At 46.7% G+C, this 72,089-nt stretch overlaps 2 protein-coding genes and 1 non-coding gene across 4 annotated transcripts; all 3 read left to right on the top strand.

The window, feature by feature from the left end:
* The first annotated feature begins 12,470 nt into the window (after positions 1-12,470).
* LOC146020559 (tubulin alpha-1A chain-like) lies at positions 12,471-19,535 on the top strand. Its single transcript, XM_083153772.1, has 4 exons — positions 12,471-12,909; positions 17,333-17,555; positions 17,683-17,831; positions 18,411-19,535. The coding sequence occupies exons 1-4, from the start codon at positions 12,907-12,909 to the stop codon at positions 19,389-19,391; spliced, it is 1,356 nt and encodes a 451-aa protein (XP_083009898.1). The 5' UTR covers positions 12,471-12,906; the 3' UTR covers positions 19,392-19,535.
* Positions 19,536-23,442: 3,907 nt separating this feature from the next.
* DNAJB2 (DnaJ heat shock protein family (Hsp40) member B2) lies at positions 23,443-69,364 on the top strand. 2 transcript variants are annotated; one of them, XM_083153771.1, is made up of 11 exons: positions 23,443-23,590; positions 28,300-28,458; positions 33,829-33,909; positions 42,119-42,228; positions 48,246-48,299; positions 48,789-48,905; positions 49,644-49,730; positions 52,452-52,563; positions 55,446-55,516; positions 67,233-67,457; positions 68,860-69,364. In XM_083153771.1, the coding sequence occupies exons 3-11, from the start codon at positions 33,845-33,847 to the stop codon at positions 68,868-68,870; spliced, it is 852 nt and encodes a 283-aa protein (XP_083009897.1). In that variant the 5' UTR covers positions 23,443-23,590; positions 28,300-28,458; positions 33,829-33,844; the 3' UTR covers positions 68,871-69,364. The 2 variants fall into 2 exon arrangements, with proteins under 2 accessions (XP_083009897.1, XP_083009896.1); XM_083153770.1 differs by having other exon boundaries at positions 67,233-69,364.
* LOC146024400 (5S ribosomal RNA) lies at positions 63,003-63,121 on the top strand. The gene has a single exon (XR_014453783.1). It is a non-coding gene; the product is annotated as a 5S ribosomal RNA (ribosomal RNA).
* Positions 69,365-72,089: the final 2,725 nt, after the last annotated feature.

The following is a 72,089-nucleotide window of genomic DNA, read 5'->3' as shown; positions in this document are numbered from 1 at the left end:
TCCTGAGTCCCACTGCCATACAATTCCATAGGAATGAGCTGTCTCAAAAGAGAACATTATTTTATTTTTGATGCGTAAATTTGTCCGTGGCTGAAATAATGTTAATGATAATGCAGCGATTCATTTTGATGGGATCTAGTGACAATTCTGAGGCAAGATGCATGTATGGGCATGGCTGAACAAATATTAATTACAATTCAGCTTCAAAATTCATGAGGAACTAGTGACAACACTGAGGCATTAAGCACATTGGGGTTTGTTGTTGATACTGTTACTGAGAACTGTTACATTGGATACAGCCTCACAAATATTAGATCAAGTACTAATCCTTATTGTTTGAAGTTGCAAATTGCATCTAATGACATGTTAAGATGTGCTAATCAGGCATGGCAAGGTTGTTGTGTTTTGGTTACTACGGGCACACCTCACTCCTCTGTTACATAAAGAACAGAAAAGAAAGTATTGACACCAACAACTCAAAAATAATAGAGTATAAATTATCACACAACTGAAAGATAAATCAACGTGAGACATGGGTGACCTTCTAACATCATGGGTGACCTTCTAACATCATAGGTGACGTTAGATGAGCTGCCTGGGTATGGATGGATCCATTCCTTGTGTGCTAAAATGATGCAACATACGCATTCAAACTATTGAATGTTGACCTATCAACCAGGACAATTGTTCATCAGATCAGGAGGCTTTGCACGTTGCACCTAGCAACAGCAGGTGGGTATAGGCAGCAAGACTTCCACCCAGGGCCGTTTCTAGAGAATTTAGCCCCCCCCCCCCCAAAAAAAATACATAACATGGCATAGAAGAAATTGCGCGCACCGAATTAGGGTGTGTGGTTTATTTTAAAAAGGGGTGTGGCTTAATATAAGGGCGTGGTCTAGCAGGAAAACAATTACCTTACATCTCACTTTTGCAACCTGCATGTCCAGACATTGGTTACCGCAGGAATTGTCATTGTCCTCCCGCACTTAAGTTGGCGGGCTGAAGGCGACACAGTGACATAAAAATATAAAGGCCCACACAGTGACCTAGTACGCCTCACAGATCAAGGCCAAACAATGACAGACTACTTAAATCATTATACACTATTTATCCGTGATGCCAATTACACATGACGCCGCACACCGTGATGACAATTACACATTGTCGCACACCATGATGACAATTACACATTATGTTGCACACCGTGATGACAATTACACATTACGCCGCACACTGTGATGACAATTACATATTACGCCGCACACCATGATGACAATAACACATTATGATGCCCGTTACTCCCCACACTATGATGGCAATTACACAATACTCCCCACACTGTAATGCCTATTACACATTATGCCCCACGTGCCGCTGCCGCACAACTGATGCTGTTTACTAATATGCCCCCACAGTGCCAGATATGCCCCCACAGTGCCATACATATATGCCCCCACAGTGGCAGATATGCCCCCACAGTGCCACACATATATGCCCCCACAGTGACAGCTATGCCCCCACAGTGCCACACATATATGCCCCCACAGTGCCACACATATGCCCCAACATTGCCAAATATGCCCCCACAGTACCACAGATATGCCCCCACAGTGCCACACATATATGCCCCCACAATTCCACAGATATTCCCCCACAGTGCCAAATATGCCCCCACAGTGTCACAGATATGCCCCCACAGTGCCAAATATGCCCCCACAGTGCCACACATAGGCCCCTACAGTGCCACATATATGCCCCCACAATGCCACACATATGTCCCCACAGTGCCAAATATGCTCCCACATTGCCAAATATGCCCCCACAGTGCCACACATATGCCCCAACAGTGCCACATATGCCCCCACAGTGCCACACATATGCCCCAAAAGTGCCACACATATGCCTCCAAAGTGCCAGAAGCAGCACAACAGCCCCGCCGCTGCCATTGCCGCTGCCATCACTGCTGCCAATGCTGCTTCTGCTTTCCTGGGGAGGGGAGTGGAGCACATCGCGTGTCTCTCCTTCACTGTGTGTACCTGAGCCGTCAGCCATTCATACCTCGCGGGCTGGCTCCTGATTGGCTGCCGGCCCGCAAGTTCTGATTGGCTGACAGCCCAGTGACACGGTGAGCGAGGGGAAGGAGAGACGCGCGATGCGCTCCCCTCCCCATGGAAATTAATCAGCTGTGCCTGTGGCGCCGCGGATGGGGAGAGGGGGAGGAAGGGAGGCGGCGGCGCTGGGGGGAGCTGCCGGGCACCCCTGCTGTTTAACAGAGGCAAACAAGGAGTGCGGCGCCCCAGGCTGCTGCACGGCTTGTCCGCCTCCTGAAACGGCCCTGCTTCCACCAATCCACTGTCAGCATGGAAACTAAAACTTTTAAATCCCTTCACTTGCACCTGCGTGCACATGATTATGCAAGCCCAATACGTACTGCACAGTCGAATGCTTTGCTGATTAGATTTTCGGGGGTTAACCGCAAATATTATGTATCCCCCAAATGTATTAAAGGGGGGTCGCAGCAGGAATCTCCGATCCCTGCTGCGACCCCCCCCCCTACAGCGCCGCCGGCCGTGAAGCTGCCCGATGTATCAACATCGGGCAGCCCGGCTTCGCACCCCTGGGCTATCGCCAATGTCACCGCACCGGCATCGCTCTGTAATTATAAATGCGCCCCTAAAGCTTCTAAAAATTTCAGGCATAAAAAACCCCAGGAATTACCTTGGTCTAAGAGGGTAGACCCGGGTTTTTTTTTCTGTCTGAAGGGTTCAACCCAGATAAAAAATGCTGGGGCTTCAACCAGAGGTGCCGATTTATGTGTTTGCTGGTGGGTGCTCAAGCCTGTTGAAAGACTCAACAAGCAAATACAGTGGCCCGGCATTGGGACTTTGGAGTTACGGGCATGTGGGTGCTCATTAATTCCTGTGGGTGCTCGGGCCCTTGAGCACCCACAGAATTGGCACCTATGGCTTCAACCCTGAAATTTACCAGGGTCTTTTCCGGATCTTAATTTCAAAAACCCAGGTTGCCGGCTGTGTAATGAAAGGGTGCAACCTGGATTTTTGTAATACACAGAAGAAAGGCACTGATTGGCTCTCCTGGCTACTTGGCTGTTAGGGGCAGTGCAGGAGATGTGATCACTGGAACACCAGCCTCATATACTGCCACCTCCTAGTAGATAAGAACATGGGTATTAGTGCATCCTCATATTATCCCCACCAATGACTGTACCCAGATTGTAGCTTGCATGGTGACAGGAACACCAGCACCATACAGTCTGCAGCAGATAGCTGTCACTGGTACTGTGCTCGTCACTATGTAACACGTGTATGACACTGTGGAGCAGTGGGGGAGGCAGGCATGCAGTCGAGGGGAGAGCAAGGCTCGGAGCTACCCTGGCCAGCAGCAGGCCAGCAGCAGTTTATATATAGGACAGGACGAGGACAAGCAGCGAGCAGAGGAGCACCTGGGAACACATTAATCCATTAAACCAAAGAAAATGTCCATTTCTGATGATACACAGTATACTGCAAGGCTGACCAGGATTCTGTGTGAAAGGGGTCAACCCAGGAAATTCCCAGGCTAAATGTGCTGTGTGAAAGGGGGTATGCTTTTTTTGCCATGTCCTACCCAGGTTATCGGTTCCGGGAAAAACACAGGTTTTGGGGAGAATTCCGTCTGAAAGGGGTATTAGTATCCTCTACTTCTTTTTCTTCAGAGATGAAAAATCATCAAAATCCTAACATTTTTGCAGCTCAAGGCAGATTTTTTTTTAATGATTCCTTGTATAGAGTTGATGTCTTTCTAGAAAAGCTGTTTGGGCAAACCACCAAATTTCGCAGGTATTGACAGAAGCAGGCAGACTTTTACATGTAACTTTCCTAAAGCTTCTAAAAATAAAGAGGTGATTTTGCCCATAGCATCCAATCATATTCTATCTATCATGTTGTTGGATGCAGATCTACTATCTTCTAGAGCAGGGGTGTCAAACTCAAATTCATCGGGGGCCGCATCAGCAGTTTGGTCACCCTCAAAGGGCCGCTGTATAATAATAATGCAATGACACCACAGGCTGCTCCCGCTGTATAATAATGCAATGACAGCACAGGCTGCTCCCGCTGTATAATATAACAATAGTAATGCCATGACACAAATTATTATACAAGGGGAGCAGCCTGTGGTGTCATTGCATTATTATTATACAGAGGGAGCAGCCTGTGGTGTCATGGCATTACTTTTATATTATACAGGGGGAGCAGCCTGTGGTGTCATGGCATTATGCCATGACACCACAGGCTGCTCCCCCTGTACAATAATAATGACACCACAGGCTGCTCCCCCTGAACAATAATAATGACACCACAGGCTGCTCCCCCTGTATAATATAAAAGTAATGCCATGACACCACCACCAAATATATTGTTTTTTTATGTAACTTACTGTATTTTATCCCTCAGGCTCCTTTACTGCTGCTGCTGCTGCTGCTGCGGCTCCAGTAATTTCAATTCCACTCTCTGCGCCGCGGCCTGTCCTGCTGCGGCCACCTGACTCGGCCTGCCTTCCTTCCTCTCTGCAGACGCGTGGGTGGGAGGCGTCATCGTCATGATGTCCCCACCCAGCGTCTGCCACTGCCTCGATAAGAGGGAACAGGCTGCCGGGCCCTCCTCCACGTAGCCGTGGAGGCCGGCGTCCATGTTCATGTGGCCGCAGACATCTTAAAAGACCACAGGAACATGGCCGCCGGCAGTGCAAAAAAAACTCTCAAAAAAGGTCTCAAAAAAGAGAATAAAAGTTGAAGGCTGGCGGCGGCTGCGCGGGCCACATGACGAGGTCTGTCGGGCCGGATTTGGCCGCGGGCCTTGTGTTTGACACCCGTTTTCTAGAGGGTGCTAGATTCTGATTGGTTGCCCATAGCAACATCACGAGGGAAGTAGAATTCACATCTTAGTAAATTTCCCCCTGAGTGTGATCCAGAACCGGCCCCTTAGCTCAAATCGCATGTGATGCGCTACACATAAGCGTAACTACCATAGGTGCAAGGGGTGTCGCTGCTATGGGGCTCAGAGTTGAAGGGGGCCCATCTCTACTGTCTAGGTAATATGTCACCATCAGTTGCTAAATGGGGGCACTTACAAACTTTAGCTATGGGGCCTACAAATATCTAGTTATGCCCCTGGCGCTACAACAGAATGCAATGTAAACTAGATGTGATGCAATCTAGTACAGAAAGTATGGTCTGCATATACTTTTTGTACTTTGTGATCAGCATCACATCGCAAGTCATATAGAAACACGGAGCGATGTGAACTGCAAGCGATGAGTTTTGAACTAAAAAGTTCAAACCGCATCCGACCATCGTGCCATGTATGTGCACCTTTATTATAACTTCACACAGGTTTTTAGGAGCTCTGTATGCTGGACCTATGTATTTATTGTTTTGTGTAATTCACTGGTCTCAAGTGTGTGATTACAAAATATATATGGTTACTGTGCTTTAAATTATTTAACATCAATTGCAACATTATCTTTCAAGAAAAAAGCAACATACTTGCTAGACCGCATAAGTGCACATATCAAGTTTGTTTCATACACATTGACATTGGATACAGTTGCCCTGAGGGATGAATTGCTGTGCAGTTAAACGGCAAATACAGTATGTTATATTTATGCTTCCTACAAAAAAAAAAAACACCTTTAATTCAACAGGTAGCAAAAAAATGTTGTCGCTCAAGATAACACGAAAACCTGCCAAATATATTTTCTAAATTGTATCACAAGTTGTCTTATAATTCTGGCTATGGTAGCAAGGTATCATGGTATCACATAGAGCAGTTATTCATTCAATCTCATTATTGTTACTGTTTAAACTACACAGTACATGACTGTGCAGTCATCTGACTGCAGAGGAGCGAGCAGAGGGAAAGCCACCGGGTTGAAAGATAGACAAAAAGGGGGCACCTGTGTTGTCAGTGACATTGGCGACCTGATATCAAAGGACATTGCAGGATGCTATGTCAGTATCGCTGGCGAGACGGTGCCCGGAAGGTTACTTCAGTAGAGATGTTCAGTGCTGTAATTGGCAATGTTTGCGATTAGCAGTATGCTTAAGGAGCTCTGTGGTAGCCTTAACCCTTTCAGTCTCTAGGATCTCCTGTGCCATCAGCACAGGTAGATGACATCCATGTTTCTTCACAGGACGCTTGGGGGCTCATTTATCATTTAATATTTGTGGCTAAATCCCCAAAAACATCCGCTTTCGAGGGTTAGCCACAAATATTATGTATCACCCAAATGTATGTAGGAGGGATGGCAGCAGGAATCTCTGATCCCTGCTGCAATCCCCAAACATCGCCGCCGCCCGCATCCCCCATCGGTTTATATGGGGGATGCGAAGCTGGCAGATGTATCAACATCGGGCTGCAGTACTTCACATTCCTGGGCTACCACTATTCTTGGATGGCTGTAGCCCATTGTAGTCTATGGGCTATGGATCGCACAGCCATTGAGGCTGTAAGGTCAGCAGGGTTGTGTGTGTGTGTGTGGGGGGGGGGAGGGGCAGCGCTATCATGGCATGCGCAGACCACCCGGAGCCTGGCTCAGCATATTGCAGGGACCCTATCCTTGGGTGGTTATATTCTGCCCTGACCGCAATGTAAATGTCACGACTGGTGATGTTGATGGAATTAAGTGGTGCTCAAGGACTGAGGACGGACCAGAAGATGGAGGTTTGAAACGTGCAGGTTTAATAAAAGAACTCATATAGGGATAACATAAATAGGTCAAATATTTCTTTGACGAATAAATAATAATAACGATAAACGTAAAGGAGCAGTCTTTGCTTGAGAACCTGGAGGGAAGTCGATACAGTCTGTAACAAAAATAATGGCAAAGTCATTGCGAGGTTTACTTGAAAAAAAATATAAACAGATGATGGTAAGAGACGTACTGGGAGGAGACGGAAGGTTTTACCGGAGATAGAGGAATGCTGCTGGGTCCAACAAGGGCAGGAAGGCTGGAGGCGAGGGTTCAGACAGAATGGATGCTGGAGATTGAAAGGGTGTTGCAGAACCAGACAGACAGGGCTGTGAGCTTAGGCATTTGGAAAGTGAGGAGGCTTCCAGGAAGTGAACTACCATAGGAACACTTTGCACTGACCCAGAAGGCCCTAAGCAGGCCCTCCTTACAGCAATAGGGTTGCTGCCATAGGCCCACTGAACAGAGGAATGGGGAACCTCCACAACCCTTATCCACGATGGCATCCCCAGCCTCGGCAAATGCCAATTCGGCTCACAGCTCACCCAGGACTCTGCCGACCTGCCAACCTCCCCTGGACACCCACAGAACGCATGCCAGCCGATGGTGAACACGGACGGGTGAGTACCGTACCCGCCGTGTCCTGCCACGGTGGCATGTGACAGTAAATTCGATCTTTGATAAATATGCCCCTCAGTGATATCGTGTGGGGATTTTCTATAACAAGTTTTGGTTACCAAGGTGGACGATAAATATCTGCAACAGGCAGAGAGAAAGGAGTAAAACTCTGATAGAATGTACCTTAAACTATGTAAATGTGAGTATGAGGTCAGATCTCCATGAGGTCAGAATTGTATGGTGGTCCTTTGATAAAGCTACAGCCAGTAGTGAAACGCGTCAGGTGTTTCCCCACTCCTGGACTGAACGTTTACCGATTGGGACCACCATTTGGGCCACCTTTTCATTGCTGCCAGTTTTGGATACCAACAACCTTCCTGGGGTGAATACTGGTATATCCCTCACCACTGGATACCCCTGGACCCTTCACCATCCATCACAGTTGGACTCTCCCATTTGAAATACCACTTCTATTGCTTGTCCCACTGTGCTACCTCCAACGGCCTGAAGGGGGCGCCGTAACACCAGAGAGGACCTTTGGGATACCAGGGAGTCTCACCAGGAGCATCGACCTCCATCACCTTGTCCCACTGTTATCCTCCAGCGGCCTGAGAGGGACGCCGTAACACCAGAGAGGACTTTGAGCTTTCAATTGGACTTCTCACAGATTCCTCCAGCGGCATTACACCAGAAACCGAGCGAATAGAGAGGACATGTGTTCCCCCTTTCCATCCCCCTCATCTATGGACGGTGACACAGTATCCAGTCCCTGGTAATATTCCCTTTCCGTATTATACCACCTTACCATTACAATTCAGTCTCCAGGAGTGAGTCAATTAATCAGCATATATTGTATGTACTATTGTATTAATTGTGTTTTATTCATATAAATATTTTTATTACCAATTGTGTCAATCATTGTAGTTAAAAGGCGCTGCTCTCCTTTGTGTAATTTTTGTTTTCTTCTCTTGGTAGAATTATTAGGGATTGACTACCCCTAAATAGAGCAGCCGCCTCTTCTTGTGAAAAATCAGCTCTTTCTCAAGCGCCCTGCCTTTGTCTCTTACGGGACTGGACCTGTGTTTTTTATTGACTAAAGATCAACATGCAATTGGTCGGCATTGACAAAAGGTTGATTTGCAATAAACACCGTCAAAAGGTTGACACAAGTAAAATGTCTACATGACAATGGTCAACATTAGTTTTTCACAACTTTCCCCATTTTCTTTGTTATTTTTTTTACTTTTTCATTCTTTACCATCTAAGTGGACTACAAATAGGAACAGTTAAGTGTGCTGCGAGGCATCAGGCCTGAAGCATGGGGGTCCACGTTGACAATTGTCGACATTGACTTCAAAACATGAAAAACTCATGTAGACCTTTTCACATGTCTTCCTTTTTCATATCGACCTTTTAACCCTGTTAACCTTTTGACCTTGTCGACCTATTCACTGTCTATCTAGACCAGTTTTTTCAACCACTTTGCCATGGCATACTAGTGTGCCTTGAGCTGTTCTCAAGTGTGCCCCCAGATCTAGAGATGCCCAAACCAGTTTACAGCCACCACCAGTTCAACTGTTATGTACTGGTCTCTTCTTTTCATGTAAAGGGCCAATGTATTTTATTTTTGTTACCTGTGGTGGCCAGTGTGATTGTTTTTTTATATGGGGGCTAATAGTTTTTTTTTCCTGGGGGGGTCAATGTGTTTTGACCTGTGGGGTCACGGTGTGGGAAATCTCATGGTGTGCCTTGGCAATTTTAAAATCTTATTTAGTGTGCTGCAAGGTAAAAAAGCTGAAAATCCCTGATCTAGACACTAGATCTAATATTCCACACCCCATGGGGAAACATAAACAGTCCACAAAAAATGGTATGAGTCATAGGGTCAACAGTAATTAGGTCAACAGTCGATACGTCAACCACTATTGGTCAACAGTCAAAAGGTCAACACATGGAAAGGTCAACATGCATTTGGTTGACATGGTCAAAAGGTGGACACAAACAATATGTTAACATGGAAAATACCAACATGAGTTTTTCACGTTTTGTTGTAGTCTATGTTGACATTGACACTGTATATATGTACTGTGTCCCCTCACATGGCTTGTTTTGCTCGCCATGCTTCATGCATGATGCCTTGCTACACTCGGCATACTATCATATTCTCCCTCTATGTCCACGTGGATAGTTATGTATGAAAAACTGCCTTTAAAAATAAAAAAGTCAACTTTTTTCATGTAGACCTAATGTATGTGGACCTTTTTCATGTGTCGATCTTTTATGTTGACCAATAGTGGTCCACCTAAGTACTGTTTGACCTATAAACCTCATCCCCGCAAAATAAGCCATGACTAGAAATTGAACTAAAGGTGCGTACACATGGTACAATTCATGCTCCTTACGATATCCTATACGATTTCCCAGGAATGTACGGGTGGTTAAAAGCATACGATTTGTGCTGAAAAAACATAAGATATGCATACAATATTGTATACGATATGACCGTCGCCACAGCTATTCTATACTATTGTATGCTTTCTAGCCAGAATTGAGTTGCATGTTTATCCGAGCAGCTCCCTCTCATCCAACCTGCGGGAGCGCGTATCGTATGTCGGCTAGTGCATACACACGGTACGATATAGTACACAATCTAGCATACTATTCAAAACTAGCTAGATAGTGCATAATCTAGCACACTAAATCGTACCATGTGTATCCACCTTTAGTGTTATGAAGGAATGACCTTTACAGCAGTATTCAATGAGAAAAATTTGCCATGTTTTATTGTGAGTTTGTGCTTTTCTCGCGTTGGACGGAGACTTTTGCTCTCCAAAAGCGAGCAACCCTATTCAATGTGCACTTCTCGCTGTCTTTCTGAGTGATTTTCGCCGTGTCTCTCCGTGTAGCAATTCTCCATCTTTTCATGGAGAAGTGGAATGTGAACTTTTTAAATAAAAGGTTTTTTGTTTTAATTTTGGTGTCAAAAATCTGGAATTTTATTCTGAGAAGGGGCATGCTATTTTTATTCATGTGCTTATAGCACATGAATATATATTTGAATAAAAAAAAAAATATATATATATATATTTTTTTTTTACACTGAGCAGCCAGCAGGGGGCCGGGAGCCGAGCCGCTCATTAGATATTCATATATTCACTGCACCCGATCATTACATATGCATGATCGGGAGCAGTGACTATACCCGGTCCCCTGCTGGCTCGGGGGGGGGGGGGGCAGCTTGTGCTGCCTGGGTCCCGGGGAGCCCACCTCCCCCCCACATACGTTCTGGGGCTCGTCCGCTGCCGGGGTTAAGATTCGCCGCGAGGGGCTACTCGCCCCTCCGACATTGAATACGGAGAGAGTGGCAGCCAGCCCTCCGGAACGCAGCGAGTGTGCGGCGAATCCTAAACAGGATTCGCTGCACACGGCGAGATTTATCATTAAATACTGCCCATAGTGTTTTGGAGCACTGTATGTGCTGCCATTGATCCATGCTGTTCATATATTAGTATTTACCTATAAAGTATTTACCTATGTTTACCGAAGACAAACTGTGATATATTTTTTTTCTTTATGTTGCATTTCCTATCTCTGGCACTGTGGTAGCCGCCGTCCCGCAATATATAATCCATTAGATTCTATAAATCACACTGATGCGCTGTCTACTTCCCCCCTGCCGGCTGTACTGGGCATGTGCGAGATCTCGCTACTCAAGCAAGATCTCCAGCGCAGCCCGGAGCCGGCAGCAGGGACAGTGCTGTCCCTCTTGTGGTGATAGGGCCTCGCCACCCTGCAGCTGTCGACTCGGATAGCAGCAGGGTGCGGAACAGTCAGTGCTGCTGACCATTCATATATTTGCCCGCATATCGGCCTGCTATCATTTAGATAGGAGCGCCGATATGGACAGGAGCGCTATATTCAGGGCTGGCAACAGAAATCTTGGGGCCCAGTACACTGATATTTTTGGCGGGCCCCCCTAACCCTGCCCCATTGAACAGAACATTTTTAGTACACTGCATATTGAATGTGTTTTTTTATTTTTACAAAATAAACATAATTAATAATCACTAATACCAGAGGGGGGTTCCAGGCAAGTACCCTTACAGGAATCCAGGTGGGTGCCTTTATAAACCATTGCTAGGCACTGCACTGCCACAGCCATGATTACAGCCCCTCAGAACCTTGGGGCCCCTCACAAGCTTGTGGCCCGGTACAGGTGCCCCCATAGACCCCCCCTGTCACCTGCCCTGGCTATATTAGCACACCCCAGCTTCTTCTTACATGGGAGAGAAGCGGTATCAGTGCACTTAACGTGGGGTATGGGTGAAAACCGGACCAACACAAAACCTCCGGACCGCCAGACCGGACATCAAACTCTGCATTTTGTAGCTTGTAGCCTCCGGTCCGGGGGGTGTCCTGTCCGGGGAGGCTGCCTGTCACACCTGTCACCAGGTAGAGGAGTGGGGGTAGAATAAAGCCTCCCTGTATGGTCCGGGCATGTAGCAAAAACCGGACGGTCCGGACCACCCGGGGAGGCTGTAATCTTCCCTCCCCCATGTACCTGGTGATAGCTATCACAGGGACCCCCCCGGACAAGACACCCCTGGACAGGACACCCCCCGGACCGGACCCTACAAGCTCCGGACTGCAGATTTTGATGTCCTGTCCGGCAGTCCGGGGTTTAGTCCGGTCCGGTTTTTACATAGTCCCCTTAACGTGTGCTGATACCCCTTCTCCTCCATAGCATTTCATACATCTGGCCCAATGGCGGTAGCTGCAGGACCCGATGCAATGCTGCCGATATTGGAACATCGGGCAGCATCGCATCCCCCTTAGAAACCTATAAGGTATGTGGTTGGGATGGGGGCATGGATTAATAATTAAAAAGCAAGCACAAACACCCCAATACAATAAGGCATTATTTTTTTTACCACATAAAATAATGAAATGTATCAGGCACACTATACATCTATTTACAATGTGTCTGTGTGTATCACAGAATATACACACATGCAGCGTCGCTTCCATCTCTCAGGCTTCCCCGTTACAAGATTTCCCTCCCTGCTTTCCTCCATGTGTGTGTGTGTCAGTTGTGATATTTCTGCTCTCCGTTTCCCTCCCTTTCCCCCGGTCACTATTTCCCTCTCTGTCTCCCTCCGTTCTGTGTTTGTGTCGGGGTTACACAGAAGCCATTGTCTCTGTAACACCGGGTAACCGTTGTGTTGTGCTGTCACTGTGGTGCGCAGGCTGGGGGAGGTTGTGTGCATGACATTGTGTCCTGGAGACTAGGAGGAGGTGTCACCTGCCAGACGACAGTGCTCGGGGTTTCCCACCCACCCCTCCTGCGTTACTAAGGGGCTTTTTCTCCCACCCATCCTGCGTTACTAAGGGGGGGTTTCTCTCCCATCCCCTCCTGCGTTACTAAGGACGCTGCAGGCGTTGGCCCTTTATATACAACAAAGGAGAGACGAGTAGGCATTATTATCTCCGTATCCGAGCACCTTACTCTTCGGAACCAGGAGATCTACATCCTACAACATGGTGAGCGAGTGTGACTGCACTGCCCTATTTTCTATATACAATGACTGTACTGTTCTGTCACCGTGTGTTGTATTAGGTGGTGTGTGTGTTTTGTCATATCTTATACATTGTATGACTGTTTTATAGTATGCTGAATATATGCCACTGTACTGTCTGTTTTGTATACACTGCATGACTGTACTGTATTATGATATGGATACTGTAGTGTGTGTATGTGAGCATTTGTATTTGTGTTATGCTAAAAACACTAAAGGGGCAAATTTACTAAGATGAAAGTACCATTTCAGATGGGATGTTGCTATGGGCAACCAATCAGGTACTACCTATTATCTTCTAGAACAGTGATGGCTAACCTTGACACTGCAGCTGTTGTTGAACTACACATCCCAGCATGCCCTGCTACAGTTTTACTATTTGGCCATGCTAAAACTGATGCAGGGCATGCTGGGGTGTGTAGTTCAATAACAGCGGGAGTGGCAAGGTTAGCCATCATTGTTCTAGAATGTGCTAAATGAATCTTATTGGTTGCCGTAGCAACATCTCATCTGAAATAGAACTCCCATCTTAGAAAATGTACCCGTAAGTGACTGTGTGCATGTGTTATATACATAGCTTTATACAAAAAGGCATCTTCAATTACCTGCAAGGTTTACCCTATAGCTAATTGTCATGTAATCACCATGCAGCACAACCAGGGAAAACCATTAAAAAACAAAGCCTTTTCCCCGTACATTAAATTGGGGATTACGTCACAGAATCTCACTGATTCGACATAACTGCAAAATTATAAGGCTTTCCCCACGCTTCAACCTCCAATTGTGATGTTTTCATGCAGACTCTGGGTGACATTTAATAGGATAGATTCAGAAAGTGAGAGATTTGGTAAAAAATCTAAATAAATGTAAAAGCAGCAATTATTTACACTGCAAAACCAGTTTGATTTTCCAGTGTAAGTGATTGCCGCTGTAACTGGAGATTTCTTACTAAATCTCTCACTTTCTGAATCTCTCATCCTATTAAATTTCACCCTTTGTCTCACAGCTCCTGAAGCTGTGAGGAAAAGTACCCCCTTGGGGATGTGCGTGTATTGCTCTTCCTCCTGTGATTAACTGCTAATTTTAGGGTGTGGCATAGGAGGCCGACAGTCGGGATCCCAACAGTCATTAGCCCGACGTCAGGATCCCAACTGCCCAGACTCAGACAGCGGGGGGAGAGCAACAAAGCCCCTTGCAGGCTCGCTGCACTTTCCACGTTGCGCTCACCACGCTGCGGACACAGTGGCTTGCTACGCTCGCCACCTATTCTATTCTCCCTCTATGGGGGTCATGGACCCCCACGAGGGAGAATAACCGGTGGCCGTCAGGACCCCGAGTGTTGGGATTTTAACAGACGACGTCGGTGTAATGACTGTCGGAATCCAGAATGTCGGGCACCCATCCGGCACCCCTAATTTTATATGTCCTGTGTATGTGTCTAGTCTGTGTGTGGCTGCATCGTCCTATTTTATATACATGGTCTGACTACCGTACCTTATTCAGGTCCATATGCAGCTAGTCTGTGTTTGCACAGGGACCAATGGCTTTTTAGTGCATTTCTGTGCGTGTGCATACATACATTCTGTTTGCCAAGTGCACGCACCAACATAGCGGGCGGGGTCGGAGAGGGGTGTGGGGTGTCGGGGTTGGGATCATTTGGTCTAAAGCATGATGGTCGACAGTCCTGGGGAGCTCAGAGGAAATTGGGTCTGACTTGTCCTCAGGACAATTCGGACTAGTGTATGGGGGCCATTACTGTATTGAAATATGCTTTATACTCTGTGTGTGTCTGTATTGTTGTATCTTGTATACATTGTTTGTGAATGTATTGTAAATGTTTATTCTCTGGCTGTTTCCATTTTCTGTCCTGTCTATTCTATTATGTGACCATCAGTCTGCATTGATCTGTCCATGTAATGCACTTTATGAATGCTTACCCACAACCAACTCCACCAGGCAGCAGGGGGCCGTCCAGCACAGGGCAAGGCCTCTCTGCTCACTGGGTCCCTCCCTCCCTCCCCACGGTGCAAACAAAATGTTGTGTCTGCATCTTCAACAGAAATGCTCAGCTGACACCATCAAAGCCTTCCGTTGCTGTCCCTATCGCGCCTTAGACTGTGGACGCTTTTTTTGTAATGCGACCGTAGTTTAAGTGCTCACATGATTTACTGTCATCTGCGGGGCTAGCTGAATTACCCCCTCTGTCTGTATTGTTTTATATAAAATAATAATAATCATCATGAGTTGTATTTCACATGGGATGTTGCTATGGGCAACCAGACAGATATTATCTATTATCTTCTATATAAGAGAAGTAGGGTGACATTTAATAGGAGTCGATTTCTGTTTTTTTGCGATATTTTCACATAAAAATGGGGATTTGTAATTTTTTCGCATTTTTTGGCCAAATCGCACATTTAATAGGGTGCCCAACAGCCCATTTTTTCAAATTTTTTGGCGATAAATCACACTTTCTTAAAGTGCGTTAAAAAATCGCACTTAATTCGCATCCAGATGTTTTTGCACAGAAAATTATACAAATCGCTTATTTAATAGCATGCGCAAACGGAAATCGCATTTTTTTGGTCTATATAATTTGCACTTTTTTCAGACGTGATGTGCGAATGCATGTTTCTGGTTTAAAGATAGAGTAAAAAAAAAAAAAAAAAAAAGAAATAAAAAATCCGGCGTGAGGCCCCCCTCCTGAGCATAACCAGCCCCGGGTCCGGGGCTCCAGGGCTGAAGAGTCCGGGGTCCTGGATCCGAAGAAATCCATGAGGGACCTGTGGAAGGAAGTCCTACTCACCCATGTCCCCTGCGAACATCCCGACATCTTCTCCATCTTCGCCGCCGGTACACAATTGGAATGATAGGCGCAGAGATGTTTCATCTTCCACGCCTCTCATCCAAATGATTCTATTGGCCGCTAGGCGGCCAATCAGGAGCTGCGAAAGTCGCCTCCTGATTGGCCGCTAGGCAGCCAATAGAATCATTTGGATGAGAGGCGCGGAAGATGAAACATCTCTGCGCCTATCATTCCAATTGTGTACCGGAGACGGAGAAGATGTCGGGATGTTCGCAGGGGACCTAGGTGAGTAGGATTTCCTTCCACAGGTCCCCCATGGATTTCTTTGGATCCAGGACCCCGAACTCTTCAGCCCTGGAGCCCCGGACCAGCCCCGAAACCAAGCCACCGGACCGGACCCAGGGACCTACCAACTGGCTCAAGATAGGTAAGTATCAGTATGTGTGTGCTTTGTATGTATTAAAGTTTTATTTTAAATGGGTGCCAGTGTGTTTATTTAACTATTTATTTTACTGTGGAACCAGCAGACCCTTTGATGCCCCGCATGCTGGGACTTGTGGTTCTCCAAGTCCCAGCATGCGGGGGAGGCTTGCTGGGACTCATAGTTCCACGGTATAAGATAATAGTTTTTCATCTATTTTTTTACACCATTTATCAGCTCGATGCACACCGCCCAGGGGGCATCGAGCTGATAAAATCAAGGGGAACCCTATTTGTTTTCCCCCGTGATTTTATGAAACCAGGACCGGCTCTATTAGCCCGGGGCTGGTTATGCTCAGGAGGGGGGACCTCACACCGTTTTTTTTTTTTACCAGAAATCGAAACGTTTGAAATGTGCACATTTTCATGTCTGAAAATGTACACATTTCCATGACTTAAAATTGCCACAAATCACACTTTTTATCCGCTTATGCGCATCCCATTAAATATGCGATTTGCGGCGATATGGTGCTATTTTAAAAAGTGCAAAAAACTCTCATTCTATTAAATGTCACCCCATGTTTCTGATTGGTTGCCCATAGCAACATCCCCTGTGAAATAGAACTCCCATCTTAGTAAATATCCCCCATTATCCTTTATTTATATGGAGCCACAAGGTGTCAGCAGAGCCTTATATCATACATAAATAACAATGAAAGCAAAATAATATAAAAGCGCAAATAAGTATAAATAATTTTAAACCATAGCATTGGAGCAATATATATAACCATTGCTGCGTAAAGTTATAACTGCAAAATCACTGTCACCTGGACCCAGAGGTTCGGCGCTGCTGATGGCAATAGGAATGAGATGATGGTAAAAGTGAGGGAAGGAAATGTACTATTCTCCTTTGAATGTACTGACATGTCATATTTATTTTGTGTCTGACTTTACTGGGTTTATAGGCTATAATATACTGTCCTACTAATTCTATATGTGTGATGTTTTTTCAGTACTGTCATTTCTTTTCTATGTATGATGCACATTGTGTACTGTACTGTCCTATCTACTCTGAGCAAAGGTCATTCAGTACTGTCCTAGACTCTATCCTAACTTATCTATTCTCCATTAAAGTATATATCTCACTATTTACCCCACACAGAGGGAATGCATCTCAGTTCACGTTGGCCAGGCCGGAGTGCAGATTGGCAATGCATGCTGGGAGCTGTACTGCCTGGAACATGGGATTCAGCCAGATGGACAGATGCCCAGTGACAAAACCATCGGTGGAGGAGATGATTCCTTTAACACCTTCTTCAGTGAGACTGGTGCTGGCAAACATGTTCCCCGTGCTGTCTTTGTGGACCTAGAACCCACTGTTATTGGTGAGTACAGTAGATCAACTATTGTTTTGTCAGCGATTGGTTGGTGTAAAATATATCAATAAAGTTATAGATCTTACAGTAGGTTTCTTGACCTCAGACATTCACCTCTGCTATTTCACTCCTACAGATGAAGTGAGAACGGGGACCTACAGACAGCTTTTCCATCCTGAACAACTTATCACTGGAAAGGAAGATGCCGCCAATAACTATGCCCGTGGTCATTACACAATCGGAAAGGAAATCATTGATCTGGTACTGGACAGGATCCGTAAACTGGTGAGTTCACTAACACCCCTTATAAATCACAAAAATAACCTGGGTAATTGGGACCAACCTGGCAATTCGACCTGGATTTTAAGAAGGGTTAAACACAGATCACCCTTTGTATAATTGGCGACCCGTGTTTGGTGTAAAGGGCTGGACCTTGTCATAGCCAGGTCGGACCCGCGTTCCCAGGTCCAACCTGGCATTGCGATCTGAAAGCGGTAAAATATATTCCTATTCAATACAACATATTCTGCTTACCGATGTTAGCAATACAAAGTTTGCTCATCATTATTCTTATATATTGTAGAGGTTGATTAAAGAACGTTTCGCCATGATATTGTTTATCTTGCAGTTTATACTAACCTTTTTTAGATAACTTTTTTTTTTACATGTTTAGTCATATACATAATATTGATACACCAAAATTAAGATGTATCAATCAAGGATTTTTTTTTTATAGAAAACATGAGGACTATTCTGGGTTAATTGGGACTCATAAGATGCATAAATGTTTAGTAATACAGCAGTTGACTTAGTGGCAGGACAGACATATATTATAAGTCTAACTTTTTTTTAATTCTTCCTTAGGCTGATCAGTGCACAGGTCTCCAGGGCTTCCTCATCTTCCACAGTTTTGGTGGTGGCACTGGTTCCGGTTTCACTTCCCTCTTGATGGAACGCCTCTCTGTTGACTATGGCAAGAAGTCCAAACTCGAATTCTCCATCTACCCAGCTCCTCAGATTTCTACAGCTGTGGTTGAACCGTACAATGCTATACTCACTACCCACACCACTCTGGAGCACTCAGATTGTGCTTTCATGGTGGACAATGAAGCCATATATGACATTTGCAGGAGAAACCTGGACATTGAACGCCCAACCTACACTAATCTAAATCGTCTGATTGGTCAGATCGTGTCTTCAATCACAGCCTCCCTCAGGTTTGATGGAGCTCTGAATGTAGACTTGACAGAATTTCAGACCAACCTGGTGCCCTACCCTCGTATTCACTTCCCCCTGGCCACCTATGCCCCTGTTATCTCTGCAGAGAAAGCTTACCATGAGCAGCTCTCTGTGTCAGAGATAACCAATGCTTGCTTTGAGCCAGCTAACCAGATGGTGAAATGTGACCCCAGACATGGTAAATACATGGCTTGTTGCTTGCTGTACCGTGGGGATGTGGTGCCCAAGGATGTCAATGCTGCCATTGCCACCATTAAGACCAAGCGTACTATTCAGTTTGTGGACTGGTGCCCAACAGGTTTTAAGGTTGGTATCAATTACCAACCACCAACTGTGGTTCCTGGTGGAGACCTGGCCAAAGTGCAGCGCGCGGTGTGCATGTTGAGTAATACCACCGCCATTGCCGAGGCCTGGGCTCGATTGGACCACAAGTTTGACCTGATGTATGCCAAGCGTGCCTTTGTGCACTGGTATGTGGGGGAGGGTATGGAGGAGGGAGAGTTCTCTGAGGCTCGGGAGGACATGGCCGCCCTGGAAAAGGATTATGAAGAGGTTGGCACAGACAGTGTGGAAGGAGAGGGAGAAGAAGAGGGAGAAGAGTATTAAATTATTTCACAATAAGCTTGATATATAAGGTATATAAAGTATGCCTAATATTTGTGTCGCATGTTCCCCACCCTTGTCTTGTTGGTACTGTTTATTTGCACATTACACCAAAAACAAGGAAATAAATGTTTCTACTACACTATACCTTATTTGCCTAGTTTTTCCTTTATTTTAAATATAAAACATACTGTGCATCCAAGAAGAATTAAAGTCACTTTAAACTGAATTTATTCATTTAGAAAATTCTTACTACAGTGTTCTACTTAACTTGTAGCTATGAATGACCCAGAGTGATAGTTTCCCTATGCTCCAGTCTAATCTCTATCTAGATAATGCAAGCCAGGTGGTCAACTTGCTTATACCCCTTTCACAGCGCACCTTAAACTCTGCTATTTGCCAGGTTGGTGACTGTTGACCAGGTAGGTCAACTAACCTGCCAACTCAAACCAGGTTATACGAAGGGTTAAACCTGTGTCATCATCTGCATAATTGAAGACCCGTGTTTAACGTGAAAGCACCGGACCCGGCATGTAAAAGAGGTATTAAAATTATGTTGCTTGCTAATATAATAGATAATCAAATTACCGCGTATGCAAGTGGTACGCTGTGCACATGTGCAAGCTGTCCGCCCAAAGGTGATTGACATCCTGCGGGCATTTGGGGGCATTCCCAAATGCCGTCCCTCACGGCCTTCACATTGCCAAGTAAGTTCTGGCTCACTCAGTGTTGCGAGCAGGGGTAAAATCATTAGATGGTGAATGTTCCCCCCCCCCACCCCTCTGTGCGCACGGCTACGTACACAATCGCAGTCATGCACAGGTGCAGGGGGCGTGCGTTTGGCTACCTGCTCGCCTCGCTGGGCTTTTTTTTACCTTTGGACCCAGGCATATGTAACTATATATATTAATGGTCATTTACAAAACACAGAACATCTTCTAGCACTCTGTTTACTAGAAATAGCACTGTCATCTCTGCACTGTAATTCATGTAAACAAAATGGGCCTGGGGCTACATGGGAGAAACGGCAGAGCTGATTAGGTGCGAATTGCCATGTGGACGTGGCCAGGGCCGCCGAGAGGCAGGGGGGGGGGGTACATTTTGCCCGGGCCTGCCAGGGGGGCCCGGGTCCGGACACACACTTTAAAATATATTTTTTGGGCTGCGGGTGCGTCGGGAGGACAAGAACCTGTCCGGCCACCCGCCCGCCCATGTGTCCGGCCACCCGCCCGTCAGCTGTGGCTGCCCCTGCCTTCCCCGTCTGTCCTTCCCCTGCACACGGAGAGACAGACGCTAGAAGTCATAGTTCACCTCTAGCGTCTGACAGGAAGCACAGCTCTGCACTTCCTGGTAACGCTGCAGAGCTGTGCTCCCTGTCAGAGACGCTGGAAGTGAAAAATTACTTCTAGCGTCTGTCTCTCTGTGCGCAGGGGAAGGCAGGGTAAAGCAGGGGGCAGCAGCAGCTGACGGGCGGGTGGCCGGGCACATATTAACCCCTTGGCAACGAGCTAGAACCCCTGGCAATGGAAATAAACCCCCCCTTGGCAACGAGCAAGAACCCCTGGCAAAAAATATTAACCCCTTGGCAACATTTAATAACCCCTTGGCAATGTACATACGTGACGTGGCCTGTGCCATGTGGTCAGTGCTGTTTGAGTGAGGTCAGTGACATGTTGGTATGGACACCTTCACATTATAAGTGCCAATGTCTCTCTATATATGTAAAGATATAAAAATTATATCTCACAATATTGTAACATTTTTATATATATTTTACAGAAATACAGTTTTAAACCCATGATTTATGGCCAACCATGTGGCCATAAATGGCACAAATAAAAACATTTGCTATAAAACATTTGCCAAATCAACCAGTAAAAACATTGGCAACGTTTTCATAGATCTGTCTAATTTGTCGGGAATTGTGAGCTGATATACATCCAGTCTAAATTTGTTATTAAATCTAGGGACTAAACATGCCCCTTCCATAGGAAAATCAGTCCCTGTCCTCAGGACAAGCTCTGCCATTAGGCAGCTGCCTAGGGCTCCAGGATCCAGGGGGCTCTTCTGAGTCAAGGAAGTCTCAAACGGAGGCATCCTTGTTTCACTAATGCAGGCGACTGCTGATCAACTTCTAAGGCACCCACTCCTCACTTTTACCTGAAAGGCTGGTAAGATGGTATTGGTGTATAGGGCGGGGGTGTATACACCCCTCTACTTTTTTAGGGTGCTGACAAACCTTGCATTGGCCCTGTCTGGGCGTCAATAAATGGTATTGCAATATGCAAGTACAATTTCCACCAATAGAATAGAAGTTCTTTATTCGTCTCACAGTGGAGAAATTTGCGTTGTTACAGCAAGGTTCAAAGTGCAGAGAAGAGTAAAATAGCATAGTAAGAACACACAAATGGATGAATATTACCCATTGAGAATAGTCCGTATGATCATGGCTATCAAGGCATCCTCACAATGGGGGTCAATTCAGACCTGAAAACATCATAACAGGCTCACCATCCCCCATAACATCGACTGATTTTTACACTGGGCACAAGTCATCGCAGACTCAGAGTAGCCAGAGACTAAGGGGCCCATTTATCAAGCAATATTTGCGGCTAAATCCCTGAAAACATCAGTTTTCGGGGTTACCCGCAAATATTAAGTAGCACTGAAATGTATTAAAGGGAGGTCTCCCCTGCAGGTTTCTATGGGGGATGCAAAGCTGCCCGATGTATCAACATCGGGCAGCCCGGCATCGCACCCCTGGGCTATCGCCATTCTGATATGGCGATAGCCCATTGTAGCCTATGAGTGCATATCGCACGGCCCGAGCGGCAGCGCGGTCAGTGGGGTCGCGGGGGTCAGCACGTAACCGCGCATGTGCAGACCCCCCGGCTTCCGGCACCGGGTATCACAGGGACAGGCTCCTTTTGGAGCCCTGTCCTTGCGCCCTGACAGGTCATACATTCGGGCGAAATGATCGCATTTTACAATGCGATCCTGGGTAGTAATATTCCCCCCAGATCGCATTGTAAATGTGATCTTGATAAATGTGCCCCTTAAGGTCCATACACACTGGGCGACTATGCCCAGCGTGTATGGACAGTGATGATAGCATTCATCGCTGCAGGGAAAGCCGCTCAGTGTGTACACACTGAGCGACTTTCCCCCTGCCTGGCTTTCGAGGAAGGGGAGGGAGGACGGCATTTCATAGCGGAGCGCTATGCAAAGCCGCCCTTCTGCTGGTATAACCAGCAGATGAATGGATTTCCCGGCGATGTTGCGGGAGCGCGCAGCAGCGCTCATCGCCAGGCCATACACACTGGGTGGCTTTGAGCTAAAAGCCGCTCAAACCTGCTGTTTTGAGCGACTTTCAGCTCAAAGTCGCCCAGCCTTTACACGCTGTGCGATGGAAAAAGGCATATTTGGCCTGGAGCTGACATCACACTCCCTCCCCTAAAATGCTCAGGTACACCTAGCATTTTCCTGGACACTCTCAGTGTTTCCCTAGGCACGCCTGCGTTTTACTTAGCACTCCCACTAAACGGCCAATTTCCAATACCCAAATGCCTTTGCACGGATGGCTCATGCGTACATACAGCGTACCATACCATACGCATTCGCGGTGGTTTGATAATAACCTGTGCTGCAAATTCGCAGCTGTGCAATCGGGTCTGAATCGGGCCCCTAGTCTGCAGCAAAACAATTTGGCTGCATTCTATTTTTTTTTTTTTATAAAACAAGTATATAACAAAGGCAAAATGCACACCCAGGACCACAGCACACGTAATACTAAATATTGTACATGTCTACTAATACCAATTAAATTGCATTCTAAAATATACACAACACGAATAATAAGGCAATGCACACATAATACAGTAACAGGCAATACACACAGACACGTTAGATAATGATGATACACACTGCAGCCTGTATACATACATTCCCCGCACATGTGTCACATGCAGTAATGCTATGAAAAACACATTCCCCGCCCTCTCTCAGAAGCTTGACCAATCAAGGAGCAGATTGTGAGATAGCTCGGCAGATGGAGACTGCTGATTGGTCAGGGTGGGGAATGGATTGTTGGTATTTTCTGGACGTTTCTTCTCAGCTGATAGGGGACTTTACAGAGGAGCTGGTAACACATCAACAACAGGACTGTTCGGGCTGGCTTGGAGACATCAGAAGCAGCAGCGGGAGTGAGTATGGCCTGAACACGGTGGAGACATAAGCTGCCAACAGGGAAATGTGACACAGCATAGGAGACAGTTCTGTAGATGATTCAGCGACCCCAGTCTACGTGCAGTCCGCAGTCATGTATCTGCATGTCATTTCTGAGTCTTATTTAGTTTTAGTTAATGCGATTGTCAGCACCCCTAGCATTTAAGATTTTTTTTTTAAGTTAGCTGCTATGTGACACAATGTAATGCCATGGCCAGGCATGAGTATGACACAAGGTGACGCCTGGTGCTAGTGCAACACAGGTGTAACGGCAGGTGCTAGTGAGATGTGGGGTGAAACCAGGCGTGAGTGCGACGCAAGGTGATGCCAGGCGTGAGTGTGGCACGGGGTGACCCAGGCGAGAGTGTGACAAGTGGTGACGCCATGGTGAGGTTGACACAATGAGACACCAGAAGTGAGTGCGACATGCCGGAAATGTATGACGATAGTGGATTGTGTGACACAAGGTGACCCAGGTGTGAGTGCGACACGGGGTGATGCCAGTTGTGAGTGCAAAGTGGTGATGTCAGGAGGGAGTGTGATGCAGGGTGACAACAGGTTAGAGTGCAACATAGGGTGACACCAGGAGGGAGTGCGGCACATGGTGACCCATGTGTGAGTGTGACATTGGCTGATGCCAGGAGGGAGAGCGGCACATGGTGACCCATGTGTGAGTGTGACATTGGCTGATGCCAGGTGGGAGAGCGGCACATGGTGACCCAAGTGTGAGTGTGACATTGGCTGATTCCAGGAGGGAGAGCGGCACATGGTGACCCATGTGTGAGTGTGAAATTGGCTGATGCCAGGTGGGAGAGCGGCACATGGTGACCCATGTGTGAGTGTGACATTTGCTGATGCCAGGAGGGAGAGCGGGACATGGTGACCCATGTGTGAGTGTGACATTGGCTGATGCCAGGAGTAAGAGCGGCACATGGTGACCCATGTGTGAGTGTGACATTGGCTGATGCCAGGACGGAGAGCGGCACATGGTGACCCATGTGTGAGTGTGACATTGGCTGATGCCAGGAGGGAGAGCGGCACATGGTGACCCATGTGTGAGTGTGACATTGGCTTATGCCAGGAGGGAGAGCGGCACATGGTGACCCATGTGTGAGTGTGACATTGGCTTATGCCAGGAGGGAGAGCGGCACATGGTGACCCATGTGTGAGTGTGACATTGGCTTATGCCAGGAGGGAGAGCGGCACATGGTGACCCATGTGTGAGTGTGACATTGGCTGATGCCAGGACGGAGAGCGGCACATGGTGACCCATGTGTGAGTGTGACATTGGCTGATGCCAGGAGGGAGAGCGGCACATGGTGACCCATGTGTGAGTGTGACATTGGCTGATGCCAGGAGGGAGAGCGGCACATGGTGACCCATGTGTGAGTGTGACATTGGCTGATGCCAGGAGGGAGAGCGGCACATGGTGACCCATGTGTGAGTGTGACATTGGCTGATGCCAGGAGGGAGAGCGGCACATGGTGACCCATGTGTGAGTGTGACATTGGCTGATGCCAGGAGGGAGAGCGGCACATGGTGACCCATGTGTGAGTGTGACATTGGCTGATGCCAGGAGGGAGAGCGGCACATGGTGACCCATGTGTGAGTGTGACATTGGCTGATGCCAGGAGGGAGAGCGGCACATGGTGACCCATGTGTGAGTGTGACATTGGCTGATGCCAGGAGGGAGAGCGGCACATGGTGACCCATGTGTGAGTGTGACATTGGCTGATGCCAGGAGGGAGAGCGGCACATGGTGACCCATGTGTGAGTGTGACATTGGCTGATGCCAGGAGGGAGTGCGACTCAGACATAAAGGGTAATAACAGGAGTGATTTCCTTTGAACTTCCGGAAAAATTATATAGGGAGTTATACAGAGCTGATGTGCGAAATCACAAGGCTTATCCAATGACTGCACATGCGTGAGGCCAAACAGCGACAAAAATCAGTGATGACTTTTTGAAAACCCTGCCGTTTTATGGAGTGTCCAGAAAGATGCAGGCGTGCCCAGGCGTTGTCAGGGAGGGTGTATGATGTCCGCTCTGGCCTCGATCAGCCTGACTGTGTGGGAGAGTTCCGCACACTTGCACAGACTGAGAAATCATCTCATAGTGAGCGAGTTGCATATGGATTTGCAGCAGGCCTGGGATCGTGATATTTTCGCAAGTTATTTGCAGACTTGCACAGGGCAGGTGTTCACCCTGTGTGGGTGGTGGCTACCTACACATGCTCACAGCAGCGGTGAGGCCTTACCAAGATGGGAGTTCTATTAATGATGGGATGTTGCTCGTAGCACCAATCAGACTGTGCTTCTTATGTATTTAGCATCTTCTAGAAGATAATAGAATCTGATTGGTTGCCTATACTAACTTCCCATCTTCAATAGTGCTCCCATCTTAGTAAAGGGGTCTGCGCATGTGTGGTCAGCCCTGACCACCTGCCGGCCCGATGACCGCACTAGTTCTGATTTCTATAATGTTAAAATCTGACCCCATCATCTGCATTTACCAGAAATTAAGATGTATAGGAGCCCATACACGCTCTGTTTTGCTGGTCCGTTTTGTACTTTTAAAGTACACATCGTTTTGGATCACATGCCTTGTGCATGCACTGCGATCCGATACGATGTGTACCTAGTACAAAAAGTATGTGCAGCACATACTTTTTGTACCGTACTATGTGATGCGCGGGAGCGCGCATCGCATAGTACAGAACGGAGCCGGTCCACAACGGACCGAGTATGGGCTCCTTATCAAACAGTTTTTCCAGCCTTTAACTAACTAGTTTTGATGAAACTGTAGCCACTCTTAACTTGTTTCCTATTCTTAGCCGAGAGGAGTGGAGCAGCTGCTCTGAGAGGAGCACGGACCATAAAGGCCTTCTTATGCTGCTAAACATTCACCAATGTTCCTAAGCATAGGACAGTTGTGAAGCCTGGTTATTGGGAGGACTTTTTACCTTCCTGCCAGCATGAACAACGTCCTTCATTCTCCTCTGTCTACAGTTATTTGTCAGGCATTTCTCTCACATAAATGTTGCTCGCTAAGTTTTGTTTGTCTTGCACACATTTTTCTCTAAACTCTACATTCTTTTCTACTTCAACATTCTATTAATAGTTTTTAGATAGTCCGACCAGAGACCACCCCTAGTAGCACCAACAATTATGCAGTTGAACTCACCTAGATGACATTTCTTCTAGATTTATTCAGCATGCTGGATATTAATCGCTGGGCCGTGCATCGCTATCACTATGGTCTCTGAGCGATCTAGTTAGACCGCTTACAAAATGCCCTGAATCACCTCGTGTGTAGGCCCCATTAGATTTAGGTGCGGTATGTTCAAACTGAAATCTAAATTACAGTGTACAGCCGAGAAATGGTGTGAAATCGGCCCAAATCACATTTGTTTGACATCCCATCTGATCCGATGCACGGTCCCGTGCACATCAGAGTTAGAGATCGGACATGCAGGCAGCGGAGAATGGGGTCACTTGCCATACATCACACACAGAAGAACAGCATGTGATGCATCTCATGCAGTCCTGCTGTCCATAAAGGTCCCGGATGGCTCAAGGGAGATGGGATGGCGGGTGGCGACTTCTCACAGTAGTGTACGGGCACCTTAAGAATAAAGCAGCCAGTATTTACTCTACAAAGAAACAAAATAACTACCCCCAAATCTAACTCTCTCTGCACATGTTACATCTGCCTCACCTGCAGTGCAGCATGATTTTTTCCATCTGCAAAAACTGCAGCCTTACTAGCAGGTCTGAATCAGGTATATAGATAGTGGCAGGTTTACAGGGAGCTGAGGGACATGCTTGGCACACATTGCTGCACACCCGCGATGTGTGCTGAGCGATCCATGTGGGCCATGGGGATGACTAGATTTTGTCTTCATGCAGTCAAGATCTAGTCAGGTGAAAGTAGCATGCTGGACTGCACATCGCTGTCACTAGGGGGGGTATACACACGGGGCAATGGAGGTCATCCTGGCTGACCTGCAAAATCTGCAGGTTTGCAGGTCATCTAAACGCCGCCCGCACAAGCGCCCGCCCCCTTCACATGCCGATTTCTCTGTGCACTTGCGAAGGGATGTTTAGCATAAACATCCATTTGCAGCCTTGTGTGCAGAGGCAAAATCATTCGATGGTCACCAACCATTGCATGATTTTGTAAGCGTGTAAGGCACGTCTCTGGTGTCTTAGATCTGCCCCGTCCCTGTACAGGAAGCGAGTGGGCAGCTGACATCAGCTGCGCCCCCTCACCCGCATCACGGCCACATTAGCATGGGAATGCCCAGCGTTTTCATGGAGACACCCATGAAATGCTGGCCGTTCCCATGGGCACTACCCCTTGCCCTTGCTGCTAGGTGGGAACGTGCCAGCGAATAAGCAATTCACAGTGTCCGCTCAAACAAAGTAGCTTCAGATGCGCATAAAAGTTTATGCACAGTTGCTATCCATCACTCCCCTGTGCAAACGCGCAGGGGAGCGAAGGAATCAGAATGAGGGCCAATGTGCTTAATTTCTTAGCGATCTAGTGAGATCGCTTAGAAAATAGCCCTAAATTCGCCTCACGTGTGTGTCTTAAGGGTTATTACTGGATATACTGTAATTGCCAGCATACAGCCAGTAGCTCCCAATTGTCCTACATTCTAACACTTCTCTTTGTTAATGTTTAGGACCTAAGAAGCAGCTGCACTATGGCTTAGTTCTGGTACAGTGACATAATCCTCTTTCAGCCACTGGAAGGCGTCCCTATAACAGTGCAAGCCTCTTTGTGACCGCAAGTGAAATCCGTACAGCATCAGTGTTCTATTGGTAGAGACTTTTAAAAAAGGGTAAGTGTTTCTGAAGTTCCAGTTACCTATCACACTTTCTTCATCCTAAAATACAAAATTGTAAATTATTGCGAAAATGCAAGGTTGTATTAATTTATTGTTTTTAAACATAAGACTAGATGGGCCAAGTGGTTCTTATCTGCCGTCAAATTCTATGCACTAAAGGAATACTATGTGCAAAAATGCCACTACTTTTTTATGATATTTCACACAGAACGCTAGGCTGCGCAGGCAGGCGCATTCGTGATTTTGCTATGGGACCCACAAAGTCCTAGTTACACCCCTGTATGTATATATGTACAGATACATAGGACAATACAGTAGGGGATTAGCATAGTAATCCTATTACTCACTTAATCCTACTAACAGGCCAAGTGAGGAGGGCTCCATTTGTATGTATGTATGTATGCATGCATGCGTGTATGTATTGCATGCATACTCTGTATGTATGTATGTGTGTGTGTGTGTGTGTGTGTGTGTGTGTGTGTGTATGTATATATGTATATATGTGTGTGTGTGTGTGTATATATATATATTATATATAGCGAACAGTGGCAGATTCAGGGGGGGGGCACCTGGGCACGTGCCCCCCCTGTCATTCATTTTGTAGATGAGGACCAGAGCTTTCCAACGAGCCCAGCCCCATGTCTCTAGCCCCCCGGGAACCGGAGATATCGCCTGGCAAAGCTGTAACATTTTTTCCCCATAGGATAATATGGGACCCGTCAATTCCGACCCCCACCCGGTTCCAACGGCTGCCAGTTCCCCCCCTGGCATCACAGGAGCTTGTGGTTGAAGTCATTCACGTCCAAATCGCTGGGCCTTCAATATGATACCATCCGGGTCAATCCGTTCCAGAGATATATGTAAATCGATTTTTTTTTATTTTTGAAATGTGATTTCATGGCTGTTCATGTTCTTTGAGGGCAGATTACTCTGGAACCAAACGTTCCAGTTTCACTGGACCAAAATCATTCAAAGCCCACTCAGAAGTTCTTCAGTATGATACTTGTCTCATGTAAATGGGTCAGTTAGTTCCGAAGATATAGCCAGTTAAATGAGATAACTGGTTAAAGGGGGGGAGGGGTGGTTTTCTCTCCCCCTCACACCAGAAAATGCAGGGACTAGGCTGGTGTAAAAGGGGCCAACCTGGGAACGCATTTTCTGGTGTGAAATGGGTATTATTTCAAATAGCTGGGACCTGCAGTGCTCGGAATACAGCCAGGCTCTGCCACTGTCAGTGGCTATCACTTCTGCCTGGCGGCGGCTGTCCCCCATTTACCACGAGCATGTATTCCCCGTTGGCAATTAGCATGTAATCCCACATGGCAACGAGCATGGAACATCTGGCAATGAGCATGGAACCCTTGGCAATGAGCATGTAGATAAACAGCACTTACTGTATGTAGCATAATTTTTAATAGGCATTATGGTGTTTGGCATAATACATAATGGACATCATGCCGTATAACTTAACATGCAATGGACATTATGGTGTAAATGTTTAATGCGCGCCTTTGGTGGACAATGTCCCTGTTTATGAAGCGTATTGTGAATTTTGTCTTAATCTGTGTGGCATTATGTGAATTCTGGCTCAATCCATGTGGCATTATGTGAATTTTGTCTCAATCCGTGTGGCATTATGTGAATTTTGGCTCAATCCGTGTGGCATTATGTGAATTTTGGCTCAATCCATGTGGCATTATGTGAATTTTGGCTCAATCCATATGGCATCTTATGAATTTGGCTCAATCCGTGTTGCATTATGTGAATTTTGACACAATCCATGTGGCATTATGTGAATTTTGGCTCAATCCATTTGGCATTATGTGAATTTTGGCTCAATCCATTTGGCATTATGTGAATTTTGGCTCAATCCGTGTGTTATTATGTAAATTTTGACACAATCCATGTGGCATTGTTTGAATTTTGGCTCATTTCATTTGGCATCATGTGTAAGGGGCAAGTATAATGGGGTCTAGTATTTTGTTGCATAATGTGTAGAAGTTGTATATGGTGTTGTACACTACACTCAAGGACATGCCCCCTGTTGAGTGGCCACACCCCCTTTTCCAGAGCGCGCCTTAGGCGCGCGCACAACTACATCCTTCACTTTTGTTGCCATGGTGGGCCTGTGCACTTTAAATGCCAGGGCCTATTTTTAATCCCATTGCCACCCTCTCTCTGCCGCTCTCTTAGCATGTACACTGGCACCACTAACACTGGCCCTCCCCCACCTAAACCCTCTTTTATCATGGTGCCCCCCCTGTCATTTTATCCTGGATCCGCCCCTGATAGCGAACAACTGGAACAGAGGTGGCACTCAGCGGGCTTGATAAAGAAAATCTTTTATTCACAGCAAACTGTGTATCTCCAACGTTTCGGAGCAAACGTGCTCCTTTTTCAAGGTGTAAAGGAGCACGTTTTCTCCGAAACGTTGGAGATACCCAGTTTGCTGTTCAAGGTGTAAAGGAGCACGTTTGCTCCGAAACGTTGGAGATACCCAGTTTGCTGTGAATAAAAGATTTTCTTTATCAAGCCCGCTGAGTGCCACCTCTGTTCCAGTTGTTCGCTACAGATTCTTCCAGGAAGGCACCAACGGCAGTTGCTTCTATTTGGATAGGAGTGCCGGGCTGACATCGTTGACTATATAATATATATATATATATATTTTATTAACAGTTTCTTATATAGCGCAGCATATTCCATTGTGCTTTACAAAGAAGACAGTGATACAACAAACAGGGTATTTACAGACAGTCAAAAGATAGGAGGGCCCTGCTTGCATGCTTGCAATCTATAGGGAAATAGGCATTTATACATCAGGATAAATACTGTATTCTTTATTGCATCTAAATAACAAATGTATGATCTGTATTTATGCATGTATGCCATACTTGCCTACTTTTGAAAATGAGTTTCAGGGAGATTGTAGTTGGTAATAGAATTTTGCACAGTGTGTCATGCTCCACCTAAAGGGTGTGGGTACTTATGTAATAGCTGGGCTCCCGTTTTTCTTATGAGACCGCGTCCGCTCGCCACGCTTCGGGCACGGTGGCTCGCTGCGCTCGCCACACTATATAAAATCAACTCCATGCGTAGTTGGATAGTAGGGGTATGAAAAAATGGGGTGCATTTAACATGGGAGCCCAGATGATACATAAGTACCAGGGCGTGTCTAGTTCCATATATGGAGAGATTGTGAAAAGAGATTGTGCACGTGGCACCTAGAAGCGTGGGTGTACTGCTACATCTGAGAGGAATCTTTTTAAATTACTTTTATCCAAATGTAGATGAGCCCCAAAGCAGTTAGTAAGAGACACTATACTTGGTAAAGTGCTGGGAATGGTGCTGATGATTCAATGAGAATGTATCTATCTCTGATTCCTTTTTCCCCGAAAAAATGTTAACAGTGTAATGTGGGCTAGGTGAAATGAGGGAGATTGCTAGACTAATGAGGGAGAGAGGAAAATTGCTGCTATTTCAGGAAGTCTCCTGCAGAAAGCAGGAGGGTAGGCAACTATGATGTATGCCCTGTATGCATGTTTTTTGTGTGTGTAATGTATGTACAGTATGTATATTTATATGTGTGTGTGTGTGTGTGTGTCTGTATGTATGCCTGCTGTGTGTATTGTATGTTGTGTGTGTTGGGTGGAATGTATGCTATGTGTTATTTAGTCTTTAGGGGCCCCCTTTGTCTTAAGAACTCTTCAAGGGCGACTAAAACTTGATCAAAAATATACTATTTTGTTTGGTACTTGTTTCCTAGCACGGCCACAACGATCATGATCGCGGGCATCGGGGGTAAAATCGGGGCCATCGCGGGCATCGCATGCACTAAAAAATCTGCTGCGATGGGCCAGACGCGATGCCCGCGATTTCCCCATAGAGAACAATGTTAAATGCCTCAATTTACCCGCGATGACCCTGATTTCCCATAGGAAACAATGTGAAATGGATCAATTTACCCAAATTATCATAGGGAACAATGGTAAATGGCCCAAAAACACCCCTGAACATTAAAATGTCCCCCCAAAAGTACTAGACGCCACCCCGCGATCAACGTGAACCCGAAGCGTGGCGAGCGCAGCGAGCCCGCGTCCTCCGACATTTTCATACCCCCACTATCCACGTCGGCGTGGAGTTGAGAATAGAATAGTGTGGCGAGCGCAGCGAGCCACCGAGCCCGAAGCGTGGCGAGCGGACGCGGATACCTTCACAGTTATACGCGTCCCCTCGCGGGCTTCCCAGGTGTCCATGGCGACGTGGACACCTGTGAAGCCCGCGAAGGGACGCGTTTACCTGTGAAGGTATCCGCGTCCCCTCGCGGGGCACGCTGCGCTCGCCACGCTTCGGGCTCGGTGGCTCGCTGCGCTCGCCACACTATTCTATTCTCAACTCCACGCCGACGTGGATAGTGGGGGTATGAAAAGGTCGGAGGACGCGTACTGCCGCCCCTCGCGGGCTCGCTGCGCTCGCCATGCTTCGGGTTCACGTTGATCGCGGGGTGGCGTAAACTACTTTTGGGGGGACATTTCACTAGTCAGGGGGGTTTTTTGGGGTTTCTGGCCCATTTACCATTCTTCCCTATGATGATTTGGGTAAATTGACCCATTTAACATTGTTTCCTATGGGAAATCGCGGTCATCGCGGGTAAAGTTACCCATTTAACATTGTTCCCTATGGGGAAATCGCGGCCATCGCGTGTGGACCATTTAAGCATTTTTAGCCGCACACGACGCGACCGACCCGATTTTCACTGTTTTCAATGCATTTCAATGGAAAAATCGGGGGCATCGCGTCGGTCGCATCGCAGGCCACTAAAAATGACCCCCGATGGCCGCGATTTGTGGCCGTGCTAGGAAACAAGTACCTTTTTGTTTCTCCATTAATTGGAACAGGGGTTTTGTCAGAGAAGTTCCCAGTGATGCACCCTGAAGATTTCTCTCTTGCTGTTTTTTGACACTATGTAACTGCACATGGCTTTAATTGTACTATTTTAATATTTTCCTTTTTTAATATAATGAGTATTGGTAGTTCTCACTCATTCATAGAGAAATCTGAGTAGGGTTATATACAGTAGATGTAAGTATTCTAGTAAATTAGGAGAATTATGAGAACATGCTTTCCTGTGACTAATGCCCAGGGATTTCAATGAGTTATAATTCTTTATTCATGTTGTTTCGTTTCTGTTTCCCAAAATAATATGGGTGAAGGGTGGGAAGGATAGGGGAATCCTGGAGACAGTGCCGTGGGTGTTGCTGTCATCTTCTATTCCTGGGAATATATATATTCTCCACCCTACTGCAACAGACAGACCCTACAGGCTGCAGACTAATGTGATAAAATATTCATTGCTCTCCTTCCCAGCGAATTTCACAAAATCATGGCGGACTACTACGATATACTTGGAGTTTCCCGTAATGCCACACAGGATGACATCAAACGAGCGTAAGTAAACTTCACCGTATTTGGATATATTATAAACAGGTTAGCTGCCTCCGAGTCTAGAACAATACAGAGAGCAGATGCCATATACAGATGGTATACGGTCTTTTGGTCGAACACGGGAAGATCGAACGTACTTAGATCGACACCACTTCACAGACACTCCATTGGTCGACAGTTACGTTACATCGAAACATTTTAGGTCAAATGTTACATAAGATCGATATTAACATGATCGCCAAACATAGAACGCCGACCATACCTTACATCGACTAAGCTTACATCGACTTTGACTAGGTCGACAAACGGACGATCGAAATGCATTACATCGAACAGACTTACATCGAATCCATCTAGGTCGAAACACTGAACATCGAACACACAATACATAGACAGTCCTTATATCGACAACTACTTGGTCGATACAACAAAGTTCGAACCGCAATACGTCGAACGTACTTACATCGATAACTATTAGGTCGAAACTCAGAACATTGAAAAACAAAGAATCGACTGTACTTTGATCGACAACAACTAGGTCGATAAACATAACATCGACCCGCATTACATCGAACGCTATTTCATCGACGAGTGAAAGGTCGGCCGTTTATAAGTCAAACTTATTTAGGTCGCCGTACACAAGGTCGACCGTTTATAGCTTAACATCTTACTGTACTGTAGTTGCACCCATTCATGATGGTAATGACACCCTGCTCAATACCCTACATCACCACTCTGTCAACGCTGCACCACTCCTAAATCCACCCATATCTGTCTAAATCTACACGCCGCTATACTCCCGTTGTACAGCACTATTCTAACGTGGCACTACAAGTGCCACAATGACCTGTCACTGCTCAGCGCTGCATACCCAAATTACACCCTCACCCAGGAAGGGCTCCACCCCTGGGATCCCTTCTTCTCCCTTGCTGCACCCTTAAAATACGGCACCCCCATTCCCGGATAAATGCAGACTTCCCAAGCCTCCCCATATAGTCACACAGCCTCCCGCCTACATTCAGTCGCCTAGCTCCACTCTAGCGCATTGCCGGCGCCTATCATCACTGCCGCGCCCAGTAGGCAGCTGCCTAGGGTGCCGCGATCTCGGGGGGCGCTAAAGTCGGCCTTTTCAATATACTAGCATGTCCGTGAGCATCCCTGTTGTACTTAATGCAGCTGGCTGCTGTGGAACCTCTGAGACCTCCCCCACACTTTCCCTAGAGCCATACTTCCCTACTTTGGTGCCTAACATGACTCACACCGGCCCTGGTGGCACCACAAGTGCCACAACGACCTGGCACTGCTCAGCGCCGCACACCCCCATTACACCCTCATCCATGAAGGGCTCCACCCCTGGGATCCCTCCATCTCCCTAGCTGCACCCATAAAATACGGCACCCCCATTCCCGGCTAAATGCAGACTTCCCAAGCCTCCCCATACAGTCACACAGCCTCCCGCCTACATTCAGTCACCTAGCTCCACTCTAGCGTATTGCCGGCGCCTATCATCACTGTGGCACCACAAGTGCCATGATGACCTGCCACTCTTCAGCGCCGCACATGCCCATTAAACCCTCACCCAGGAAGGGCTCCACCCCTGGGATCCCTCCATCTCCCTAGCTGCACCCATAAAATACGGCACCCCCATTCCCGGCTAAATGCAGACTTCCCAAGCCTCCCCATACAGTCACACAGCCTCCCGCCTACATTCAGTCGCCTAGCTCCACTCTAGCGTATTGCCGGCGCCTATCATCACTGTGGCACCACAAGTGCCAGAATGACCTGCCACTCTTCAGCGCCGCACACGCCCTAGCAGTCGACCTATTAATTTTCGACCTTGTGCTTGTCGATGTAAAAGCGGTCGACCAAATTAGGTTCGATCTTTACTTTTCGACCTATTAACAATTCGACCTAATAGCTGTCGTCCTATTAATTTTCGACCTTGTAATTGTAGATGCAAAAGCGGACGACCAATAAAGGTTCGATCTTGTATTCTTCGACCTTGAACCGGTCGACCTATTATTTGTTCGACCTATTTTGGATCGACCTTGTACTGGTCGATCTAATAGGGTTCGACCTATGGATAGTTCGACCTAATACTGTTCGACCTATATACAGGCCGACCTAATTGCGGTCTACCTTTACTCCGTTCGACCTTGCATATTTCGACCTAACTGTGTTCGACCTAATGCTACTGTCTGTCTATAAACTTTCGATAACACCGTTCAGTCGGACCAACGGCTTCGACCTAAATACCGTCGATGTTATTCGCGTCGACCATATGATCCCATTCCATACAGATATAAGTAGACAGGATCCCTGACCATCTACACTTGAGGCATCCAAACTTTTTATATTAAGAAACTTCATCAAGTGCTGATACATTTTTTCCCAACGTGGTCCTCCCACCAATTAGGGAATGGTTCTTTGTTGACTAAATCTTGTTATAAGAAACTTTCAAAAACAAACAATACAATGTACACTATTTGTAAGCATATTTTTACTTTCACAGTGTATTTTCTCCAGTTTAAATTATCCCCCTAGTTGGTAGTATGGATAGTAGAATGGGCAGTATGGACTGAAGTGTGAGGAGATGGGATATAGATATATATATATATATATATATAAAAAGGGTTCGCAAAAACGCGCTATATCGCGTATTTTACCCGAAAACGGTCCCCAGGGACTCAGATTTTAAAACTAAAGGGGTCCCCGAGGACGCGCTGTACTAAACATGTGAGCCGCCACTGCGAGCCAATCACAGCAGCGGCCGCCGGGACCCAATCATTGAATAGAGGCCGCCCGACAGCCAATCACTGTAGGTTTTGCTGCGCACCCTAAAGCCGCGCGCCCTGCATTTTGAGAGCACGAGCAGGTTAACGAGTCACTGTGCGTCCCCCTCCCGCCATGTAAGTTCATTCCACTGCTGAGAGGGGGGGACAGGATGGGATGCAGATGTAACAGCCGCTCTCAGCAGAGTAGATGAGCGGGCTGTCAGCGTGGTGGGGGACTGAATGTGGCTAAAGCAACTCAGAGCAGGGTGTCAGCTATTCCAGCCACATCCAGTCCCCCGCTGCGCTGATAGCCCGCTCACCTACTCTGCTGAGCAGCATGTCGACATGTTTTCCAGCCTTTGGGAAATGACCCCCCCCCCCCCCCCCCCTGTGGCAACAAGCAAAAAATGCCCCCCCCTCCACTGTGGCAACGAACCTAAAATGCCTCCCCACCTCATGGGGCAATCAGCATAAAACGCCCCCTCCCCTGTGGCAACCAGCATAAAATGCCCCCCCCCCCCCAGCATATAACCCCTGCAAGGAGCATATAACGCCTAGCAACAAGCATGTAGGTAAGCAGCACTTATGTGCTATAATAAATACTGTAAATAAAAATCACTGTACTATAATGTGTACTGGGCATAACGGTGTGCGCTGTAATGTGTACTGGGCATTACGGTGTGTACTATAATGTATACTGGGCATAACGGTGTGTGCAATAATGTGTACTGGGCATAACGGTGTGCGCTGTAATGTGTACTGGGCATAACGGTGTGTGCTGTAATGTGTACTGGGCATAACGGTGTGTGCAGTAATGTGTACTGGGCATAACGGTGTGTGCAGTAATGTGTATTGGGCATTACGGTGTGTGCTGTAATGTGTACTGGGCATAACGGTGTGTGCTGTAATGTGTACTGGGCATATCGGTGTGTGCTGTAATGTGTACTGGGCATATCGGTGTGTGCTGTAATGTGTACTGGGCATAGCGGTGTGTGCTGTAATGTGTACTGGGCATAGCGGTGTGTGCTGTAATGTGTACTGGGCATAGCGGTGTGTGCTGTAATGTGTACTGGGCATAGCGGTGTGTGCTGTAATGTGTAACTGGGCATAGCGGTGTGTGCTGTAATGTGTACTGGGCATAGCGGTGTGTGCTGTAATGTGTACTGGGCATTACGGTGTGTGCTGTAATGTGTACTGGGCATTACGGTGTGTGCTGTAATGTGTACTGGGATTACTGTATGTGCTGTAATGTGTACTACTATGTGACCACACCACTTCCCCCCAAAAAACATGCCCTAAAATTTTAGCGCGCACCTTCGGCACGCAGTGTCCCTGTTTTCATGTTTATATCGTTTCCAGTATATATGTATCTTTATGCGAGTGTGCCAATTGATACTTCCCCCCCGTCCCACATGAGCCATGCTGGGAAGAAGGGGAGAGGAGGCTTTATTCCGTTGGGACCCAGAAAAGGTCCGGTAGGACCCCAATTTTAGAAGTGAAGGGTCCCCGGGACCCACTTTTTTGGGTGGTTTTCGCGAACACTGCTAATATATATATATATATATATATATATATATATATATATAATCTCTTATATATTTGGCTACATCTGTCACTCAAAGTGTGTCTGAAGCTGTAACGCTGGGTGGAGCCTCTGACTCACATGACAGAGAACCAGCCCAGTGAGTCCACAGTCATAGGAGGGACACAATGCTCTGCTCCTGCACTTTCCTTTTAATGTATGATTGCCATCACCTGTGTTGAAGCACCTTTCCTATCAATTAACCTGTTCAACACAGATGGAGGTAATCATACATTAGGAAGAAAGTCCAGCGGCAGAGCATTGTGTCCCTCCTGGCATAGGTCATGTTGGGAGGTATGCACAGTGCCAGAAACCCTCTGCCTCCCCATGTTACCCAGCAAAGACACAGCTACTCACCAGACACACCAGGTGAGCGCCCCACATACCTCCCAACATGACCCTCTCCAGGAGGACAGAATGCTCTGTTTGTGGACTTCCATCTTAATTTAGGGATTGTCATCACCTGTTTTAAACATGGTAATTGATAAGAAAGGTGTTTAAGCACAGGTGATGGTAATCCATAAATTAAGAAGAAAGTCCAGAAACAGAGCAATGTGTCCCTCCTGGAGAGGGTCATGTTGGGTATGCACCTCCCTCCCCCCCCCCCCCCCCCCATTCACGGCATCCCCACAATTAAATGGCACATGCAAAACACTGACATGGCTATGGTCGACAATGAAAAAGGTTGACAAGATTTATTTTTCACTTTTTCAATGTTTTCATATTCATTCTCATGTGTCGACATTGACACCAATGAAGTGCCACACTTATGTCAACATTTACATGTGTTGACCTTTCTGTGTTGATTTTTTCTTGTGGCGATTAGCGGCACCCCCGCAACCCCCCTCCCGCGATTTGCAGCACACCCCCTGCAATTCGTGGCACCCCCGGTGACTCCCGCGATTCGCGGCCCCCCCGTGACACACCCCCCCCCCCTCCTGCGATTCGCGGCACCCCGCGACCCCCCCTCCCGTGATTCGCGCCAACCCCCTGGGCCCCCCCTCGCGATGTTCACGGTGCACCCCACGACCCCCCCAACCGCTATTCCCCACCCCTGACCCCACCTCCTTTCATTGCGGCAACCACCCGCCCCCGCGACCCACCCTCCCGCGATACACTGCAACACCCCGCGCCCCCCCCTCCCACGATTCGCGGCAACCACACCCCCCCCCCCCCCCGTGACCCCCCCTCCCGCAATTCAAGGCATCCCCACGATTAAATGGCACATGCAAAACACTGACATGGCTATGGTCGACAATGAAAAAGGTTGACAAGATTTATTTTTCACTTTTTCAATGTTTTCATATTCATTCTCATGTGTCGACATGGACACCAATGAAGTGCCACACTTATGTCAACAATTACATGTGTTGACCTTTCTTGTGGCGATTCGCGGCACCCCCCGCAACCCCCCTCCCGCGATTTGCAGCACACCCCCCGCAATTCGTGGCACCCCCGGTGACTCCCGCGATTCGCGGCCCCACCTCGTGACACCCCCCCCTCCTGCGATTCGCGGCACCCCGTGACCCCCCCTCCCGCGATTCGCGCCAACCCCCTGGGCCCCCCTCGCGAGGTTCACGGTGCCCCCCACGACCCCCCCAACCGCGATTCCCCACCCCTGACCCCCCCTCCTGTCATTGCGGCAACCCCCCGCCCCTGCGACCCACCCTCCCGCGATTCACTGCAACCCCCCGCGCCCCCCCTCCCACGATTCGCGGCACCCACCCCGCGACCCCCCCTCCCGCAATTCACGGCATCCACCCGCGACCCCCCCTCCCGCAATTCACGGCATCCACCCACGACCCCTCCTCCCGTGATTCGCGGACACCCCTCACCTCCTCCCCCCCCACCCCCGTGCGCGATTCACGGCAACCCCAGGATTAAATGGCACATGCACGGCTATGGTCGACAATGAAAAAGGTTGACATGAGTTTTTTAAGATTTATTTTTCTTTTTTTCAATGTTTTCATATTCATTCTCATGTGTCGACATGGACACTGATGAAGTGCCACACTTATGTCAACATTTACATGTGTTGAACTTTCTGTGTTGATTTTTTCGTGTAGCAATTTTTTTCCAGCGACAACTATGAACTATGTGCACGTCAACCTACACATCATCAACCAATTCTTTGTATAATATATAACACCTGTTCTGTTTTACTGTAGGTGTTTTAAGTCAGATCTTTTACTGCTACTATTACTGTTTATGTAAATGCATTCTGAATGACAGCAACATCCTACCATCCTTCTACAAGAATATATAACCAACTAGGTGATTCATCGCACCCCCCCTCCCACGATTTGCAACCCCCCCTCGCGCAATTCACGCCCCCTCCCACGCTTTGCGGACCCCCGCCCTCTCCCGCGATTCGCCGACACCTGCGCCCCCTCCCTCCCTTGATTCACGGCACCCCCCGCGCCCCTCCCGCAATTCACGGCACCCCTAAGCCCCTCTTTAGTCCCCCGTATACTCACACACCCCTATCACTACCCAGCTTCCTGCTCTCCTGAACCGTAACTTCCACCACTGGGGAGTCGCTGACGCTGTTTTGCCCACATGCCCCTATCATGCCTCATAGCCCAGCCTCCTGCTCTCATGCACCCGAACTCCCACCCAGTAGGAGGAGACACTGACTAAGGGCCACCATCCTGTACTCCTGTACTGCCACGCTGGACCCTCACCCACTGGCAGAAGCTGCACAGTATCTCCCACCCTCCTCTTTAGTCCCCCTTATGCCCACACACCCCTATCACTACCCAACCTCCTGTTTTCCTGTGTCGTGACCTCCGCCAGTGGGGAGCCGCTGACTCAGAAACACTTTACTATACTATTGCGCACACACACACCTAAACAACATGCACACACAGCCCCCCCCACACCCACAAATGTCACTGTACCATCCACACTATCAATGTACATCTTACTCTGTAACCGCTTTTTAATTAAACAAAACAATACACACCCCCTTCCACATCATATGCTCTCTATTTAACACATTTCACCTATAACTCAAGTTGCAATACAGGCCATCTTACATACAATTCTAACCATATTTCTCATATACAAATGTTCACAAATTAAGGGGGCGCAGCCCCTTACGACGGTGTGAAGAGCGCCCGTAGGGTGCGATGAATCACCTAGTATGTGTATATATATATATATATATATATATATATATATATATATATATATATATATATATATATATATATATGTATATATACATTATTATTTAATTGATCCGCCCCCAGAACTGGAGTTCCTGGACCTATTTTTCCAGAAAAATAGTGTGTGTGTGTGTGTGTGTATGTATGTATGTATGTATGTATGTATGTGTATATATATATATATATATATATATATATATATATATATATATATATATATATATATATAATGCATATGGATGACTGGCATTCAGGGTGCTGGCAGACAGAATACTGATGCCGGCATCCTGAAGGAGGCAATCCCAACAGGGGTCTGGTGAGTATATATTCTGGTCCCCTGTTTCCTCCTCTCCCCCCCAACCCGTACCTTCCAGCATCCTGACTGTTTTGAAGATCTGATGCCAATCTTCTGAAGGCAGACTGGATGCTGACATCCGTATACTGAATGCCGGTGTCCTGACCGCCCACCCCAAGCTGGTACATGAGTGGGCAAAGGCAACAGATTAGTGGTCTCTTTGTGTTGCAAATGGCAAGTATTCTAGTAAAAAGTCCTCCATAGGTGTCCGGTGCTGAAGAGCTGTTCATACCAGACCTGTATAATTACAACTACTCATAGTCATTATGTTTGTGAATCATCACTGTAAAGCAGTGGGAGGACTTAATATTGGCTACTTCTGGCCCTACAGATATCGGAAGCTGGCTCTCAAGTGGCATCCAGACAAGAACCCAGACAACAAGGAGCTTGCAGATAAAAAGTTTAAGGACATTGCTGAAGCTTATGAGGTGTTATCAGATGGTAACAAACTTCCTTTGTTTTCTTCTTTTTTGCCAAGATGTACAGTTACTACACAATCACCCAATTGCTCACATTGTATATGCATATTCAGTCACTGAGGATCCTACTTGTTGCACCAAAGCAGCTTTACTGCAATAATTACTGCTGGGATCTGGACAATAAGCTGCTTAGTTCTCTGCACTGCTTATGGATGCACTGGGACTTCCGTCTACCTTCCAAGCTTCAGCAGTACATACATGGACAAGTGGATTTCATTTACATTCTATATGACATATTTATTCAGAGGATAACATATCCCTTTACCAGGGCCGAAACTAGGGTTTCTGGTGCCCGGGGCAAGACATTCATTTAGTGCCCCCCTTCCCCCCAAATTTTTTTTTTATATATATATATATATATATGCTTACAGACAACAGAAGGGTGATATTAAACCAACAAACAAGACAATATATCATATATTATATATACACTGTATTCTGAAATGAAATATATATTTATAAATGATCCCTCTAGAAACTATATGAACCTGAAAACAGGGACAGTGCGCGCCAAAGGCGCGCGTTAAAAATTTAGGGCATGTTTTTTTTTTTGGGGGGGGGGGGGGGAGAAGTGGTGTGGTCACATAGTAGTATCAATTCACATTACAGCACACACCGTAATGCCCAGTACACATTACACACACACCGTTATGCCCAGTACACATTCCAGCACACACCGTAATGCCCAGAGCACATTACACCACAAACCGTAATGCCCCCCAGTACACATTATAAGCAATGGTTAATTGCTGCTGCCACTGGATAGAACACTGTCCCTGAATGATATACAATGTGCCACACACTGCAATGTCCAATATGTCACAAACATACCTCCCAACACTGGAGGCAGAGGAGAGGAGGCAGAGTAGAGGAGACATCTGCCCAAAATTAGAGCGTTCACCTACTACCGTGGTACTCCTGCGAGACTACATCCCCCATTTTTTCCGCTATGAGGGCATGGTCAGCTCTCTAAGAGCTGTAGCCACATGGGGTGCGGCCATGGAAAATGGAGGTGTGATACACATATGCCCACAATAGTGCAGTGCCAGATACACATGACCCCAAAAGTGCAGTCCGTGATGCCCAATATACCTATGCCGCATACTGTGATGCCCATTATAAATATGATCCGCACCGTGATGCTCCATTATACATATGCCACACACATGATGTCCATTATACATATGCCCCACAACGTGATGCTCCATTATACATATGCCGCACACCGTGATGCCCATTATACATATGCCATACACTGTGATGCCCATTATACATGACACACACCGTGATGCTCCATTATACATATGCCACACACCGTGATGCCCATTATACATATGACGCACACCGTGATGCCCATTATACATGACACACACCGTGATGCTCCATTATACATATTCCACACACCGCAATGCTCCATTATACATATGCCGCACACCGTGATGCCCATTATACATGACACACACCGTGATGCTCCATTATACATATGCCACACACCGTGATGCCCATTATACATATGACGCACACTGTGATGCCCATTATACATATGACGCACACTGTGATGCCCATTATACATGACACACACCGTGATGCTCCATTAAACTTATGCCACACACATGATGCCCATTATACATATGCCCCACAGCGTGATGCTCCATTAAACATATATGTCACACACATGATGCCCATTATACATATGCCCCACACCTTGATGCTCCTTATTAAGGAGCATCAAGGTGTGGGGCATATGTATAATGGGCATCGTGTGTGGCATATGACATGTTTAATGACTCATTAAACTTTAATGAGTCATTAAACATTTGCCACAGTGCACACATGATATCCATTATACATCAGTAGGTATGCAGGCTGGAGTCAGACACAGTTTAAAAATGAAACATCGATTACCAGATGCCGGGAGATGATTGGGAGGAGCAGCGGCGGTGACGGCATGTCATGAGGCATGAGGGAAGGAGGAGGAATAAAGCGCGATTCCTAGCGCTGGGGATGGGAAGGCAAGTGCTGCTGTGCTGTGTGCTGTTCCCTCACTTGGCGGCAGGAGGTCAGATAGTGACCTCCTGCCTCTCCGCCGTCGGGAAGCGCATCATCGCTTGGCGGCAGGAGGTCACTATTTGACCTCCTGCCGCCAAGCGAGGAACCGCTACACAGCGGCAGCCCGGCAGGAGGTAAACTTTACCCTAAAGTAAGCGCCGAGCCACTGAGCACCCGGCGAGCTACCCGTCGCTCGCAAGCGACGGGTTAGCTAACAGCAGCGGGACTCGGGCTACATCAGTCCCCGAAACCCCGCTGGCTGTCACTCTCCCGGACCTGACAGCGCCCCCCCCCCCCCCTCCAGCGCCCGGTGCGCGTGACCCCCCAGCCCCCCCCCCTAGTTATGGCCCTGCCTTTACAATTTTCCCTGATGGGTCTAATTGATCTGTAGGAAATCTGAAGATCTGTTTTACATATGTAAACAATGCTGGGCCTTTATCCAACCAGTGGCGTAACAATCAATATTGCGCCCCCGGCCGGGAAAAATTTTGCATACCTCCCCCCCCCCCCCACCCCAATTAAAACACCCCCCCAGGGAGCAGGCAGGGTGGTCCGTGCGGCGCGGGTGCACCTGCGGCGATGCCGAGGTGAGAAGGTTCCCTGCGTCGCTGTGTAGTGAGTTGGCGCCGGGTGACCGGGTCCCTGGATAGCGCTAGAGTCAGACTTCTTATTTCAAAGACACTACAGGGACCCGGTCACCCGGCGCCAACTCACTACACAGCGACGCAGGGAACCTTCTCACCACGGTTTCTAGACACTTAGCGCCGCAGGTACACCCGCACGGACCCCCCTGCCCGATCCCCGCTGCACCCACAAGGAGGGGGCAGCAGGGTGCATAGCAATAGCGCTATAGTTATGCCACTGTGCCAGTCCCTCCCTCCAGTATTACAGATGCAGCAGGGAGTACACCGGAGAATGAGATCCTGCCTCTCCGCGCAGGAGCCGGCGCCCACGCAGCCCCCACTCCCCCAAGCAGTGGCGGGGGCTGCCTTACACAAGCTACGCCACTGGGTCCAACCTAGTTAATTGAACACTGTTCCAAGCTGTGTGACAGAGGCTTAACACTGAGGGCCAATGTTGTTGTGAAAGATGTGGAAAATATCCGCTAAAAATGCCGGGACCGTAGTCAAGGAATATAAATCACTTTAGTTATTGCCGGCAAATGATCTGAAGTAAATTTTTAAAGTTTAGTTAAATATTGCACCCAGGGGCTGGCTGGCAACTTTTAGCCTAGGGGGCAAGTCCAGAGCACTGGCCCATAATCAGCCAAGTCACCGTCGGAAGGAATGCTTTTGCGCGCCGTAGGCGCGCCGAAAAATTAGGGGCGTGGCCTATCATAAGGGGCGTTGCCTGTACCATGATTGTATTGTGTACCTGCAGATTGCACATTTTAGCGAACCTTGTAATACCCATTACACATAAAGCCACATGCCGTAATGCCAATTACACATTATGCTGAACACCATGATGCCAGTTACACATTACGCCCAACACTGCGATGCTAATTACTCAATACACCGCACACTGTGATGCTAATTACACATTATGCTGCACACCTTGATGCCCATTACACCCCATACTGTGATGGCAATTACCCAATGCTCCCCACACCGTAATGTCCATTACGCCCCATACCATGATGCCCATTACACCGCACAATGTGATGTCCACAGTGCCAGATATGCCCCCACAGTGCAAGATATTCCGCCACAGTACCAAATACACATATGCCCCCACAGTGCCAGACACAAATGCCGCCACAGTGCCAGATATTCTGCCACAGTGCCAAATACGCATATTCCTCCACAGTGCCAGATATGCCCCCAGAGTGCCAGAGACACATATGCCCCCACAGTGCCAGAGACACATATGCCCCCACAGTGCCAGAGACACATATTCCCCCACAGTGCCAAAGACACATATGCCCCCACAGTGCCAGATATGCCCCCACAGTGCCAGAGACACATATGCCCCCACAGTGCCAGAGACACATATGCCCCCACAGTGCCAAATACACATATGCCCCCACAGTGCCAGAGACACATATGCCCCCACAGTGCCAGAGACACATATGCCCCCACAGTGCCAAATACACATATGCCCCCACAGTGCCAGACACATATGCCCCCACAGTGCCAGATACACATATGTCCCCACAGTGCCAGATACACATATGCCCCCACAGTGCCAGATACACATATGCCCCCACAGTGCCAAATACACATATGCCCCACAGTGCCAGATACACATATGCCCCCACAGTGCCAAATACACATATGCCCCCACAGTGCCAGATACACATATGCCCCCACAGTGCCAAATACACATATGCCCCACTGTGCCAGATACACATATGCCCCCACAGTGCCAAATACATATATGCCCCCACAGTGCCAGATATGCCCCCCACAGTGCCAGATACACATATGCCCCCACACAGTGCCAGATATGCCCCCACACAGTGCCAGATATGCCCCCACACAGTGCCAGATATGCCCCCACACAGTGCCAGATATGCCCCCACAGTGACAGAAACACATATGCTGGGGTGAGGGAGGGGGGGGGGGGGGAGAGCGCTTACCCACTCGCTAGCTGCGGGCCGTGCTGCGGCTGGATCAGGTTCTCCAGCCCTCCTGCGCTGGCCGCGGCTTCCAGAACACGGCCGCGGCTACAGGAAAATGGCCGCCGGCCTCCTGCACTGAGAACATGTCCTCAGTGCAGGGGGCCGGCGGCCATTTTCCTGTAGCCGCGGCCGTGTTCTGTAAGCCGCGGCCAGTGCAGGAGGGCTGGAGAAGCTGATCCAGCCGCAGCACGGCCCGCAGCCAGTGGGTGGGTAAGCGGCCCGGGGGGCATATGGCACTCTGCCCCCCGGCCCAGCCCGCCCCTGATTGCACCCAACAAAACACAGCTGCTGTGAGCGAGCCTGGCTTTTCTAACAAATATTTTGCACATCTCTCACAGCAACGTTGGCACTCAAAGGGTTAAAACCCCATTCACACTGCAGGCTGGACCCGGGTTAGTGGTGGGACTTCACTCTGCAGGCGCTTGGGGGATAACATCTTCTCCCAGCACTAGTGAGCCATCTCTCCATAGGCCAGATGAACCGAGTCACCTGTTACATCGCACCATTACCCATTGTTCTTCCCAAGTTCAACCTTGGTAGCCACAAGTATCGGATTCCCGGGTAACTGGACCTGGGTTATTTTTTTTACAAAAATTATATAAATGCCATTAAAAATAGTTAACATGTCTAAGTCTAGACTCATAGGGCCAGATGTATCAAGCTTAAAAAAAATTGGTAAGTGATAAACAGCCAGCCAAGCAGCTCCTACCTGTCATTTTTAAAACCCAGCCTGTAACATGGCAATTAGGAGCTGATTGGCTGGCTTTTTATCACTCTCCACTTTATCACTTTTTGAAGCTTGATACATCTGGCCCATAGGATGCTCAGGTTGGTACAGGTACGTAAGGTGTTATTATGTTCCATTGCTTAGTGTTCGGTCATGGGTCCAGGTATGGGACTGTCCCTACCTTGTCCTTTGGCACATTGATTGTTCCCGATCCTTCAGTCCCAATTTTCCATTAACATCTTATATATCTGTCCCAACCTGCATCTGCTAATGAGCCTAAGAAGACAATAACTATTTTAACTGACTACTTTTAATGTGTCATATACAGTAGTTCTTGTTACTTCTTAAATATATACAAAATCGGTGCCTTACATTTTACCCCACTGCATCAGAGCCCAGATCCGCATTTTAAAATCTGTGCATGCAATGTCCACTAGCATGGAACTCTGATTCCGCTCCATTATCTGTAAGCCTTGCACATGGCTTATCCAGTAGTGCTCTAGTAAGGTTATTGATAGTAATGTGCATTTTCAAAGACATTCATGTTTCTTTCTTCTTTCTCAATTTCTTTTCCCCACAGTAAATAAACGCCAAACTTACGATCGTTATGGTAAATCTGGATTCTCAGGACCTGGTAAATTTACTTTTATCAATATATAATAGAAATATCCCCATGGGCTTTGGGAGTTATTCTAATTAATTCGGTCCCCGGCGAACGGGGACCAATGTCTTAGCTTATGCGCATGTGTAGGGTCCCTGTGGGAATGACTGCGGTGACTTACGTAGTCGCTGAGCCGGTCGCACAGAGTGGTTCCGGCCGGGGCCGTGTGACGGCAGAATCGGGTGTCGCCTATGGGAACGCCCAGCGGGCCCAGGAAAAATCATTCGATGGAGGGTGGGGGCAATTTTTGGCGGGCAGACTCTCCGCGACTCTGTAAGCTACGATCCTCGCAGTTTACCAAGTCAACCGGAATCAGCACCTTTATTCTATAAAATACAATAAAATTTACATGGAAAGTTGTTTCATAAAATAATTCTATATCATACTAATATTGATATTTAGTAGATCCCACAATTCTGTTGTCCACACTTCAATTTCTTTTCCATTTTCCCACTCACACAGAACCCGCCAGACCCAACGCAGGTTCCAGATATAATGGTTTTGCACACACGTTCCGGAGCCCTGAGGAAGTATTCCAGGAATTTTTTGGTGGCAGAGACCCCTTTTCTGATTTCTTCGGTAGGTTAACAATAAAAATAATCTGTATATAGTATGACTGTGTTGGCATGGAAGTGCAGTGTCAGCAGTGATTCCTTCTAATGATCAATGATTGCAAAAAATAAAGTTAGTGTTTTATCCGAGCACATGACAAAAGGATATCTCTTAGTTTGACCCCAGAGGCCTTTACACTTTATTCTGGAAGCTGAGACCGTATACAGCTAGTAAAACATAAAAATAATACACCATGTGAAAAACGTGAATGAATTTTAATATTTACAAATCACTCCAGATACTGCTTAAAAAAGTGCAAATTCTGTCTCAGGCAGCATCCTCGTTGCTGTCTGGATACCAGCGCTGGTCTCCTGGTGGTAGTTGGGATGCCAGCTTTGGCATTGTGAACACATCCCGCTATTGCTACCATAACATTAAAAACTTAATATCTTTACCACCTTTTACTTGAAAATATTTCCTTGCCTTTCTAGCCGCATTGTTGCACTTGCCCCCTTCGGAGTCTTGGCAGTCGGGATTCCGAAGTCGGTGTGATGACTGTCGGAATCCCGATGAGCAGGACATCATGTCATACCCTAAATGGTATGGGCCATCTCAAGGTTGGAGTTACAGATGGTGTAACTCAAAAGCAGGGAAGAAATAGTAACAGCCAGCAGCTGGGTTTAAACCTAACTAACAGTGCTCTGTTAAGAATTGGTCATTACATCTGTTAAGGATTGGTCATTACATCTATGTCTTTCTTTTAAGGTGAAGACAGTTTGTTCCCTGGGATGTGCGGTGAAGATCGGCGTCATACACACACTGCGCCATTTTCAGATTTTCTTCCCAGTAGCGGTAAGCCTATCTTGGACTATTGTCTTTCCTCTGCTTCTTGTGTTCTTTTTTTACATGTATGTAATCAAGAGATGTTATTATCAAACATTTTTGTTATTTTTTTTAAATATTCTAATTATCAAGCATTTTCATAATTCAACACAATAATGACCCAATGTACATCGTAGTGGGGATAATCGTTTTTTTACATGATCATCCCAAAGATGTAGTAAATGTAATTTGCATGGACAGTGGTAGCTCTAACTTCAGTCTTTTTCCAAGATATCAGAGGAGTCTTTCACAAATGCGTGCAATATCAGATTCAGGAGATGATCAGAGGTTGCAGAAGTGGAATCATTAGAGCTATTTCTTGTGAAAATGCCTCCATACATAGTAAAGCTCCTTACACACGGAGCAATATATTGCTGAGCAATATATTGCGCAGTGTCCTGTTTTAATCAACGACCAGAGATGTTCGCTGATAAAAAGGAGACTCTCTCCCAGGGAAACAGCTGATCACAGGAGCATGCTCCTTCGACCAGCGACCACCCCAGGGCTGGTCGTGGGAGCGCGCTCTTGGCGACAGTCGCCCTGTACACATGGGAATCCGGTCGCGACCATATCCCCGGCAATATAGACGGTACTTGTTTCCTAGCACGGCCACAAATCTTGGCCATCGGGGGTAATTTTAGTGGCCTGCGACGCGACCGACGCGATGCCCCCGATTTTTCCATGGAAATGCATTGAAAACAGTGAAAAATCGGGTCAGTCGCGTCGTGTGCGCCTAAAAATGCTTAAATGGTCCACCCGCGATGGCCGCGATTTCCCCATAGGGAACAATGTTAAATGCCTCAATTTACCCGCGATGACCCCGATTTCCCATAGGAAACAATGTTAAATGGGTCAATTTACCCAAATCATCATAGGGAAGAATGGTAAATGGGCCATAAAGCCCAAAAAACCCCCCTGACCAGTGAAATGTCCCCCCAAAAGTAGTTCACGCCACCCCGCGATGAACGTGAACCCGAAGCGTGGCGAGCGCAGCGAGTCCGCGAGGGGCGGCGGTACGCGTCCTCCGACCTTTTCATACCCCCACTATCCACTAGGGCGTGGAGTGAGAATAGAATAGTGTGGCGAGCGCACCGAGCCCGAAGCGTGGCGAGCGGACGCGGATACCTTCACAGGTAAACGCGTCCCTTCGCGGGCTTCACAGGTATCCGCGTAATTTCAATGTTCAGGGGTGTTTTTGGCCCATTTACCATTGTTCCTATGATAATTTGGGTAAATTGAGCCATTTCACATTGTTTCCTATGGGAAATCGTGGTCATCGCGGGTAAATTGAGGCATTTAACATTGTTCTCTATGGGGAAATCGCGGGCATCGCGTCTGGCCCATCGCATCCGATTTTTTTGCGCATGTGATGCCCGCGATGGCCCCGATTTTACCCCCGATGACCGCGATTATGATCGTTGTGGCCGTGCTAGGAAACAAGTAACATATAGACTAGAATCAGGTTAGACTATAGGCTAGAATTAAATGCTTAATGCCATCTGAAGATGGTATAAATCGAAAAGGCCAAACGTTAAGTTTTACAGAGTTTGGTATGTATAAGTGAGATTGCAGTCCCCATTGACATTAATGGAGACTTTGCGTTTTGCAGGAGATTTCTCCATGAGTTATTAAAGCTCCAGCTTGATAAATAGGCCCCTAAGTCTTACTGGTTTGTCTTGTTTATATAAGATAGGGGGGAGGGTTGGTCTGCACACCCGAATGCTAAACATAATAACAGGTGCTACCATGCTGAGACTTGTAGTGCAACACAGAAAAAAGAAAGACGAGTAAGAAAATCCAAATGCACACTCTAAACACTAATAACTCCAGCTAGGTGCATGTCTGGGGTCCTGTGGTCTAGACTTGAACCTTAGGAATGTTAGGGAACCACTTGATAAGGGCACTGGGCTGTGGTAGGTGGACCCATATATTATGGCCAAAAATTATACTAAGAACCTCAGTTCTACTCTGGGTTAAATTGCAGCGTTTCTTATAATTGTTACTAGAGTTCTTGGGGGGTATTTAATGTTGTCTGGATTTTTCCGCTACCCGGAAAATCTGGACATACCTATTCAATTTGGCTCTTTTAGACCGATGCAGATTCGACTTTGTTTAAAGTCAAATATGCATTTGCAGAAAAAAGTCGAAAACAGCTGCATTTTTTGGACTAAAACCTGTGGATTGGCGTCTAATTTTCTGACAGTCAAAATATTGGCAGTTGGATTGAATAGGTCAAATGTAAATTCCACCGAAAATCAGCGAAAAAGCCACGATTGGAGTATTCAATATAGGATTCCGCTGTTGGAACATACCGACAGTCGGAAAACCAGGCCGTTTTAGCCTAACTCGCCTGCAACTCGACAGCTGGTATTCAATGTTCAGGCTATTGAGTGTCAAAAAGTGGGCATGTCAGCAGCGGATTGTTGAAAAAAAGGCCGTGATTTTGACAATCCGCGGCCAATATTAAATACCCTCCTTAGTGTCTAGAGTGTACACCTGCATTTTCTCTCTCTCGCCTGCAACTTGACAGCTGGTATTCAATGTTCCTCTCTCTTGTATATGTTTTGTCTGTATGGTTTGTGTAGTTGCAAAAATGTGAGTAAATTTGCATTCTTCAAAACTGCATTCATTTTCTGTCACCTTTTGGATCCTGCCATGTTAATAATCACCATGGTGAATTTCTATTTACAGTTTTCTCATCCTTTTCATCTTTTGGAAGTGATGGATTTGGTATGTCTGGGAGTGTTGCCTCAATGTCCACCACAACCACAATTGTTAATGGGAAAAGAATAACAACCAGAAGGTGAGTTTGGTTTCCTCTCCAAGCGCCAGCATAGCTCACATGAGGTCGCCGAGGTCCTGCCACCTGTCTGAAAGGGGTCTCAGTTGGGTTGTAAAATCTTGGGTGCGGCCCGGTATTTTGATATAAAAGTAAAAGTGGAAAATTGGAAAAGAGGGCTTGCTTAAAACTTAGCAAAAATAAATTCAGATGTAAAAACAGAGGGAGTGTGTTCCCTGCTTATGAAAGGGAAGAGAGCATAGGTGAGACGAGCAGTGGATGTTACAGTGGCCAGTATCCTAGCACAGATGTGGACAAATTTGTTGGTACCCTTCAATTCAAAAAGAAGAACCCATATTTGTCTCTGAAATAACTCAAAACTGATAAAAGTAATTGCTGCCCATCATTCTTATTTCATATTTAACAGACCTCAAACGTTCAAATTAGTTTTTGGAACTCAAAGGGTTAAGGCATAGGTTCCCAAACGCGGTCCTTAAGGCACCCCAACGGTCCAGGTATTAAGTATATCCATGCTTGGCCACAGGTGACTTAATTAGTAACTCAGTCAGTCTGATTTAATCATCTGTGCTGAGCCATGGATATACCTAAAACCTGGACTGTTGGGGTGCCTTGAGGACCGCGTTTGGGAACCTCTGGGTTAAGGCCCAAGCCTATTAGTCAGCAGAAGGTTGGTGACATTTGGGGCAAATAGAGCTATACAAAATACACCTCATGAAATACCCCCCCCCCCAACCCTGATCTAGAGGAGTCCGTGAAAATGGCTGACAAAAATGAGTTGTCCTAATAACCAGCCAGTATCAATTTTCAAAACATTGCTAACCTAATATTGGGCTTGTCGAATGGAAAGGCCCAATGTTCCAATAAAAGGGTCTTAGAGTCGGCCTTACCGAAGCATTTTTTTTAGGACAAGGATCAATGAGTTGGTCAACATATGGCCAAATGTAGAAAGGCTTTATTGTATGTTGAACATTGCTAATTTTTGTGATTGCGAGGCTGAAGCTGGATGTGACAGAAGAGGGAGCACAATAGACGGTTGTGCAAAGTGTTGCTCAAGGAAGGTTTTCTGAGAGAGTTGGCAAGCATATGTTTAAAGAAGGATGGGAATATTCCAGGACAGAAAGTGGTACTTGTGTAGTATTTGGGCGCACGATTTTTTTCAGTGCACGTTAAAAAATTGCATCGCATCGCATACAATCATATCGCATGCAACACGATTGGACCCGATTTTTAATTGTACAGGCCAGGGCTGTGGAGTCGGTAGATAAATGTTCCGACCCCGACTCCTCGTACTTCTGACCCCGACTCCTCTGTATTAATATGCGAATGTATTTGATACATTCCTTGAAGGAAAGAAAGGCTTAGCCAAGGTAAACAAATGACCCCGCGCATGAAACAAGATCTTCATCCGCATAAAAAGATGTTGTGCGTATGGTGGGTGAGCTTGGTTGAATGAATTTTTCGAGTCTACACCAGGTGATTTCTACCAATGAGGTATTGAAAACCTTACTGAACGTTGGAAATAAGTTGTAAACTACAAGGGAGAATACATTTATAAGTATTGGTGCTCCGAATTGTGCATTGCGTGCCATATAGTGAAGCACATGAAAAGCATGCTTTTTCACGGTCACTTAACGTGTTAGTTTTGCGGTTACGTGAGGCACTGCATGCATTGGTCTTTATTCTTACAGTAGAGGAGTCATTAATTATAATTTTCGGAGTTGGTGCATTGTTTGCAGACTCCGACTCCAGGTACTCAAAATTTCCTCCGACTCCACAGCCCTGGTACAGGCACCCAGATGCCTGATTCCTATGTTAAATGCCCCCCCCAGACCCGATTTTTGATTGTGCACCCACCCTGATGGGTGATTACTATGTTAAATGGCCCCCATTGTTAACGCCACCCCAATATCAACGCTAACCTGTAGCGTGGCGAGCGGCGGCGGTACGCATCCTCCGACCTTTTCATACCCCCACTATCCACGTCAGCGTGGAGTTGATTTTATATAGTGTGGCGAGCGTAGCGAGCCACCGAGCCCGAAGCGTGGTGAGCGGACGCGGAACATATGTGAAGTAATACACGTCCCCTTGCGGGGCTCGCTGCGCTCGCCATGCTTCGGGCTCACTGCGCTCACCACACAATATAAAATCAACTCCACGCCAACGTGGATAGTGGGGGTATGAAAAGGTCGTAGGACGCGTACCGGTGCGCTTGCCACGCTTCGGGTTGGCGTTGATACTGGGGTGGCGTTAACAATGGGGGGCATTTCACATAGTAATCACCCATCAGGGTGGGTGTACAATTAAAAATCGGGTCTGGGGGTGCATTTAACATTGGAATCAGGCATCAGGGTGCCTGTACAATGTAATATCGGGTATAATCGCGTCGCATCGCATGCCACTAGTTAAGGCATGCGATGCGATATTAAAATTGTACACTCCACCTGGGAAAGGCTCAAAATCGGGCGCCCAGATAATACACAAGTACCCAGAAAGTTTAAAGATGTATAATAGAAGGAGTGCAAAAAGTTGGCAATCAATAGAGTTGAAGTGAATGAACTGTGGTTGGATTGTGTGAGTCTGGTATGCCTAATTACAGTTCAGAAAACTTAAGTAGATATCCTAAATTATATTGACTATTTCTCTTACGTCAACTTGGCTTGTTGTGTATGCAACAGAGGCAGCTATTTTTCAGAGCGATGAGGCATGTTGCATATAGTAGTGTCACTAGCTCTAGCTAATGGCTAGGCTGTACTGCCTCGCAACAAAAATGGCTGCCACCACTATGTATGGGTTGGAGTACACCCAATTTGGCAATATTGGAGAGAGATATCGTATAGTGAAGAAACTTTAGTTGCCTTTATTAACCTGTGTGGTCTTCCTTACAGGAGAGTAGAGAATGGGGTGGAACGAGTGGAAGTGGAGGAGGATGGTCAGCTGACATCCATCCGGGTGAATGGTAAGGACATAGTCATACAGCGCAATTAACTTGTGCAGAGTATCTGAAGAGCAGAAGAGGTAGCAGTCACAGGAGTGGAGTTATGACTAATAAAATGTATGTGGCTGAACATTTTCCTGTGTACATTTATCTAGCCATGGCAGCACAGTCTCTGTTTCATGTTATTGTGTGGAAAGGTTCTGTAGCAATCTAATCATACTACTAATGCAAATAGAAACAAACAGGTTTATTATTATTAACCCGCTCGCCACAGGTTCTGTTCTCCCTCTGTGGGGGTCGGGGACCCCCATGAGGGAGAATAGCCCCTGTCAGTCGGGATCCTGACTGTTGGGCATTTGAACAGTCGGGATTCCAATGTTTGTATACTGACTGTTGCAATCCTGACTGTGGGGCCAGCACCCGTGGCAGCACAGAGGGCAGTTTCAGTGGAGTGGAGAGGATGAAAGTCCGACTGGAATGGGTCAAGCAGGTAGTAAGAGGAAAGAAAGGCAGTAAGGTGGTTGTAAACAATAGGCTCAAGGAGCTTGGAGGCAAAAGGGAGGAGAGGGATGGGTTGTTAGTTGGAGAGGGTGTTTATTAATAATGGAGAGATGGGAGCATGCAGGGACCAGTGCATGACTAAGAGGGGGTTACTAGATGTGGACTAGATGGGTACAGGCAGAAAGAGAAAGGTAGCGGAGGAGTCCGGATGAGATGGGGTCAAGTGGAGAGGTGGTGGTGGCGGGGGATGGATGAGGGCCATTACTTCCTCATTAAATACATAGGAGAAGGATGTCTGAGTTGGTAAGAGGGAAGGGGAGGGTAGTAAGGGAAAGGAGGTGGCAGGTTGCTGATGGTCTGGTGAGATGTTATATCCTGACGTGTGGAGTTAATTTTGGAGCTGAAAGCAGCTCAGTTTTGTTGTTTGAAATTTCAGCTCAAAATCTGTCCAGTGTATACAAGCCAGCGATGAGCAGTGAGGAAACAGGAGAAGAGGGGAAGGGAAGCAGAGGGGAGAATGGGAGATTTAGGAGAAAAGAATAGAGGTGGTACCATGGGGCAGAAAAAGGGATTAGGTAGACAAAGAGTGTTGTGTTGTCAGCCTAGACATAATATGGATGAAGTAAATAGGTAATATAAGTAATATGGAAATAGGAGTAGTGGCTGAATAGGAGATGGAGCAAAAACACAGGTGATAGTAGTACCAAGGTAATTCAGATTGGATTTGCAAGTATGTAAACAATAGTTCATTTAAACTGGTAATCAGTAAGGCAAATGTATAGTTGATGAAAGGTAAAAAATACACTGTGTTTGTATATGCAATCTCCAACCCAGTAACCTTCATTAACTGCTAATTAAAATCCCATCAAAATGACAGCTTAGTCCCTATCTGTTCCTACCTCCAATCTCTGCCTTTACAGCTCTCTCTGTCCGTATCCAGGAAGTTTGAAACATATCATTTTGGTTTCACTTTCTCTTAAGGAGTAATTTGGTCTGGAGAGTTGCCTCTAGTGGGCACTGTTGGTACTTCACCTCAAAAAAGTGAGGAGGATTTAGCCTTTTATATATAGCGGGGATCGGGAACCTTTGGCCCTCCAGCTGTTGCTGAACTACACATCCTAGCATGCACTGCTACAGTTTTGCTATTTGGGCATGCTAAACCTGTAGCAAAGCATTCTGGGATGTGTAGTTCAACAATAGCTGGAGGGCTGAAGGTTCCCCATCCCTAATATATAGTGATAGCTCACTAACACAATTTATAAACCAGGTATTTACAATGGCAAACAAATAATTGCATAATAAATTAGTTTGTATAAATAAAAAGTGTGGCGTATACTGCGCAACAAATGCTCCTTAAACGTTACATTAAATTTAATACCATTCAAGAAAGCAGGGTTCAAGGTAGCATTAGTATACGTACTATTGCCAGGTACTTTTGTATCTTAAATAGCACAGATGAGCAACGTGGCTGAGAGCATTAATTAATGTTGGGTAAATTCCTTATCCGGCTTTTACAAAAGCTGTCCGCAGAGCAATCACAATCCTCCTCCTGGGGTTTTAAAACACATAGGCCAGAAGGTTCCGGTATAAATGGTAGACAGTCGCTAGGTCCACCACTAATGGTCCTAGTGGTGGACCTTGAAATAGTTGACATGCCTAAGGTCGACACAAGCTTATGGTTGACATATACATGGTTTTTCGCAGTTTTTCCGTGTCTCTGTCGACATGGACACCGTATAAATGTACAATGTACGCTCACCATGCTTTGGGCCCTGTGCCTCTCTGCGCTTTGCACACTATTATATTTCCACTCTATGCCCACTTATAGTAAAGTATGATAAACCACATTTCTTTGAAAGGCGTAAAACTCATTTCGACCTTATTCATGTTGACCATGTCTATGTCAAACGTAAGCGTACGTCAACCTTTTGCCAATGTCGACCTTGTGTATGTCGACTATTTCAAGGTGTCAACCTAGTTGCAGTCTGCCATTAGTGGTCTACCAGAATCCTGGGAGAAACATCTGTCTCCTTGATCACATTACCAGTGCTTTTATCACAATATATATGCAGAGAGTCGTGGGAATGGGGCATGGGGGGCCCTCGAATCGCAGGAAGGGGGGTCGCAGAGGGGGGGTGCGGGCAGACTTGCCGCTCACCTGGTGGCTGTGGAGTAATGGTGGGTGTGTACTGTAGCGCTGGGCGGGGGGAGGTGTTGTCAAGGGGGTAGTCGTGTGTAGTACACTGGTCTTTTCTATAGGGGGGGCGGGTTAGTGTATCCCGCTGGGTGGGAACATTATGCACACAGGGGATGAGTGACAGATCTGGCTAAATATATAAGAGATGTTTCGGGCCACAACCCATACGCAATGCCATTAAACCTCACAAGCTGATACAGTGTACCCACTTTGTGAAGTTTAATGTGTATTGATCCCTGACAATGGGCTGCAGCTTGAAATTTATGTTGGATTGGAATGCATGGCATAAAAGAATCTAATGCGAACAGATGCAGCTCAGGGAATCGCCAGATTTTCTGAACTGGCGCAGGCTGGCGGAGAGGTGCTCCATCTGATGCGTCTCAAATGCTCGCGCATCCCCTTTACACGATGGCAGGGAGCGGATTTTCTGCCTGTCTCCGCTTCAGGGAGATGGGCAAGTTAGTGGGGGGGGCAGGGGTCTATGGACGAGACGGGGAGCGGTGGGGAGCCGTTGGCGGGCTCCGTCAGAGCGTGGTGCGCACCCCCTTCTGGCGGATGGTGCACCGTGCGATTGGCGATAGCATTGCCAGGAGCAGCTCTAATGAGAGCTGCTCCATCTGTAAGTGAAGTCTTCTGAGTACCACCTTCTCATGTATGGGGAAGGGGAACAGGTATGAGAGCCTTTTTTCTATATCAGACTTTGGGGGGTCAAATCTTGGTTGCTTTTTGCATTTTTCTGCCATATCCTCCTCCCAACTCTATCTTTGAGGACGCTATTGAGCCCCAGGCTGGGAGGGAAGTAACGGCGGGGGAGCGGGGGCCACACTGCAGCATGGCTATTGTCAACGAGGACTTCCCTCATCTGTACATGCAGGATGAGGGAAGGGTTCATTAACAATGCATACTCCCGCGTATTGTTAACAACATTGCTTGTACACACTAGATGAGATCGTAAAAGCTATCGCTAAGAAGGGCCAAGGGACGGATACAGAGGGGGGCAAAGAAGGCGATCCCCCCCCAGGCTATAAAACACTTATGCCGTCAGCCAAGGTAAACAAACACTCTTTAAGGTCCTGCTCCCTCCTCCCTCCCAGCTTTTGTCAGTGACGGTGAGCGTGAGCCGAGCTCCCAGAAGCAGGTCACAATAAATTATTCTACTGCAGTTAATCAGCAGAGTTGTTGATTAAGACTTCTTTCATCTATCCCAGGGGTCTTCAAACTATTTCTTCTGCGGCAGACGTCAGGGGCCACAGGGATTACATTGGGTAGAGAGTGAGGTCACGACCTTTCCAGCACCAGAAAGGATAAAACTTCTGGACTGCCCAGAGACAGCCCTGGCTCCTCCCTCCTCTACCCCGCCTCCTAGGCTAGCTTACTTTCAGTTTTTGATTGTGCTGGCAGGAGCCAACACGCATTTTGAAAGGGCTGCTGTTAAAGCAGCTTAAACTTCGTTTTGAATTTTTTTTTTTTTTATTCTTATTTTTACACTGACTGGAGTCAGTGACAGAGCAGCAGCACTGGGGGTCTGTTAGATCCCTGCACTGCGCTCCATCACCCGGGACCCGGCAGCCCAACACCACCCACGTGGCTCCCACAAGCGGAGGTGTTCGGCTGGCTCTGAAGCACTGGAGAGCACAGCCGCGACGGGGACCGGGACATCAGCGGTGACAACCGCTTTCAGGTAACGCGCTCCCCGCTGGGAGTGCGAATGCGCACGCAGTTATAGCGGCTGAGCAGCCCGGTGGGGGGGATCGCCGGGCTGCACTAGCAAGCGGCCAGAACGCCTCCTTTCACTAGGTGTGCACCCTGACCCGCTGGACCACCAGGGAGACTTTGAGTGTGGGCAGCGGCGTCGGTATGCGGGGCCGCCCGGCAAGCGCCGGATCCCCGCCATTTTACCGACGCCGCATGAGTCATGAAATCCCGGTGGCCATTTGCTAGTAGGGTGAAGGGAGCCTCTCCTCACACAGCCCCTCTCCCGGAGACAGGAGCTAGGATGTACCCACGGGGTTTCCAGCCCTGATCTCTTCCTGCCTGCCTGCTGCGCGTGTAAGAAGGACACAGAGAGCTCTCTGCCAGTCTGGAGTTCCATCTCTTCACTGCCGGGCCATATGGGCAAATCCCACCTGTACCTCTCCTACTGGAGCACAGGGTACAGTACTTTATGCTCCTGCCGGCCTATGTGCTTTGCGGAGCTCAGTGCCACTTTTATTATTATATGCATTGTGCTGTGTCTCATAACTGTGTTAACACCATCACTGCATGTCAGAAGTATAGGTGTTAGCTGTACCAGTTTAGCTGCCTCTTGTACAATGTCAGAGGACAGCGATAGTGACATAGGGACTCCTATATTGGTGTCCTGCACACATTGCAAGGCTGGCCCAAGTACCACCGGCCAGCCTGGGCATATGAGTATAGCCTGATGGCGCGGCTACCCTTTCAAAAAGGGACGCCATTGTAAGGACGGAGTCCATGGTACTTTCCCAGCTATCACGCGGTTCTGGCGGTCATTTTAACATACTTGCCGCCATTGCACGCTGCTGGAGGCTCCTGACTACTAATGCCAGGGCTGTGCTCAAGCTTGTCCTGATTAACTGCATATTGAATGCAGCTGCTCCCCCAGGTTCTGTGATCAGACAGTGGGGTTTAGAGCATAGTGGGACAGTATTGGGCTGTATGTAAATTAGGTCATATCACTCCTGTGTTATATACCATGGTGTTGTTGATTGGCCTGTGGCAGCTCATCTCCTTATACTGTCTCTCTTATCCAGTGATTCTATCTCTGGTTACCTATACCTACTCTCTCTCCCTGTGTGTGTGTGTAGTGTATATATTGTCAGGTGGAAAGTGTATAACTCAGTTTACATTGTCATCTGAGGCCTGAGGCCATATACCCTGTTGCCTTGCCTGATGTATTTTTCCTCCGTGACATAGAGATCGTTAGATTTCTGCAATAAGCCTCTAATTGTGCAATGTGTATCTGCTGGCTGACAAAATAAAAACCCTTTCTTGCTTTCTTCCAGAAAGATACTGTGTTCTCAGATTACAGTTTATGGGGGGACAGTTTGCTGCCAGCTAGGTCATACAGAGGACAGCAGGAAGTCTTATACCCTGCTATCAGGGTGACACAGAGGTCACTGCCTTACTCTAATGCACAGATACTGAGGGTAACATTGCACTGTCACATACAGAGGACAGCAGGAAGTCTTATACCCTTTTATCAGAGTGACACAGAGGTCACTCCATTAATCAAAGGCAAGGGCAGCAATGTCTAATGCAGGTAGCATGACTTGTATGTTACTAACTCATGAGTTAGCAAAGTTATCCATAGCAAGTCAATTAGAAATCACAGTGTGTGCAGCCATTACAGTTCTGGTCCAGACACCTCTGCTAACTTTTAAACCCTGTCGGAACATAGTCCAGGCCTGTTTTACCCTAATAGAGCAATAGCTCAATCAGCAACGCTCCCGTCTCTTAAGTAGACAAGGCGCACGGCTATAAGGATTCAGTCCCCACAATACAGGGGTTATTTCATGTTCTGACAGGGCACTATGGTAAACGTCACCAACGGTGGACTCTGAGATGTAATTTCTCCACAGGATAACCTTCGGTATTCCTGGTCATTGGAAGTTGGAACATTGCACTGTCACATATAGAGCTGGTTGTGGTGTGTACGCACAATACAATCCAGTGTGGGATCTGACTATGTAGTCGGATTTACATTAGGATCACATGCATCTAACATGCAGATCGCACATTTGAGATAATTTGACTTAGTATTCCTCCAGGCCTCTAGTAGCCTTGCACCCCAGCGGGGTAGCATTTTTGGGAGATGCAGCTGTGGAGGTGCAGTACGAACTGTGTAATGGTTAACATTACTACCTCACGGCACTGATGTCAATCTATATTCATACCACACTGGATATGCCCAATCTCATTTGAGATCACATGGGAACACCAGCTGTTGTAGATAACATGGGTTCCATTCAAACAACGCCATTACCCTAACTGGGTGGAGTTTATGTATATTCTCCACGTAATTGCGTGGGATTACTCCGGGTGCTCCCGTTTTCTCCCACAAACAATTCGGTTTGTCATTTCTTATGGTTCTCCTTTAAGTTATGTTAGCGGAGTAACACTGGCTGTAGCTTTTATAATTAAAAGCTAATATGGCCTTGACTATGCATCCCTTCAGGGACGCAATCTCACTTTGGTAGAAGTTTTACTGGTTGCCAATGTTGACGGCCTTGTTCATTTCAGCGCCACCATATGCTATATACCAATATGTTGCCTCTTAATCTGTACGACCTATTGTATAGGGGTACATGAATGCATATGTTTATGTTTGTAGGCATTTGTGTGTGTACATGTGTGTATATATATGTACATACACAATATATATATATATATGTGTATGTATATATATATATATATGTATATTAGTGGATATATATATCGGTGCTAGATCAGCATTCTCGCTTCTTACATTCAAACAGCGGTTCGATATAGTTTCCTGTTTGTTTGTTTTCTAATGTATCTACATACACATACATTATAACCAAAACTGATCCTTTTGGTAAATCCGTGTTTTATACACGCAACAGTACATCTTAAGACATAGACTGGATAATGCTATTATGGAAAAGATGCTTCTGTCTTGAAACCTAAGTGAAAAAGACAGTCCTGTGGGATTTCTGCAAGGTAGAACCTTGGTTTCTAGGTCACCCTGTGCAGGTCCAGTCGGGTGATGCAAAAAAGGGTGGTTTGTTATCAACCACTAGGGTGACACTCTGAGTGGGCCGGCTATGAGCCTACGGCCACACCACCCTGAACACGCCTGATCTCGTCTGATCTTGGAAGCCAAGCAGGGTCAGGCCTGGTTAGTACTTGGATGGGAGACCATCTGGGAATACCAGGTGCTGTAGGTTTAGGCCTCCCGCTTCTTCCAATGGGAGCGCAAGATCCCGGCCTTGTTGGCAAAACTATACCAACAGATGGACCCTCCCTTCGGAGGTGTTCCTGTGGTTGGTAGGCCATTGGGGTGGACCAATGGTGGTTTGATGGCTTTGCGTCACATTTACCAGGTCACCCTGTATGTGTCCAGGTCTCGAGACCCTGCAGGTTACAGAGTCCACGCTCTGTTATGTCAGTCCAGTGGCTATTAGTGCGGAGGTAGGCTTTTCACCATTTTTGCTCCTCCTCAAAGTAATTTGTACATTAAAAGTGGAGGTGGGGGCACCTTAATCCAGGAGAATCTGGTTCTCGGATCTGTGAACCCTGTTAGGGGTCTCTCTTATCTGTCTGCCTCTGGGGCCAGAACTGCTCACAGGGCTGTTTAGACATCCTAATTAAAAGCCACGGGATTGAATTCAATCCCAGAATTTACCGTTTGTCTAGGGTTTTGTCCTTTCGGTAGAAGTAGTGGGGGCTGGCCTCCGCCTGTTTCTTTAAAGCAACAGGGCTCAGCTCTCTCCTTTGTATTCCACAGCCTATGAGCTCTGTGGTATGATCTCCGCTCATTCTTGCAGGGGGTCCTGCAGATCCAACCTCTGGTTGTTACAAACATGGTGGTTTGATAAAATCTTTCTCTGATTCTTTGGGCCCTTTAGGGCTCTTTACAGGCTAACTGGGACAACGGTTTTCCTGTTGACCGTTGCTGCTGGGTGTCTGCCCGGTAGGCTCTGTTAGGTCAATCGCCTTTCATAGTCTTTCATTCTCATAGAACGGATTCTTTGAAACGTTACTTTACACCTCACAAGGTGGTTCCTGAATTTCAAGTCATCCAGGAGATAGTGATCCCTGCCCTTTGTAGGCCGGCGGTCTCTCCTGGGCAGCAATCAACTGGAGATGGTCTGTGCTTTGCACGACTATGTACATCACGCTGTAATACTTTGGCCATCTGACTCTCTCTTTATCCACTAGAGAATTCATAAGAGGGGCTGGTCTGCTACCATGCAGACTATTGCCAGCCGATATCTGCGGTCGTTTATCAAGCAGGATTCCTTGTTCACCTCACTCTCCGTTCTTGCAGGGGTACGGGCTCATTCCACTACATCTGTGGGTGTGTTTCGGGCTTTTACAGGTGGTGCAACGGCAGAGCAACTTGGCAAGGCGGCAACTTGGTCGTCTGCCAACGATTTCTTACGCTTTTTTGCGTTTGTTATGTTTGCCTCTCAGAACTCGGCATTCGTCCAGAATATACTGGCCGCGGCACAGGCGCGTCCCCACCCTTAGGTGGCTGCTTTAGGACATCCCAATGTAATCCCTCTGGCCCCTGACGTCTGCCGCAGAAGAAACTGAGATTTATGTCTTACCTGTTAAATCTCTTTCTTCGAGGACGTCAGGGGCCACAGGGATCCCTCCCTGCCGCGCCTGCTTCATGGTATTGAAGTTCATAGTTCCTCCGTTGAGTGAACTTAGTTAAAAGTTCCTTTGTTGAGGTACTTATACATGTCACAGTTATGGTTCCTCTGTTGAGCAACCACACACACATATATTTGTTGAATGTGTTACTGTATGGGTTTCTCTTCCTTCTATCTTGTCTCCTGCCTGGCTTTGGGAAAAACTGAAAGTAAGCTAGCCTAGGAGGCGGGGTAGAGGAGGGAGGAGCCAGGGCTGTCTCTGGGCAGTCCAGAAGTTTTATCCTTTCTGGTGCTGGAAAGGTCGTGACCTCACTCTCTACCCAATGTAATCCCTGTGGCCCCTGACGTCCTCGAAGAAAGAGATTTAACAGGTAAGACATAAATCTCAGTTTTGCCATTAGACAAAAAAAAAAAATACAGGACCCCAGCAAGTTACTGCAGAAGGTCATCACAAAATTATGGGAGGGGTCTAAAATAACAGACAATTCAACAGATGTTTCAGACTCCTTGAATCACTGACTGGGATTAGAAAAGTCATCAGCCTGATGGTCAGCAACATGGAGTCCTGACCCCATGCTGAGAAGGTCAGGACCCACAGTTTGAGAACCACTGATCTATCCTGTCATTTAGACACTCTGCAGAAGCCATTACACTCACAGCTGCTGCTCCCTGACTTGTGCAGCGTGTGCTCTGAACAGGGCATGTCACCTTCTCCCCAAATATGGGATATGGGATACAGCTACCTGGATATATGTGTGTGCAGGTGACAGCTGTGCAGCCCTGACAGTGCTCCCTTTCTTCCTGGTCACTACCACCCTGATTATGGACAGTAATAATGTCCCTTTCCCACAGAGCCCTATATCCCACAGCCCAGCACCAGCAGCCACACACTCTCTGCTGCCACTCATGTACTCAGCGCCCAACAGAAGACATTTAAATATTCTTTCTGGACACAACCAGTGGTCTCCTGGGGGCATCACCAGGCCCTCCTCGCTAATACAAGCCTGTAGCACTGGCCATACCTCACCCCTTCACCATGGTACTGTCCTCAGATGCCAGGTCTCCCCTGGAAGTTAATGAGGTTGCAAAGCTACAAAAAAGTCTGCTACAGGGAGGTAAGTACCCATTCCTATCATAGCTGTTCATGTTGTAGTATTGAATCATGGGTAACAGACAAAATAGTGACAGCCAGGGAGATTAAGGAGTAACGGGGTCCAAGAAGGGGAGGAGTCAGGACTGGAAAGGGGAGGAGTCAGGACTGGAAAGTGGAGGGGTGTCAAATTTACCCGTAAACAAACCCCCCCCCCCCCCCTAGAAGAAAGGTCTAGATCTGCCCCTGGAAGGGCCCTTCTGAGCGATATGTTTTACAACCTTGTCAAGTGTGTATTGAGCACTTATTGTATTTAAGAGCATAAATACTATTCTCTAGCTATTATTTATTGCCAGTAACCGGGATAGACCAACTAACTGCATGGTAGTTTGTGTTTCTGAGCCTGTGCTACTGTGATTGAGTTTTGGGGACCTGTGGCTATTTGTGTATGTACAGTATGACAGATGGTGGCAGTACAAGAGCATATGGTATAAAAGGCAGAGAGACAGAATATTCATTGCATTGTATTCGGTTCTGCCCTCACTACCAGTGGCAGATGTTACCTCCCTGCCTTTTTTGTATCCCTAGCCACCTTCTGCAGGTACGGGCTTCAGCCAATACAGTCCACAGAATTTGGTGTTTTGCACAGTTGAAACACATCTAGTGAACATGTGCTGGTCCCGGTGTCTGCCAGGACCCACTACTTACTAGGACTTGGCGATCACAGTCCTGACACTAGTGTAGTACCAGTAATGGTAAATCAATTACTGGCTGGAGTGCAAAGTCACGGATACCCGCTGGTGTTCCTCACACTTATGCTCTATGTCAACATGAGGAAAGCTGGGCTGGATGGGGCAATACAACATTTCCGTTTTTTTTATATGTGAACAGTATACCCCAATCTAATATTATACAATACAGTTTAACTAGCCAAATACTTGCTAGCTACAGAGCACTCGGGATATGCAGAAGGGCATCATATGGCAGCTATAGGAAATGGGAAGATACGTGGTAAGTTTCTTTAGTACTGCAAACACGGATCACTTCTATTCTATTCTATTATAAATTAAATCATCTGTGCATCTGTACATGGAAATCCAGAAAACATGCCGGCTGGGATGTTGGCAGCACGGAGGGCCTTATTCTAGTTCACTTTTTTTTCTGACAAAATCCTTCTTAGATGGTCAAAACCATTTGCACTGCAGGTGGGGCAGATGTAAAATGTGCAGAGATAATTAGATTTGGGTGTTATTTTGTTTCTGTGCAGGGTAAATACTGGCTGCTTTATTTTTACACTGCAATATAGATCTCACTTTAAAGTAAAACCGCACCAAATCTAATTCTCTCTGCACAAGTAACATCTGCCCCATCTGCAGTGCACATGGTTTTGTCCATCGAAGAAGGATTTTGGTCAGAGAGTGAACTAGAATAAGGCCCTGAATCTCATTTAAGTGATATGTAGTTTTCTGTTCAGCTGTTTTCTTATGTTATGTGTTATTCTTTGAAATCTAAAAAATTAAGGTATGCTTATAAAACATATGAAAGTAACCAGAAATTGGGGATCATGTTCTCGTGCCTGTTTTACAGGGGTAGAGGATGAACTTGCCCTTGCGCTGGAAATGAGCAAAAGGGATCAGAGAGATGCACCATCTGCCAACACACGGCTCAGAGAGTCCCCGTCCAACGCACAACGTTCTCAGAGTTCCCCCCCGGCTTATGTGGTGCTGGACAGCGACGATGAAGATGAGGATCTGCAGCTGGCTATGGCTTACAGTCTTTCTGAGATGGAGGCAGCAGGGCAACACCGAGCAGGTGTGAAAACTAAACAGAGAAAAGGGAAAGTAGAGCCAGAAGAGGTAGTGGGACAGCGAAAAGGGCAGAGACAGGGAGATCAGTCGAAGCACCAGCAGATGGCAGATCAGCCGAGGCATCAGCAGGCAGATCATCAGCAAACGGACGAAACTGAAGGAAGTAACAGCAGGGGGGAGCAAAATAACTTAAAGGCTGAAGACAAGGATGACAAAAAGAGCAAGAGTAGATGTTACATCTGCTAGCGACTCACAAAAACATAAAGCTTTTGCAAAACTTTGATGTGGGATTTATTTTTTTGAATCTATATATCATGCAGACCTCTGCAAAGTATGGCATTGCTTGCTCCTCGGGCAACTAAAATGCTAAAGCAATTGATACAGAGTCGGCAAGCTTGCATGTTATAAAGCACTTTATGTTTTATTGTATCCTCCTTCCACCTGCCTGCAGACTTGCTGAGCACTGCCCCATCTAGCTGGATCTCTGCTGGCCACTTACTGGGGATCGCTTCCTGAGGTGCAGTCTGTGGCTATCTGCAAGCTGCTGCCACCCTATTACTGTTACTGTGAGGTTTCACAGCAGAGGTCAGGGAATTGAAGTCCTGATCTACTAGCAAGTGCCTTAGACAATTAAAATGTAAATGAAGCATAAATCTGAACTGCGCTTAATGGGATAGTGAAACATTGATATCACCCCGTGACATTGCCATCATTTTGTGCCACATGATTATGTCTACCTTAGGATAAGCTGATTAACAGGTTTATTATTACCTGCTAGTAGAAAGCATATACCAAAGCTGTGTGATATATATATATATATATATATATATATATATATATATATCCTACCAATCTTAAGGCACCATCCACTAGGGCGATACGCATGCGGTACCTCACCATCTCACCCAGCGGCTCCCGGAAGACATGATCACATATGATATATTGTATGCAAAAGGGCGGCATACAATTTATCATATGCGATCCTAGCAGAGGCTACAGACTGTGACATATATTCATGGCAGCCCGTAGGATCTGCGTACCGAGGCGCAGGGGAACGCGCCTTGCATTGCAATCGCAGGTAAAAGACATATTATGTGCCACTTTCTATGCAATCCATTGCAGCAATACGTCGGAATCGCATAAAAAGTGGCCATATCGCACAAGTGGATGGGGGCCTTTAGGGAGCTGCAGATTTCAGATGCAGTTGTTAATCCAGTTTCAAAATATTGTATTCTGAGCACTTACAGCTGCTCGTTCTGTCCGTGTTAATTAGAAACAGCTTGACAACTGCACAGTTATTACAGAAGTTATTACAGCACAATAGATGATGATCTTTCAACGTGATACTCAGTGTTACACAGTCCCATTAATTATTTGTCTTCTGAATGTTTTGCTTTTCTTACTAGGTGTGTTCTGAGAATGGAGTCACACAGGGCTGTTATCTTCGCTGGCTGGGGGGGTGCGAGGGGAGCACAAAAAGGCTTTCCCCCCATCACAATGCACCTTTCCTCTGCGCAGTTTTGGCATGTGGGCTCTACAATCCTGATGGATTCAGGGGACCCCTGTCCCACATTCTGCACTAGACTGGAATAAGACTTAACTATTGGGGGGCTGGAAAAAAGACTTGGTGAATCTCGACAGTGCTGGATCTAAGAAATGTTCTAAGTGCAAGACTGGGTGGGAAAGAAGCGGGACTGCATGTGTAATATATATTTATATAAAGGAAAGGTTGTGGAAAGAAGACATAGCTCCAATAATACTTGCTTATAGGTACAACTGTTACTGAGAAACACTCAATAGGCTAAATTCCTGTGACGTGGGAATAAGGCTGGAGAGACGATGAATATGTGTGTACTGTATAATCAAAAAAACATCTTTACTAAAATAAATCAGACTACTTTTAATAAATGACTTTTTTCCTTTGTAATTTTCTTCCTAAATAATAAAAGGCTAACTCTGCGCCTCACCTCTGTGGGGGGATTCAAGTGTTTTGCGCAATGATGGCAACTAGATAACTACATGGCGCACTGGACTCGGGGTGGCAGGTTGATGGTATTAAAAATATAAAAGTTAAGGTGTTAAAAATAGATGTTGGGTTCTGTAATAGAACTACAGAGCCCAGCAAGTCTCCACCACGTGCTGGTACCTGGTAAATCACAAGTCCCAGCATTGCGGGCATTAATGGGCCCGCTGGGTGTTGCAGTCCTACTACAGAATCAATACCCCAAGAACATACACATACGCCTGTAAAAATTTAACTTTAATACATACTACATACATTCAAACATACTTACCTATAGGGTCCAATATAGGCCTGTGCTCTTGACCAGATGAATCTACATCGATAAAAGGAAAAAACTGAGGCGCAATAAATTAATGGTCTGGCCGAGCTGCAGTGTACTGAAAAAAGGGTTGTCACACCCGTGCATATACATAAAAACAAGGAATGGGTGTACACCGCACTACCTAATTAAATTCCCATAATGGGTAAATATTAAGGTGCCAATAACATTCAATAATAAAACACAATTTAATAATAAATTCTTAATATAAAATAACAACAATAAGTTGTAATTTAAAAATGCATGCTGCTAGATAGGAATGCCTAAGAGGGGATTTGTAATGGTGGGCCAGTCCATACGGTACCGTATCAGTCCCTGTAAGATCCGTTCCTGTAGTGCCTTTTTATCCTATGATGGATCCAATATGGTGATGGGTCCAGTAACCACGGATTGCTTTGTTTGTTTTAATCCTGGTGGAAATTTCCCATATGAGATTGTACACTTCAGCAGGTTTAAGAGGAGGATCCACTCAAATTTACTGCTGGTAACCCCTGTAGAGGAAGGGGGGAGCAGTGGCAAAGTTTTTAGCAATGAGTGTGGAAAAGGCTGGTCTGGTCTTTCAAGGTTCCTGTGGCAAAGGTGCTGGCAAACACACTCCCTCTTATCCACCAACGCGTTTTGCCAGAAAAAAAAAGTGGCTTTATCAAGGTGTGGCATACCTGTGTCCGCTGGAGCTGGGTATTCGGTTGTTTTTGAAATTTTTGATCCCTGCATGCTACTTGGACCGAAAAGGAAGCGATCTTCGCTGGATGGAATGTAAGTATGATTTTTATTTACAGGAACTGATGTGGATTCTACTGGACATTGGATACTATAGGTAAGTATGTATGTAGTATGTATTCAAGTTTTATTTTTACAGGTGTGTGTATGTTCTTAGGGTATTGGTTCTGTAGTAGGACTACTAGTCCCAGAGTGCCCAATAATTCCAAGTCCCAGCATGTGGGGGAGGCTTGGTGGGCCCTGTAGTTCTACTACAGAAGGCAATATCTATTTTTAAGGGCTTCATCCCAGGCTGGGGAGACCCCTTTATTGGGAGGAGGGGGTCCCCACTCCCACAGACATCCAGCCCGGGCTGACCAGCTACAGTTCTCATGCTTTGGCTGGGGGACCTTATGTAAAAAGTGTCCACCGGCTGTAGCATGACACCACTGGCTGTTTGAGCCCAGTGCCGGTTTCCAAAATACGGGGGACCCTACTCCCTTTTTGAATTGTGAACCAGGACTGGGTTAAGAGCCATGTGAAGGTTATAGAAATACAGGGGGATCCCATTTGATTTTCCTCTATGTATTTCTGCAACCAGGACTGGCTCAAAGAGGTTTTCTCACGGGGGAATCCCACAACATTTATTTTATTAGTTATTTATTTTTCTTTTTTTTTACACAAAGAATCCTGCACGGATCAGCCAAAATCGCCTGAAAAATTAGTTACATTTTGCAGTCATTTTTACTGCTGAATTCGTAGCCGAATTCAGCAGTATAAATGACTTTAAATTAGTCGATCAAATAGAACTCTATGGCCATATACGGCTTAGTTCTATAGATGGTGTATTCATTTATACAGCCAGATTCGGCTGAAGTTGGTGTTCATAAAATCCAAAATTGTCTGTTTATACATTTTTCATTGAATGGGTGCATTTGTACCCATTCAATCTTAGTAAATTTCCCCACTGTGTCATTACTACTACTGACATGAAATTAGGGTCTTATTCTAGTTCACTCTTTCTGACAAAATCCTTCTTAGATGGACAACACCATGTTGCACTGCAGGGGGCAGATGCAACATGTGCAGAGAGAATTAGATTTGGGTGAGTTATTTTGTTTCTGTGCAGGGTAAATACTGACTGCTTTATTTTTACACTGCAATATAGATCTCACTTTGAAGTAAAACCCCACCCAAATCTAATTCTCTCTGCACAAGTTACATCTGCCTCACCTGCAGTGCACATGGTTTTGTCCATCTAAGAAGGATTTTGTCAGAAAGAGTGAACTAGAATAAGGCCCTTAGTTACGATCTAATTTTATTGCACAGGTCACCTCTATTGCATTTTCCCAAGTTGTAGTGCCAGAGGCTGCAACTTTACCAACTTACAGGTATGTGTTTGGGCCTCCTGGGTTCTTCTGGCTGCTCTTTGGAGAAATGGCAAGCAGGTAAAAAGCTCTCATGCAACCCTGCAGCAGGAGTGCCTCAATAAAGTTCCAGTCCCACTACCTTTGGCACTGGGTGGATTGGTCTGATGAGGGCTCTAAATATCATCTTGATGCTTGTTGCTAAGCGACGACCGCTTTCTTTACAGG

The sequence above is a fragment of the Crinia signifera genome, chromosome 7, assembly GCF_055691185.1.
Source record: "Crinia signifera chromosome 7, ASM5569118v1, whole genome shotgun sequence".
Taxonomy (NCBI): domain Eukaryota; kingdom Metazoa; phylum Chordata; class Amphibia; order Anura; family Myobatrachidae; genus Crinia; species Crinia signifera.
This window is presented reverse-complemented; position numbering and strand designations above follow the sequence as displayed.

Bases quoted from the DNA above. Each gene is read 5' to 3' on its own strand.
- LOC146020559 (XM_083153772.1), top strand. The intron at 17,556-17,682 runs GTGAGTACAGTA...TCACTCCTACAG, and splicing joins CCTAGAACCCACTGTTATTG to ATGAAGTGAGAACGGGGACC. The intron at 17,832-18,410 runs GTGAGTTCACTA...ATTCTTCCTTAG, and splicing joins TGGACAGGATCCGTAAACTG to GCTGATCAGTGCACAGGTCT.
- DNAJB2 (XM_083153770.1), top strand. From the start codon at position 33,845: ATGGCGGACTACTACGATATACTTGGAGTTTCCCGTAATGCCACACAG. The intron at 42,229-48,245 runs GTAACAAACTTC...TTTTCCCCACAG, and splicing joins TTATGAGGTGTTATCAGATG to TAAATAAACGCCAAACTTAC. The intron at 48,906-49,643 runs GTAGGTTAACAA...CTTTCTTTTAAG, and splicing joins CCCCTTTTCTGATTTCTTCG to GTGAAGACAGTTTGTTCCCT.